The 68,970-nt window shown below is 58.2% G+C and overlaps 2 protein-coding genes across 2 annotated transcripts; both read left to right on the top strand.

Annotated features, from left to right (window-relative positions):
* The first annotated feature begins 537 nt into the window (after positions 1 to 537).
* TMEM35B (transmembrane protein 35B) lies at positions 538 to 8,683 on the top strand. Its single transcript, XM_067533831.1, has 3 exons — positions 538 to 706; positions 4,525 to 4,705; positions 6,965 to 8,683. Exons 1-3 carry the CDS (start codon positions 599 to 601, stop codon positions 7,093 to 7,095), a joined length of 420 nt encoding a protein of 139 aa, XP_067389932.1. The 5' UTR covers positions 538 to 598; the 3' UTR covers positions 7,096 to 8,683.
* Positions 8,684 to 21,313: 12,630 nt separating this feature from the next.
* Positions 21,314 to 23,450, top strand: LOC137143797 (platelet-activating factor receptor-like). The gene has a single exon (XM_067533787.1). It carries the CDS (start codon positions 21,403 to 21,405, stop codon positions 22,417 to 22,419), a length of 1,017 nt encoding a protein of 338 aa, XP_067389888.1. The 5' UTR covers positions 21,314 to 21,402; the 3' UTR covers positions 22,420 to 23,450.
* The last annotated feature ends 45,520 nt before the right edge of the window (positions 23,451 to 68,970 follow it).

The following is a 68,970-nucleotide window of genomic DNA, read 5'->3' on the forward strand; positions in this document are numbered from 1 at the left end:
GGGGTGTGAGGACCCCTCCACTACCCCCCCCAGGCTGCAGGGCCAGGCTGGCAGAAGGGTTCTTCCTTCGCCCGGGCAGCCTCTGCAGCGGGGCTGAGGTCGGCTGAACTGCCTCTGCGGGGTGGGGATTTTTCATAGTCTCCCCCCAGAAGGGAGGCATTTCCACCTCCCCCTGGCCGATTGCCCCCGCGCAGCTACCCCCCGGGTTGTGGGGCGGTGCCCCCCAGGAGGGCGACACAGGTTTTTCATAGAGCTGGCCTTTGCACCCCCCCCCGCCCCGGTCCAGAAGCAACTACCCGGCCCAAGCAGCCCCAGGGCGAGGAGCAACGGGGCCGGTGATTCGGGCCGGCCCGGGGAAGCGGGGCTCGCTCGCTCCCTGCCCAGCTGCACCGAGGGGCTCAGAGGCCGGAGCTGGGCGGCAGCCACCGGCTCAGTGCAGCCCTGGCAGGGCGGAGCCCGGCTCCAGCAGCCCGCAGACACGTGCCCGGCCGGCGGGGGCGGCCCCGGGGTGTGTCTGCAGCGCCGCCCGCGGGCCGGGCTCGGCTCGCACTTCCCGGGCGGGCGGTGGCTGCTGGCGGGGCGGGAGCTGAGCCGAGCCATGGCGCCCGTCTTCGCCGCCCTGCGGGTGCTGCTGGGCCTCTTCTTCCTGCTGACCGGGGCGGTGAAGCTGACGGACCAGATCTCGGCCGAGCTCTACCGCCAGCTGGTGAGTGCAGCGGCCGGCCCCGATCCGGCCCGGCCCGGGAGCGATCCGGGCTCTGGCAAAGCGGCTGGGCCGGGCGCGGGGGGGGGGGTGTTTCTGCGGGGCTCGTGCAGGCAGCAGGTCGGGCCCGGGCTCCTTCCCTCCCTCTGTGCGGGGCTCTCCGCAGCCGGCCCGGCCCGTCTCCCCCCAGAAGGGAGGCTCGGGAGGGGGGGGTATTTCCACCTCCCCCTGGCCTATTGCCCCCCCCCCGCAGTTCCCCCCCGGCTTGTGGGGCGGTGCCCCCCCCCAGGAGGGCGGCTGACCCCCGCGGATACAGGCCCAGGGCTCCTCCGCTTGCGGGTGTGGGTGCCGTGTGCTACCGGGGCGGCTCCCGGCACGGCCCAGCACCCCCTGGTGCGAGGCGCTGTACAGAGTGACCCACAGCCAGGGGATGCCCCCCGCCCCAGAGAGCCTGTAGTCCAGGTGACGGTCCCCGCTGCGTGGTGTGTGCAGGCTGCAGTCCGGCCCGGGGGGATCTCGCCTTGGGGCGAGGATTTGGCGGCGCCTGGGACGGAGCGAGGTGGATATTCTGCGTTTCCACGAGGGTAGGGACTGGTCGTCCTGGTCAGGGACCCATCGTGCAGGGCGCTGGACAGGCCTATGCCTGCGAACTGCTCTAGGCAAGGGCACCCTGGCATCCTGCTCGAAGCCTGGTGTCTTCAGCTGAGCCCTCTGCAGGAATAAGGGGCCGGATCCACAACGGCTCTGTAGAAACCAGTGGAAGTGAGCAGCCTAAATCCCTTTGTGGAGCTGGGCCAAGGACCCTCTGGGGAATAGGATCAGGGCCACAGAGTGGAATGTTTCCCAGCCAGAGTCGACACGACTTTAAAACGTCCAAACCTGTTCTGAGAGATCGAAACCTCAACTGAACATTGCACTCTGCCAGCAAGCTTCGTTGGTTACCAGTTAAACCCTCCCATGGCCGAACTGGCAGGGAGGGAGACATGATCTTTTCTTTCCCCTGCCTTTGTTTACGTTGTATGTCTAACAGCAGTTTGTCCGTAGCAGTCACTTGCCCTGTCCCCGGGTGTTGTAAGTTCTCCCTGTTGTTTGTGTGGCTTTCTCACAGCAGCGGGGGAAAGCAAAGCACACAAATAAAATCAAACGAATGGTATTTGCATTTGGGTTCCGTTCCCACCTCTGTCACTGACCTACTGTGTGACCCTGGGCAGGCTGCCGTGTCTCCTCCCAGCTCTTATCTGCTTAGATGGCGCCGGCCTTGAAAAGCTCACTAGCGTCCCTCTGAAAAGGGACCTTTCCAAAAAGGCCTCCCAGACCCTAAGTGTAAACCACTGCCCATCTGCTTCCCATCGCACACAGCGTTTGATCCTGCGCTTCAGCTACAGTGGAGCCAAGAACGGTATTTAGGTTTTTGTTTTTGTGGGTGGTTTTTTAAAGCCATCCTCCGGAATTCCCCCACTGAAAACCAGGCCCCTGGCCAGCCCTGGATCAAAGCCCCGAGCCGACATTGCACTTTGTGCCTCTCCAGAGCTGCACACAGCCACTTGCAGTGCTTAATAACGACCAGCGTTGGCCCCGTGCAAGCTGCAGACCTCTGCCAGCATAGCCAGTGCCACTCGGCTGTGAAGAGGTGTGATCCTTGACCGACTCGGCTGTGCTGGCAGCGCAACTGCAGTGTGTTTACTGGTCAGGCATGGTTCACTCATGCGGGGAAGTTTTATCATACGGGTACAAAGTGCAGCTTTGCTGGTATAGTCCCCTGGTATTTCTAGCGTAGACATGGCCTCACCTGGGAACAATACAAGAGGATCTATTCTTATGTTCAGTATATTTTCTATCTTATTATCTGTCTCTTTCCTAATAATTCCCAGCATTCTGTTAGCTTTTTTGACTGCCGCTGCACACTGAGTGGATGTTTTCAGAGAACGACCCACGACTCCCAGATCTCTTTCTTGAGTGGTAACAGCTAAGTTAGACCCCATCGGTTTCGATATATGGCTGGGATTATGTTTTGCGTTGTGCATTACTTTGCATTTATCAACGTTGAATTTCATCTGCCGTCGTGTTGCCCAGTCACCCAGTTTTGTGGGATCCTTTTGTGACTCTTCGCAGCCTGCTTTGGACTTAACTATCTTGAGCAGTTTTTGTATCACCAGCAAATTTGGCCACCTCGCCGTTTACCCTTTTGTGCAGGTCATTAATGAATATGCAACTCCCTGGAGTTAGTCTTTATTGATGCGGGTGGACCTGAGAGCAGAATCAGGCCCCGCACTTTCAAGGGCTCAGCACCCACAACTGGGGGTCAGGTTTTCCGAGCTCAGCACCCAACCTGCTGCTCTCTGGATGGTCTTTGCCTACGTGAGTCTGGAGAGCGCTTATGCTCCCGCTAACTGCACAAGTTCGGGCTCAACAACCCTGACGTGGAAAGTGACATAGAATTAGCTTGTAACAGCCCCAGCACGGTCCAAGTAATGTTTTATAATGGATCCCTGCACCTCTGGGGGGGCCGAATGCAATTGCCCTGCAGCCATGGAGAGCGCCAGATTTCCCAGATTGCTTGTCATCCAATCTGTAGCCCATCCTCTGACAATCTGTGTGTCCACCCACACCCTGAACTCAACTGTTTTGAATATCTGGCCAATAGAGCCCAATCCTTTTCCTGTTAAAATCACTGGGGTGGAACTTGGCCTCTTTCTAGTCAATGGGTGTTTACCATTGGCTTCAGCAGGGCCCTGATTGTACTCCGAGTTTTGCTCCAGGATGGAGATCAGGTCTGGCGATGCAGCTTTCCGTTATAACCAACCCGCTGGCCCTGCATCCTTGTGGATAGGTAGCTTCGTTGGGCTTGCAAGATCAACCAAGAAATTGCTGCTAATTTGTGTGTGTGTGACGGGAAGCGATTCTAAATCTTGGTTTAACAAACTGCAACCCGGCTTAAGCTGTGTTCAGTTTGCTATAAACGACTCCCGCGCTAGTGACGGTGGGGTCTGACCGGGTCAGCCTCCTGTGAGATGACACGGTCTGTGTTAGCCATCCTCGGGCTGAATGATGCTTAAGTCCCTCTGAAATGTAAATCTTTCAGAGAGCCCTCACTGGACAGTTTGCTCCCTGGAGTTGAGTACACAGCCTGCGACAGAGCAAACTCTGTCCCATGCCCGTATGGAAATAGGAAACCGGCGTGGTAGATGGCTTAGTACTCTGTGTGGCGGCTACGGTGATTACCGTTGATGATCATCTGTTAGGGTCACGGTACCTGTAACACTCTGGAAGCCCTGGCTCTGCGTCCTGGCTCTGCGTTACGTAGCACCGTCCATCCAAAGAGCATGTTAGCTACCCGCCATGGGAAGTGTCGTTATCCCTGTTGCAATGACTGGGGAAGTAATTTGTCCAAGGTGACCTGCTGATCTAGTGTCAGAGCTAGGGAGAGACCCCCGGAGGCCTGACTGCCCAAGCCTCCTGCTTAATGCACTAGAATAACCCTAAAATTCCCTAAGGTGGTTGTGGGGAGGGTTCTTTACCCCCCCACCCCACCTCCCAAAGAAGAACTTGGAGCCAGTTCAAAAGCTGAGTGGAGGTGCAGGGCGGAGACGTGGGCCATGGAGTTCCAAACCATGGCTGCAGGGCCGGGACCTGCTTCTTCAGGGGCTGCCCGTCTCCTCTCTCATGAGGACCGTGCGCTGTGACTGAGCAGCTGATCTGCCCTTGGCCCAAACGCCCCGTTCCCAGGAAGGGAACTGCCGCGGGCCCCCCGGTCGTGTCGTGTCTCTCCTCCCCCCCCCCCCCCCCCCCCCCGCTGACTGACGCTTCCCTCCCCGTTGCAGAAGTCCCAGTTTGTGCAGTTTGCCGATGTCTTCCCCCTGAAGGAGTTTGGCTACAAGCCCGAGCCAGGGCAGTACCTGCTGGTGGTCGGCTTGATCGAGGTGGTGGCCGGGGCCCTGCTGGCCTTTGGGCCCCAGCTCCTGCAGGAGATCAGCAACTTCGTGCTCACCGTCGTCATGATCGGTAGGTGGTGGCTGCTGGGCTCCTGGGTGAAGCTGGCTTGTTCCTGAGAGCTCCCAGCCCTGCCACCCGCTCTCCTCTCCTCCCAGCGGGGAGTCCTTGCCTCTGTGACAGCCCCAACGTTGAGCTTTTCTCCTCTGCGTTGATGCCACCCCGTCTTCCAGAGCTCACAGCCCAGCCACCAGCTCTCCGGGTGGTTCCCTGGTCCCTCCCTCCTCAGGGCAGGGTGCATGGTTCCCACACTTATCTCCAGCCCCTGGGGCAGCAGATTGGCACCTCGACTGGCAGGCTCTGCCCACCTGAGCCCTGCTGTGTGCCTAGGCGCGGCTAATGTAACCCACTGCAGGATGCCCAGTGTCAGAGATGGAAAAGGTCAGTCAGGTCTCCTCTCTCCTGTCCCCCTCGGCAGGCGGGTTGTTCCTTTCTGGCCGTTCCTCAGGGCTTTGCCCAGCTGCAGGAATTGGCGCTTCCACCAGTTCCTCCTGCCCTGATATTCAGCCTTGATTTTCCATTCTCTCTCCTTCCTCCCGTTAACCCTCCTCGTCACCTGTCGGCGAGCTCTCAAGCCTCCCCCGGCTCTCAGTTGTCACCGTGCAAGCTCTGCCGATCGAGCGCTCGATGTTCCTTCATTTAAATTCGTCCCCCAGCCTTCGACGGGTATAAACCCGCCCCAGCTTCCGCCCATCGCTCGTCCAACACCAAGTCCCCGAAGAGCGGCTCAGCAATAGTTCAGTGTTATGGGGGGGCGGGGGGGGAGTCGCGGTGAAAGGTGGGCGGCAGTCTGCAAAACACCAGCAACCGAACAGTTACAGACCAGTACATGTGCCCTTGCTCCCGGATGGCTGAGAACAAAATGTCCAAATGGCCTGTCGGTTACAGGCCAAAAAAATCACTGCCTGCTGGGATCAGGAGGCTGCACACGCTCAGCTGAGGACCCTTGGCTTTTAATGACAGAACTGGCCTTAATGAATCGGTCCCTGCAAGCAGCATGGGCTGCGCTGGTTAATAGCGTCTCCCTGTCTGCCAGGCCCGGGGCTGTGCAGGTCAGATGGGGTCTCATTATCCCGTCACAGAACGATGGGCATTTGATTCCTCGTGGGCCCCATCTAGCCCAGCCCCGTGGCCAGCAGCGGAGGGCTCCGAGCAGGAATGTACTGCCGGCGATTGGACCAAATCTGCAGCAAGGATAACTGGAAGGCAGCCGAGAACCCAGACTCTGTGCTGTACCGCTCACGGGGGCACGGTCTGGTGTGGGGAGGGGTAGTGGGGGCTTTACATCCCCTCTGGGATTCGGGGACCTGCTCTGCCCGCTCCAGCATAAATTAGAGCATCCCATAAATTTACCACCCCCCGTTGGCTGTCCCGTTGCCCCTCCCTCCCCTCGGCGTGGCACTGGGGGCTGCAGGCGCCACCACCCCAGGGCTGGTTAACCTGGCGGTGCAGTGGCCGAGCTGCCAGGAGGAGGCACAGAATCGGGACCGTTGGCTCTCCGGCTGCCGTGGGAGCGTCACCTGCGCCGGCAGCGGAGTCCCCTCGCTCTCGAGTCTGGCTGTGGTCAGGTCAGGTCTGGTGAGAAGCTGGATGTTCCCGGAGAAGCTGCGGAAGCGTGTGCAGTTGCCGATGGGCCTGCAAGTGCTTGCAGTCGTCCCCTGCCAGAAAGCCCCTGGGGGAGGCTGTGCCCTGATTGCAGAGCGGGAGCAGAGCCTGTGGACATGTCCCCTTCCCATTCCCCCCGCCCAGCATCCTTGTCCTTCGGCAGCCGGGGCTGCTTCCCCCGGGGGACGTTCAGTGGGTCTCCGGGGAAGCTGCAGTGGTTTCCCTCATGTTTGTTTGCTCCACAGCGGAGCTTGTGCAGAGGATGGTCTCTTGGCATCAAAGCGAAGATAAGAGATTTAGAGAGAAATCCCTGGCAGAGGAACGTGCCCTTTGAAGCCTGGGTCCAACCGAGCTGGGCCTGGGCCTGGCGCCTCGGGGCTGGGTCAGCATCTGGGGAGTTCAAAAATGTTCTGTCCCCTAAAGAAAACGTTTTGCACCTGACCCAGGTTGGTGCAGCTGGCCTGAGACAATAGTTCCTACAGGTGTGAACTGCCTCCACCCGTCTCGTGGGATCTGTTGACTCTGAAGTGTAATGATGACGGTTCAAAGCCATGGGGAGAGCTGTGTGCTTTAGGATGCTGGCCCGGTGAAGGGGTAGGTCTGATGTTTTATTGGTCCATCTCCTGACTCTTCCCCAGCAATGTTTTCTTCTCCGTGTCTCCCCAGGGGCCATCTACACCCTGCTGGTGCTGAAGGAGCCCATAGCCATGTGCGCTCCGGCTACGGTCTGCTTGGGCCTCCTGCTGCTGCTCAACATCCGAGGAAGGGGGAACAGGGCCAAGTCCAAGTATGAGTGACTGGACTGAAATGGGGGCAGGAAACGTTGTCCCCCAAACCAAGGGTTGCACTGGCATCGCTTCCTGCCAATGAATCACAGCTTACGCACCGTACCCCCTCTACAGCGGCTGGCTAGGGACCAGCAGGCCCTGCTGGCAGAACTGGGGCCCAGTGCTGAATAATCCGGGGGGCACTGGGACACCTGCTGCAGTTGGGTGCAAAATGTGGGGAGCAGCTGCCCGGCTGGAAACTGTGCGCGCTGGCCGGGGAGTTTCTCTTTCTGCCCTGGCTTTGAAGGCAGCCCCGTCCTGTGAGCAGCCAGGTGGCGCTGGGTAACTGGCGCTGGGTCATGGTGCGTTGTGCTGTGGCCTCTGGCAATGGGCCTAATGCGGGGGGGACGCTCTGGAGTCTGCCCCGAATGGGTAACAGCCGTATGAGCTCTGAGCTGCTACTGCTTGGTGGCGGGGACAGGACTCCGGGGCTTCCAGTCACTGCCCTGCAGACACAGCTCCTGGCCCTGGCCCCCCAGCTCCCTGCTTCTGCAGGCAGCGGTGGTGGGGGGGCAATGACCTGCCCCGCTGCTCTCATCCCTCCCCCGCCCCCAAGCCTGCTCCGTTTTGTCAGGTAGCTATTTCAGTAAACGTCAGGGAGGGGTCACGGCTTCGGGAATTTTTCTTTATTGCCCGGGACCTCCCTGACCTTGACTAAAAATCACCGGGACGAAGCCTGAGCTTTGCTAACGGCCAGTGGGCGCTGTCGGAGCTGCCGCTGGGCATCTCGGCTGGTAGCTGGCAGCTCCCAGCCCTTGGGAGGCGCAGACAGCTCCGCTTTGCAGTGGAAGCAGCTGAGGTGGACGCAGGCTTTAGCGCCGGACAGGCCCACACGTCTCTGCTGGCCGGTGGGGATGGTGCGTAAGGACTCGTGCCTCCTTCGTCCCCGCTGCGCCTTCCCACCCGGCAGTGTCCCTGCTGCGCAGAGCCAGCGGAGACGCAGCTTGGTCCCGGGAGGCTGCGGATCTTGCGTCGTCTCCGGGGTGGGTGTCGTGGGGTCTCCCTAGCCAGGGCCCTGTGACTCCAGCACAGGATCCTCCTCCATCCGGGCGCAGCCAGGTCACCATCGCCAGTGAGACATTCTGCCCCCTCCCCTTTCCCTGCCTTCTGGGCCCTTCCCTGCTCTGGGCCGGTGGCTCTCCCGTCTCAGTTCTCCCCCTGTGCTCTCCGCGCCCCACGAGCCAGCCCTGCCGATCTTGCGCTGATTCCTTCCGGCTGCGGGGCCCTGGGGCTGATTCCCAGCAGCTGCCTGCCTTGCTTCTCCCTTCTCCCCACTGCACATCCCAGTCGGTCCCAGGACCAGCCCCCCCGGCAGACACGAGGCAGGGGGCAGTGGGAGCTTCCTGGTGCTGGGCCGGACGTGCCACCGCCTAGGACTTGCCTGGGATGCTCTGCAGGGAGCAGGGACTTCCCACTTTGCTCTGTCGCTAAGAACCGTGTCTTGGTGCCGGTGCCCCTTGGTGCTGCCTGGCCAGGCCTCGGAGGAGGAAGTGGTGCTGACACTGTTCTCCGGGGGGGCCACGTGGCGCTGACTTTTAAATAAAACCTGTATTTCTAACATGCTGCCTCTTGTTCTCCTGGCCCCGCTCTGCCACCCCGCAGCCAGCGACGGATGCGAATGTCTGGGTTCGCTGTGATGGGCTGTGCCATCCCTGCCACTGAGAAACGGAGAGGTACCTGCGCGGGCTCTGGGAAGGGCGGGGGTGATAACGAGGCAATCCTCAGCCCTCTGTGGGCAAGGCACAGTGAAGGAAACTGGCCTCTAGGGAGACTCCACTGTGTCCTGGACAGGCAGGATCCAGCTGTGTGCAAGGGAGGGCGCAGGTGGGGTGTGAGCATAGGGTGGGGCTGGGCGGAGGGGGGTAACCAGGCTGAGTTTGCCCATGGGGGTGCAGGTAGGGAGTGGCCCTCCCCTAGCTGGGACATCCCCAGAGATCAGAGCGGGGGAAAGCCCTTGTGAGTGGCTGTGGCCAGAAGGATGGTGAAGGTCCATGGATGGTCACAGTGACCCCGTTGCCTAAAATTGTTTCAGGAAAGCGGTAGGAAAGAGACAGACAGACCCGGGCTGAAGTGATGTAAGCAGAGGGATCTGCTGGTAGCCCTTCAGGCCTGGGTTAAGCTTGACCTCATCTGGTGTTTGCCAGGCAGGCATCCAGCAGACTGGCCCCAGGGGCTGCTGCTCTCAGGTGCACCAGGTAGCCACGTCGTGGGCAGACTCCGCGGCCAAGGGCTGTACAGCCACAAAGCCTCCAGGGGAAGGGAGGATGGCAGGTGGGTCTGTGCTTCTCATCTGGCTTGGGGGCTAGGGGCCCGGCCCGGTCTAGCAGGGCCCCACGGCCGCAGTGCAGGGAGCAGTTTCCAGCGCGGAGCAGGCGAGACCCCCGCGGGAGCGGGAGATGGGAGAGAAATCAGCCTGCGGGACGATGGCAGGTGCAGCGCAGCCGCTGCGGGGGCGGGAGCCGGCGCCTCTGAGCTATGTGCTGGGCCAGCTGTCGCAGGGCTGGGGGTGAGGGCCCAGAGCCCCCCCCACCCCAGAGCTCTGTGACTGCTCAGGCCTAAAGATCAGAGCTGGGCGTGACGCGGAGGTGCTGGTCCAGAGACGTCTGGGCCGATGCTTTTGCCGGTATTGATCTGACCCCTCGGGGCTTCCTTTGGAGGTGAGGGGAGGTACTTTGGCAGGGGTGTGGGTGGCTTGTGCTGCTCCTGCCCATGGGCTCTGTCCTGCACACACGGCCCCGTCAGACTGAGAATACAGGCCCTGGTCTCCGCTGCCCTACGTGGGGGCCGAGGGGGTGTGGAAAGCTGTGGCACTTGCTTTGCACTTGTGCAAACAGCTGCACGAGGACCTGGGCAATGGAGAATCCAGGCTGGAGGATTTGCCCAGCAAGCGCAGACAGCATGTGTCCAGCTAGCATCTGAGCTGTTGAAGGAGGAGGAATTCCTAGGACCGCTCCTGATTTCCTGAAGGGGATGGATTTTTTTTCCCTGACCCCTACAGGCCCCCCCCCACACACACAGAGCTTGAGATTTGATTGCCACTGCCATCCGACTTCGCAGAGCTACAGAGGGTGGGCCCGTGAGCTGGGAGAGTGGAACCTCTGCCAATGGGACGTGCCTGCTCCCGCTGGCTCTGGGGGGCTGCGATGAGCACCTGACCCTCTTTGCTGAGACAGGGAGACTACCTGCCGCAAGGAGCTTCCTTCCCATCCACTCTGCAGTGCCAGAAACACCCCAAGAGGAGCCCTCCCTGGTCACCGATGAGTCACCCTCCCAGTTGGCGTCTGTGGGATTGATGGGAGTGCTCAGGTCTGGGCTCACGTTCGTGATCGAGCCTCAGCATCTGCCTTGATGACCTGCAGCAGGGGGTTCCTCAAGCTGCGGGAAGGAACTCTGAGTTCATTTTGACAATAAAGGAAGAGCCGTCTGTCCTCCAGCCTGATGTTACAGGGATGCTGAGTTGTCAGTGCCACATCACAGCCCGGTGAGCTGCTTGGCAAACAGCTCCTTGGTCTGGTTTTTGCTGACAATCGAAAGGAATTATTTAGCCCCTTCCCCAGCCTGAGCTGAGTCTCTGTAACTGGGGTCAGACCAGGTGAGACAGTCTCTGGGGCTTGGGTCGGCACCTCGCAACCTTTGGCTCTTTTTTTCCTGAGTGTGGAGAATTAATTTTTGGGAAAGTCGTGGGCAGAACAACCTCTGAGAACCAGGTCCCCTCACCCTTTGCATCCATCCCTGCCCATCTGGAAGGGAGCCGGGCTCTGAGACCGGGGTACACAAGGGGACTGGACAGACTTGCTGAGGCATTTCCTCTGGAGTCCCCTGAGGAGTCTGATCTCCAGAGAGAGGCACCGGTCCCCAGCTCTGGACATTTTGCTGCTGCTGAAATCCCTAGCTGACCCCAGCCAATACAATGTACCGTGTGTTATACTCTCTCTTCTCCTTATGGCTGCAAAGACACCCCGGCACAATGTGGCCCTTACAGTGCTGTGTGCCTGAGTCTGCAGACAAACTGACACTCCAAGCGGGGTGTGAACAATCGGTCACCATGGATGTTGACTCTGAAACCTAATGATGGATGTAAACAGCAGCATATTTCATTGCAGATCATTTTATTCAAAAAGTGAGTGAATTGCAGAGCTTGGCTGTGTGGACGAGTCTGAGTGGAGTACTGCCACTTTTCCCCCTGTAACCTGACCTCTGCTGGAAGCAGCCCTGGGGAGCAGTAAATTATTTGTTCTCAGGCTTCCCACTCACGCACGCAGAGCAGCAGGCCCGGTGTTGGGTCACGGTTATTTATGTTCACACATTGGTACAGTGCCCATCAGTGTGTTCTGGGCGCGCACACCCATGGCTGGGTCCCCAAAGGAAACCATCTCAGAATGTCTTTCTTCCCTTCCATCCAAGGTTCTCAGAGCATGTTAGAAGCGTTAATTTAATTAACCTGCCAAGCCCTGTTGCTCAGATGGGAGGAAACTGAAGCACCGAGAGGGGGAAGTGACTCAACCTAGCTCATACCACGAGTCTGGGACTGGAAAGCAGGTCTCCTGACTCCCCAGCGCTGTGTCTGAGCCATCGGCAGAGCCCAGATGAAGCAAATGCTGAGCCTGTGTCTGGCTGGGCCTCCTGGGAGCTCGTGTTAATTCCAAACTTCACTTTGAAAGGAACACAGCACACAACCTGAAAGGAGCAGCGGCTGCAGCTTGGATCTCCCTTTGCCACTCATTGTGGAAACTTGATCAGAGGGCGCTTTCATGCTCCGCATCCAGCCCCTGGGCTGCCGCATCAGCGCTGATAGTTCCTGCCCCGCGGCCTCTCCTGTTGCTTGTGTCCATGGGAGCCCAGTTCTGGGGGTCCCTGCTAATGTTTCCCTTGGCTCAGAGCCAGTGAGGTTCAAACCATGACCCCTGCACCCCCCGTTCCCGTGGGAGACGCACCATTCGGCTGATGTGATCTTCAGAGGTGTAAACGGGGGTGTAGTGAGTCGGAGCAGGGTGGTAATTTTACCTCCATATGCAGCGATGGTGAGACCAATACCGAAATTCTGCAGCCGGGTGTGGGGGGGTCCACATCTTAAAAAGGCTGTTGAAGAATTGGAGGAGCAGAGAAGAGCTGCAAAAGTTATTTGAGGGCCAGAGAAAATCCCCTGTGGTGAGAGTCTGAAAGAGCCACTCACTCTGTTTACTGGCTTCAAAAGGAGCTCGAGCAGTGATTTGATTATAATGTGTAAATAACTTCCTGGGGAGAAAATATCCATTCTGAAAGGGCTCTTTAATCTAGCGGAGGAAGGCGGAACAAGAACCAGTGGCTGGAAGCTGAGTGAGACCCGTTCAGATAGAAATGAGACGCACGGCGTTAGCCCTGAGGGTGATTAACTGGTGGAACGTACTGCCAAAGCCAGGGTGGATTCTCCATCTCTTGATGGCAGCAAATCCTTTCAGGAAGATCCTTTAGTCAGACACAAGCTCCTGGGTTGAGTACAAGGTCACGGGGTGAGGGTCCATGGCCTGTGCTATGCAGGGGGGGGTCAGACCAAATGAACTGACGGTCCCCCCCCACCAATCTAGGAATTGCCACCAGAGTCCCTCATTTCCCAAGGTGAGCGTCGTCCTTCTGGAGTCTGGGGTTGAGTTCAGGCCCAGTCACTCTCCGGCATTGTTCCAGTTCCAGCCAGCGGTGCAAGCACTGGTGTGGCTGGGCAAAGACATGAGGCGCTGTAATTTGCAGTGGTGCATCTTGCCCGAGTAGTTGGCCACCAGCAGGTGTAAGCAGCGCCCGCCCCTCCTGTGAGCGGGTGGATTCTTGCCCCCGGGGGAGGTGCTGCTGTTCTGTATCCCAGCTCTGGTGAGGAAAAAAAACTTCCTTACAGCTGCAAGGGAAAGGGGAGGGCTGGACACCTGGGTTCTGCTCCCAGCTCTGCTACTGCTTATGGATGAGTTGCTGACCCACTCCGGCCTCAGTTTCCCCACCTGTAAATGGGGACAGTGATGCCCACCCCTTGGCAGGGTGGGGGAGGTGTGAGTATTAATGTCTCCAAGTTCCTTTCTGGTCCCGATCCTGCAGCGAGCGCTGTGTGGTCAGGTTCCTGGGCCCCACTGCAGTCCCGGCCGGTGCCAGCGCAGCCCCTGGCTGGCTCCTCCGCTGCCGCATTGCTCAGTCAATCTGGCCCTGAGAGCAGGGAATGAAAGGGCCCATTATCCCTGCCATGTCACACACGGCTGATTCATCCCAGCCGGCACCGCGCTTTCCTGCTGGGCTAAGCCGTACGGGTGTGGGCGGGAGGGCGGGGTCAGTGACCCAGGAGCCCCCTTCACCTCCGCACAGAGTGACCCCCCCCATTGCTTTGTGCCCTGGCTGTTTGGTCTCCTTGTTCCCACCTGCATCCTGCTCAGGGCCGATTGTGTGTGAGGCGGGCTCTGCTGCCCGGCCGGGGGCTGACGGGAGACCATGGCTGAGCTGTCTCCGGGAGCCTGAGCTGCGTCCCCTTGCAGTGCTGCTGGCCTCCTGGGCCCTGGGGGAGCCGTGGAAGGGCTTTTCCTCCCCGCGTCCCCTTTTACAAACATGCACAGGTGCCCTGCCCTGCCCTGCCTCCAGCTGCTGCCCCAGTCCCTGCGACACCCTGTGGATTAACCCTTGCCAGAGAGAGCGAGAGACGGCGCGCGGGGGCTGCAGGGAGCGGACGCGCCCTCCCTACAAGACACACAGCCTGGCTGGACTCTTTAAAGCCTCCCGGAGACCTGGCTCAGCCGGACAGCGACGTGCAGCAGGGGCGGGACTGCGGCCGACCCTCAAGCCAGCCTAGCAGGGTAAGACGTGGGCTTGGGCCGGCCTTTTCAGCCCAGGAACCTGGGCATCCGACTGGCCCCTCGCTGGCAGCAATGTCCCATTGCCGGGGCGTGCTCAGAACTAGCCAGTGCTTTGGATGGGGCTGTCTCTGAAGTAGGGGGTGACTTGCTGGGGTCGCATCTGGAGCCAGTTTCCCCCTTTCCAAGACGAGTGACTGGCCGGAGGGCTTTCTCAGGGCAGGCTGTGGGAGCCCCCATTTCAGACCTGGAAACCCCTCCAGTCACCGTGTCCCCTACCTGGAAAAGCCTTTGGCTGCCCCCTTTGTAGCTGCTCTGTACACTAGCCACAGAGCCAGGAATGGCAGAGCCCTGTGTTCCCACGCTCACAGAGAGGGGCATGGAGACAGGAAAGTCCTAGAGATCGCTGGGAACCTTCTGCTAGGTCAGGACATGCTCCCCGAGAGCCGCTGCCGTGTGGGACGGACCTGGACCTGCCATTCTGCTGTGACAGGGCTTTCAGCTCAGTGCTGCAGAGCACAGAGGGGTGGTGGTGTCGTAAGAGTGAGCTTCAGAATTTGTATCCGGGGCGTAGGGGGATGTGTGGGAAGAGTTTATCTATCATCATCTGTCTATCTATCTCTCTCTCTCCAACTTGGCCAGTCCCGTCTCCTCTCTGTACCTCAATTTCCCCGTGCATTAAGGAGGGATATTGATATACCACCTTTGTAAAGAGCTCTGAGATCTGCTGATAACTGAGCACAATATAAGAGCTAGTTCCCGAGACTCTGTGCTCCAATCTAAATGCCACAGCTGCTTTGTAATAAACAGTCTAAAGAGAAAGCGTAAGGGGTACAAGTCTTTTCTTGTTAGCGAACTCGCTGCTCTGCCTGTGTGCTTGGGAACAGGGCTGCTGTAGGTAAAATGTCTAACGTGCTGTGTCAGTATGACATTTAAAAGTGCACCGGATTTTCAAGGGCTCTGCACCCACAATTGGGTTTCCCTCAGGACTTCTGCAGCCAGGGTTCCCCTAACGTGGTGATCTGTCCCAAATTCAGCCCCACCTGTCAGGGCCGAGCTCCTAACTTCCACTGATTTCAGGAGCCTAAATACCTCTCAGGAGCTGGGCTTGGTCACTAAATACCGACACTGAGGGGGGAAGGCAGTGGTTCTTCGATTGCTTGCTCACGTCCATTCCATGGGAGGTGCGCACGCCCTCGTGCATGGTTACTGGAACTTTTTTTCCCTTGAGCAGTACTCGTAGGGCCGGCTCCGGCGCCCCCGGGAGCCCCGTGCATGTGCTGTGGTATAGGAGGTGCTGCCGGCCCAACGCCCCCTCAGTTCCTTCTTTCCGCCTGTGACAGTTGCAGGGACTGCTTCGGCTTGCATCGCAAGTGCTCGGTCCCTTTTGTTCTCCTGAATTGTTGTTGGTTGTGTTAGGTAGACAGGACCGTGAGTGTTGTTGATAGTGGAAGTTAGGCACTTGGGATAGTCCGGGCTGGGACTTTGCCAGGAGTGGGGCACGCCCCAGTCACCAGGCTTCAAAGGAAGGCCTTTCCACCGAGCGACCCCCACGAGAGCTGGCTGAAGTGTCTGGGGGGAAGCTCCTCGTAAGGACAAGTGCACGATTGGCCAGGCTTGCAGCCCTCGGACCCGAAAAGACAGAGATCCGTTTGAAAGCCTGACTCAGGGAGGCAGCCCTTCGCTCGGCCCCGAGGGGGTTTACAAAACGTACGGGGTGGTGGCGGCGCAGCTGAGGTGCAAAGGGGTCCGCATTTTCCCCGACCTGGACGACTGGCTAATCAGGGGCAGGTCCAGGACCCAGGTCCAGAGCGGTGTAGATCTGATGTGCGCCGCCTGCTGCCGGCTGGGCCTGCTGCTAAACAAGAAGAAGTCCACGTTAACCCCGAGGCAGCGGATACAGTTCATCGGGGCCATCCCGGACGCTTCCCAAGCCAGAGCGTTCCTACCCCAGCCCCGCTTCGAGGCGATGTCGGCCGTCACCGCTCGCCTGCACCTCTGCCCGCAGGTAACAGCCAGGCACTTCTGCAGCGGTTAGGCCACATGGCGGCCTGCACTTACGTGGGGAGGCTGGCTCGCCTGAGACTCGGACCACATCAGTCGTGGCTGGCCTCGGTGTATGCTCCGAGCAGACATTCCCTGGACCTTGTAACTGCTGTTCTGCCAGATGTGTTGCTCACGTCTGTTCCACGACCCGCCCCCCGTCCCCGCCGCCGGAGTTGGCAGCAAGAAGGAACTGAGGGGGCGTCGGGCTGGCAGCGCCTCATGTACCACGGCATGTGCGGGGGGTTCCAGGGGGTGCCGGAGCCGGCCCTGCAGGTACTGCTAAAGGGAAAAAGGTTCCAGTAACCGTGCACACACCTACCATGGAATGGACGTGAGCAACACATCTCATTGAACAGCTGTTACAAGGTAAGTAACCGTCTTTTTTGGTGCAGGTTAAGGTGAAAAGCTCAGGGCAGCCTGAACTCTGGGGTGTCCGGAAAATCCCTGTAACACAAAGTGTGTCCGTGGCTGGGACCGAAAGCTCAGCACGGGCGGCTTGAGTCTCTCGAGAGAGGCTGCTGCGTTTCATGGCTGTTTGTCGGCTCAGGGGTCCTGGCAGCGTCTCGGCCTCCCGGCGCGAGGCTGAAATGACTTGCGTACACCAAAAAAGCCACAGGCCAAAAAGCAGCTTCCCGGCAGCTGTGTGACAGTTGGGTGAGTGCGTGGCAGGCAGGATGTGTGTCTGGGCTGGGGCAGCCTCTCTGTCTCCCTCTCACACTCACACTCACACTCAGTTGGCCTGGGGCCCTGCTGCCACAGAACAAGTCAGGCGGGCAGAGTCGGTGGGCAAGGACCACCCAGATTTTCTTCCCACTTGGTCTCTGTGCTGCTCTTTGCTGCATCTCGGGGGCTCTGCCCTGCTGGCTGTGTCACAGAGCCAGCTCCTGCGGGCTGAGTCGCAGCAGAGCTCAGGTACTCAGCGATGGCCCAGCCGGGGTAGTTCAGCAGCGGGGACGCCGATGACCATAGCAATTCTAGGTCCTAGTTCCCTTGGCTCTGGGGTGCGGAGTGGGGACCCCGGGGATTCAGAGCTGGTAAACGTGCCGGCCTGGCCGTCCAGCAGACAGAGGCCTTCTGAATGGCCTCCGAGCAGGGACAGCGAGAACAGCAGCGTCCCTCGCTCCTGCCCCAGGAGGGCCGCTGCTGGAGGCTCAGCTGGCTCTTAGTTGCGCCTGGCCTCGTACTGGTTGCTGAGGTTGCTAGCCAGGGGGCCAGCCAGTGTCCAGTGAGTCGGTGGTTTCAAAGTGCGTGGTGGGGAAGACAGGAAACCTTTCTGGGTGTCAGTAATGCCTAGAGCTGTACAAACCTAAGCAGTGTCACAGGGGCAGTGATGCAGCCTCAGGCTTCAGGGCCCAAAGTGAGCGGCTGCAGGGGGCAGGAAGGAATTTCCAACCCTCCAGTCTCCGCACTGAACAGCAGACAGCACATTTGCTGGAGGCTAGCCCCTCTCAGGGGCAGGGCAGAAGCTGCTGATCTGAGCTGAGCTGCTCGGTCCTGCCCGCTGGGAGCTGGTTGGTTCCCCAGGTGGAAGCGGAGTGTGTGGCTAGTGGCGGTGCTGGGTGAGTGTGCACAGCAGGCATATCAGTCATTGCCAGGCGGGGAGAAGCCAGCGCCTGGCTCGGCCAGGCCTCGGCTGTGGGGGAGCCACCCTGCCTGACTGGAGCCGGAGGACTGGGGGGACATTCCGACGGGCGCAGCTATGTGAGTGTGGCAGGAGTGCTAAGCTCCTGCAGCTGTGAGCCGGAGCCGGGGCAGCATCTCTGCGGGAGCCTCTCTCGGTGGGTTTGCCTCTGCGGCCCCGGATGCAGCTGTGCCTCTGACTCATGGCAGAGGCTGGGTAAATCCTTCTCTCCGTGACAGCAGGCGGGTAAGAGGGGCGTGGCTGGGGAGATCAAGCCAGGCTAAATCTGGCTTCCTCTGCTTCTGTATTCAGGGTTCTCCTTTGGCCCAGGGAATGGCAAGGTTGCCCCAGACGCTCGCTGCACAGCTGGACATACCTGCAATGGAGCGAGGGCTCCTTTCCACCTCTATCCCTGCCACCCGGTCGGTATTTCTAACGTACTGCCACTGGCCACGGCATCCAAGCCGCAAGGGCGCACCTGGGCGAGACGCTGGGGCGGGGAAAGTGCTTCCGTTGGCTGGATGTCCGCCCGTTGCCTGCACTTCGAGCAGAGAGCCACTGCTGGATCGGGGCCCTGGATCCGGCTGCAGTCCCAGGAGTTTTCCTTAGGGCAGCGGTTCTCAGCCCTGGGGTGCGTGTACCCCTGGGCGTGTGCAGAGGTCTTCTAGTGTTCCCCACACATGAGGGCACCCCACTGTTACCCCGATCCGTAGGGCTCATGGCATAACCCGGTTCATGTAGGCACTCCCGCCCTTTCCCAATTCACACTTTAAGGCTCAAAGGCACCCCTCCCCCCTTTCCCAGTCCGTTGGGCTGTAGGTGAAACTAACCTGGTTCATAGACGCACACCCACCCCCTTTCCCAGTCCGTAGGCTCCGGGTGTATACTACTGCGGGTTTGCCGGATCCTTTCCCAGTGAAGGAGCCTTACACAGCCATTTCCTTAGTCTCTATTTATTAACAATTACCGCAACAGAAGACACACGCTAAGCATCCAATGCGCGCCGCTCCCAGTGAGACAGACAAACTTCTCCTGGGGGCCAGTCAGGATTATTGGGGACTCCAGCTTCTGTGCAGTGTGATTGGCAGGATGTTGAGGTCTGGCAGATCTGATTCTTGGGCCGTTTCCTGCCAAACTCCCTTTTGAACTTTAGTTTATATAGTTAAAACTTGGGTCCTGCTTAGCTGTACCTTAGCCAATCATTTAAAGCAAAGTATTGCAAACCACCAATCCTAGCCCAGTACGAAGCAGTTCTTTCACCAATCCTAGCCCACCACCTTAATCGATTTAAGCAGTGCACACTTCGTTCTGCAACAGACAAGAACAATCCACCAGACAGAAATCTTTCAGCTAAACAATAGAGACTTGGGTGCCATAAAAGAAAATAGGAAGTGTAGATTTTTACAGCCACACCTGTTGATAAGTGGTGTCTTTCCAGACAGAATGCTAGCAAAGAAAGTGTTCTGTAAGCACCTGAATATCTGTTTCTCTGGTGGTGGTAGGTCCTGTTAAGACAGGAACGCCTTCTGAACAGCCTGATGTTACGCTGGTTTGAAGTAGTTTCAGGAACGTGAAGATGTGACCACCTGCTACTTAGCTCATGGCTCCTGCTTAGCCAAAAAACAAGGCCCCCCAAGGCCTCCGACCTCCCACTAGGAGGTGCATCAACTCATCTAGGTGTGTGCCTAGGTTTACAACAGGCTACATAAAAAGTACTGGCAAAGTCAGTACACAACATTTCATGCAGATGCTGACTTGTTTGTACTGCTCGAAATGCAAGTACAAGGTTTATATTCCAGTGGCTTTATTTCATAATTCACTGGTAAAGGCGAGAAAGTCAGCAATTCGCCGGGACCAGCGCACTTGGGGCACTTTTGGAATTGTTTTGCCTGCTTTTGTGAGCAAGTAGTTTTGAAGTGAGGTGAAACTTGGGGTACGCAAGACACATCAGTCTGCTGCCCTGCACCCTTGCAGGAGTGAAGGCGTTGGTTTGCCTGGAGGGTGGGGTGGGGATGGCGCTGAGCAGAGCCCCAGTCCCTGCTTCCGCTCAGCAGTGGGCCCGGAGAGGACCTGCTGCCGTTTGGGTCACATGCCGGGGAAAGAAACATCCAGGTCCCCATTGCTGCTTCTTGTGCCTTGCTCAAAATCTGCCCCGGGTGAAACCTGGCCCTGAGTTCACAGGGGACAGTGACTCCAGCGGGGCTGCTCAGTTTGGTGCCTAGATACTACGGTGATGGGTACAGCGCATGGCGATGGGAGCTCTGGGAAAGCAGGCGGCTGGACAGCCAGATGTGCATAGATAGATGGAGGGATGGCTGGCTGGATGGACAGGAGCACAGATGGCGAGAGAGAGACAATCCCCCAGGCTTTCTGGAGCCCTGTCTGCCTTCGGGGGAGCAGCGGGGAGAGGAGAAGGAAGCACGGCGCTCGCTTGGCTGAGACGTTAACGGCCAGTCCGTCTGCAGGGCTGTGGTTTGAGGTTAGGGCTCTCTAGTGGTGATTCCCCGGCAGCCCCCACGGCTGCTGACAGCAGAGAAGAGCGGCACGTAGAGGGTGGTTTACCCGCTGCTTTCCCAGGAGCTGACTGTGGCCCTGAATGCGTCCTCTCCCGAGTCCCTTCGGGCCCTAGCAGCGTGACTGTGCCCCAGGCCAGCCCCCCTCCAGCGTCACGGGAATCGGGGGCTCAGCAAAGTGACAGACGCAGAGTCTCAGCTGGCATCACGCCGGGTAAGTGCTGCAGCTGTCCAACCCTGCTCCCCATACGACTCCACCGCAGGCGTGGGGTGGGGGGCCGGGACCCAGGCTTGCCTCGGCACACTCCTGGAGCTGGATGGCAGTGGCAGGCAGAGGGGCTGCCCGCTGAGAGCTGGGAGGGGCTGCAGGCTGGCGGTAGGTTTTGTAGATGCCGGGCGGCAGAGGGGATGGATGGGGCTGAAGGAGACTTTCCAGCTCGCTGCTCGGCGGGAGGCAGAAGAGCCCAGACAGTTTTTCTCTGTCCCCTGGGTCCAACCAGGGGGCACTGGGGTTCCTGGGGCCTGGCTGGCCTGGGGACAGCGATGGGGGCCTAGTGCCCCCCCCACCAAGCCAGGGCCAGGTAGTGTCTGTGTCTTTGGTCTCGGGGTGCTGAGGGAACAGGCAGCAAGGACGGATGGAACCCAACCCCTGTGTCCCGAAGGGTCATGTCAAACCTCCCTTCCCCTGTTCCGGGCTGCAGCCAGGCAGGGATTTCCCTGTCTGGGAAGGATCTGGAGCACTTTGTTCCTTCTTTTCAAGCACGGAGACCACAGCTCGCTCCCCTTTGCAGAGAGCTGCCGGGCGGAGGGCCAGGTGCTGGTTCCGGCCCTTGTTCGAACAGGGCCGGGCTGCCTAGTTCACACGGGGCACTGCGCCATCGGTGCTGGAACCAGAGGGGCTGGCCTGAAGTGGCTTCCATCATACCCAGGGTTTCCTGTCCGGTTCAGTGGCTCTCAGCACCCGGATGGTAGATGGAGGAGCGTGTGTGCAGGTGGGCTGGGAGACAGACAGATGGCGGGGAGGGTCTGGGGAGGGATGAATGGAGAGCGCAGGGTGTGGCTGGCTGGCTGGTTGATATGGAGAGCTGCTTCGAGGGGTACTTCTGGAGATGGATGGATGGGGAGATAAATAGGTGGAGGCGTGGGTCAGGCTGGGGCCAGGTTGATGACCCAGCTTTAGGAGGGGCTCCGAATCAGTGTTCCCTCCCCCTGCCTCAGGGCTCTGACCCTCTTCCCAGGCAGATGGCCCAGGCCTCCCCTCTAGCCCTGTCCCCTCTTCTCTTCCAGTGGTGCCGAGATGAACAACTGGACGGCCGAGCCGGCGGTGGGGGAGGCGCCCACGGGCCCCACCCCTGGGGCGTGCGAGCCGAGCAACCCCCTGCAGTTCGTGCTGGTGCCCCTGGTGTATTGCGTGGTGCTGGGCGTGGGGCTGCCGGGCAACCTGGTGGCCCTGCTGGCTTTTCTGCAGAGGGGCCAGGTGAGGAAGGCCATCCGCATCTACCTCATCAACCTGACGCTGGCCGACATCCTCTTCAACCTCACCCTGCCCCTCTGGATCCCCTACTACTTCGCCAGGGAGCACTGGGCCCTCTCTGAGGCCGCCTGCCGCCTGGCCGGGGCGGCCTACTACACGGCCACCTACAGCGCCCTTGCCTTCATGGCCCTCATCAGCGTCAATCGCTACTGCACCGTCCGGGTGGCCAAGCTGGAGCTGGCGCTGAACCGGCGCCGCGGGGCCCTGGCGGCCTGCCTGGCGGTCTGGCTGCTGTGTCTGGGCTGTGCCGTGCCCGCCCTGGCGGCCCAGCAGACCCGGGCGGGACCTCGGGGCACCCGGTGCTTTGAGCAGCACGCGGGGCAGAGGAACTACGCCTACGCCATGGTGGGCTTCTTCGCCGCCTCCTTCCTGGTGGTGCTGGGCGCCTACGCCTCCATCCTGAGGTCGCTCTCCGCCGCGGCCGCCGCCTCCCATGGCAGCCACCGCCGGCGGGCCCGGGCCATGGTGCTGGGCATGGTGCTGGTGTTTGTAGGCTGCATGGCCCCTTACCACCTCACCCTGGCCCCCTGGGTGGCCGGCCGGCCGCAGACCCCCGGCTGTGGCCCACCTTCCCCGCTGGACATCCTGCACACCCTGAGCGTGGCTCTGCTGAGCCTCAACAGCTGCATCGACCCGCTGATCTACTGCTTCTCCATCAAGTGCTTCCGGGCGGATCTGTGGAGGACGGCGCGCAGGATCGTCCACTGCCTCCTACTGGCCCCCTCCCCGCCGGAGCGCTCTGTGCCCAGCGTCCGGTCCTCCTCCTTCACCTCCTCCTAGCGGGGCCACTGGGGAATGGCTCGCGGCTTGGCTCGGCTCCCTCTCCAGGGCGCTGCCCCGGGGCCCCCGTCCATCCTCGCGCCAGCCTCCAGTGCCTTGGCCTGGTCCGGAGCATCTGAACTCGCCACCGGGGCTTTTCTGTTGGATGAGTGAGGTCGCCTGGTAAGATGACCCAGTGCCCAGCGGGAGCGGGGATCCGCTCCCCACCGCCGTGTCCCGCCCGCGTGCCCCGTGCAGTGGGTGGGAGCGGCTGTGACCCCGAACGGCTTTGCTGATGCGCTTGAGCCACGCTGCACGGACTCACCTGGCCCCTCGCTCGCTGCCGCCCCCAGCGGTGCAGCCCCCTGTGCTCCTCCGGGACGCCGGCCTCCCGGCTCTGAAGAGCTGAGGAACATGGGCCTCGGCACGTCTGCCTCCTCGGCCGCGCTGGCCTTGTTGCCTTCATGCCGCTGCCGGGGAGAGAGCCTTCTCCAGGGCTGCTTCTGCCGCAGAGTGAGGCCGGGGTCTGCTGCCCTGGCCCATTTTGGAACCCCTCCTTTGCTCAGCATGGCTGCGGTGCTGACCCCCCTCCCGGCCTTCCTGCTCCTCCTGTGGGTTAAACCCTCCTTGGGCAGACGTCCCCTGCCATCGCTCCCCGGGGCACATCACTCACCCACTGGCCCCGCCACGGTGTCTCCAGCCCCTTAGCGCTAGCCGGACACAGCTGCTGTTCCTCCCGCTGGGGCCGGGCCCCGGAGAGTTACGACAGGCGGTGAGTTGGGAGGAGACATGCGTCGCGATGGGCCTGGTGTAACGCCAGGCGCCCTCTCTCGCAGGGGCAGGACGGAGGGTCCCACCTGCTTGGGGACAAGGCTGCTCCGAAACGGGCCACGTGAATTTGTGCAAAAACTGCATGTTCTGTTCCAAGTTCTTCACCCCGCCTCGTCTCCTTGCTTGGTGCGGCCGGAATGGAGCGTGGCCGCCGGCTCCCGGGGGGGGCACAACGACACTGGCCCTTTAAGAAGAAGCCTGTGCACCTGTGACTGGTCACTTGACCCTCATATAGGGCCCTGGGGGGGGGTGGGGACTGGGTGAGCTGAGGACCTGGAGAGTCAGAGCTGCCTGGAGGAGCAAGGGGAGAGCAGGTGAGAGCTGCTGGGTGAGTCCGGTTGCTGCAGGACCCCTGGAGCAGGGCGGGATTGCCCAGAGACCAGCAGGGGGGCTGGCCCCCCCCTTTCCTGAGCCAGAGAGCCATTGCCGAGGCTGGCGAGGACTGAGCTGTTGGCCTGCGTTCGGGATGGTTGCCCCCAAGTGCCTGGCTGGGCGAGTGGGGCCCGCACCGAGGGCAGAAAGGAACTGGGGAGCCAGCGCTGATGGGCTCCTGGGTGGGCGACCTGTCCCTGGAGAGGGTAGTGGAAAACCACCGTGCTCTGATGTTTTGCTGGGGGACCTGGGGGCATGGTTTTCCCAGGAGGGTTGCACGGACCAGTGCACGTGGACAGGAATAAATTCTGCCCGAGAGGGGGCATCGTTTGTATCTGAGTGTGAGCGAGACTGTGCTCTTTTTTTGGTGGCTGGGCTGAGGGGAAACTGAGGCAGGTGCCCCTCAGGTTGGGTGCCTGCTGAGAGGGTCACTGTAAGATCCCTTCCAATGCATCTTCCCCCTGCAAAAAGGCAGGCCGCCCTGGGGGCCCTGTCGCATGGGGTGACTGGGGGCAGCAATCTGTAGGCTGCTGTGTAGTAACGGGGGTGGGCAGTTCCTTGGAAAGGACTCCAGACTAAAGGGAAGGGGGGGCAGTCCTGACCCCTGGGGGGGGCTGCACTGGTGGGAGGCGCTTACCCACGGGCTGGGCCTTAGTGGCAGCAGTGGGGATGGTAACCCTGGGGCGGGGCGTTGTGAAATAGCGATGCAATGGATAGCAGGCACGTGAATGGACGGCTGTTAACTGGCTCTGTGTCTGCACGCGTGTGTCTAACAATCCCTGGGTGTTTGACCCCTGCCCTGGGTTATTTTATTCCAGATGAGGCTATTTAAGTTTCACGTCACTCACCAGCCCCAGTGCAGCGAGCCCCTCCGAGCGGCAGGGACTTCTCGGTGTGCACCAGAACCCCCCAACCCGCCCTTCTGTCCGCACCGGGGAGATGTGAATGACCCTCCTGGCGCAGCTCGTAAGAGCAGGCAGGGCTGCCCCAGAGTCCTCGGCCGGCTGTGTTATGCCTGTTACACCTGGCTGCCGCTCTCGTCCCCAGAGGTGGCCGCACTTCAGTGCCTGGCCGGTGCACGTGGTTGGTGAGGCACTTTGGGATCCTTCGGGATGGAAGGCGGCCAGAGGTCGCTGCTCGGTGTTAGCTGGGCGAACACACGGTGCTGCTGGGAAGTGAGTGAAATCCGCGGTGAGCCCGTCCCTCCCACAGACTATTTCAGGGGCGCAGAGGGGTGGAGCCAGGGTTCACCCGTCCTCGGGGGCTGCACCCACGGAGGCTGTGGGCTGCACGGCTGATCGCTGGCTGGATGGATAGCACCGGCCGTGGGCTGCTTTTCTCTGGGCCGTGTGGCAGGGGGTGGGGGCTGCTACCCAGCTCTGCCAGGCCCCTCATTTGAGTGACATCAAGCCCAGGTGAGATGCCCAGGCCTGCACCAGAGCTGCAGTCTCCCGCCGGGTCCTGGCTTGCCTCACCTGGGAGCAGGTGGCTTCCGCCAAGCTGCGGCATGGCTCTCTTGAGCAACCGAGGTAGCACGCTCTGTGTCCTCTGGCGAGGGAGCGTGGCGCTGAGATGAGAGGCTGACAGGGATTTGGAGACAGCCAATGTCTGCCTTGAGCTCTGGGTGGGCAGGGCAGGGCGCGGCTTCCTTGCTGATGTAGCGAAGCTAGGTGCGTGCTGGTCACCGGTGTGTTTCAAAGAGAAGCTGTCGACGGCCGGCCCGGCTGTGTCAGGAAAGCGGTCGCTTTTGTTAGAGGCAGGCGTGAGGGCTGAGAGACACGGCAGCCCCACAAGCTGGGCTGTCAGAGGGTGGATTTGCCTCCTGCAATCAGAGAAATGCGGGGCTGGACAGGACCTCGAAGTCAGCAAGTCCAGCCCCCAGCACTGAGGCAGGACCAAGTAAACCTAGACCAGCCCTGACAGGTGTTTGTCTAACCTGGGGGGGATTCCACAGCCTCCCTGGGTAGCCAGACCACCACTTAACGACCCTTCGTTAGGAAGCTTTTCTGACTTGTCCAACTCAAATTTCCCTTGCTGCAGATTAAGCCCATTACTTCTTGTCCTACCTTCAGGGGACACGGAGAACAGTAGATCTCTGTCCTCTTTATAACAGCCCTTAGCGTATTTGAAGACTGATCAGTTCCCCCCCCAGTCGTCTCTTTTGTCAAGATTAACCATGCCCAGTTTTTTAACCTTTCCTCCTAGGTCGGGTTTTCTAAACCTTCGACCATTTTTGTTACTCTCCTCTGGGCTTTCTCCAGTTTGCCCCCTTCTTGCCTAAAGTGTGGTGCCAGAACTGGACCCAGACTCCAGCTGAGGCCTCAACAGCACTGAGTAGAACAGGACGATCACCTCCCACGTCTTACTCCTGTTAATACACCCCAGAATGAGATTCGCCTTTTTGCGCAACTGTATCACGTTGTCAACTCCTATTCAGCCTCCAGCCCCTTTTCAGCAGTACTGCGTGAGTACACTGCACCAGCTATTCCTCTTTTCGCAGTTGTGCATTTGATTTCCTTTCTTTCCTAGGTGAAGTATTTTGCACTTGTCTTTTTTGAATTTCATCTTGTTGATTTCAGACCGGTTCTCCAATTTATCAAGGTTGTTTTGAATTCTAATCCTGTCCCCAAAGTACTTGCAACCCCCTCCCAGCTTAGTGCCATCTGCATCTGGGTGTGTGTGTCTGTGCTTTTGCATGTGTGTGTGTGTGCAGTGTGCACGTGTCTATCATGTGCCATTGCATACGCATGCTTCTCTATGATGCATATAACTGCGCACACACGTCGGTCTGTGCCTATGATCTGTGCAGTGCATGGGCATGTTCCTGAATTCTGTGCGTGTCTGTGATGTGTGTAACTGCCCCAGCACGTCTGTGTCCATGCCGTGTGCATTTGCACAATCATAGATTCATAGATTATAAAGCCAAAAGGGACGACTGGGATCATCCGTTCTGCCCTCCTGTATAACACAGACCTAGACCTGAATTAATCCATGTAGGAACTAACGCAGACCTTTTAGAAAAACATCCAGTCTGGATTTAAAAGTTGCCTGTGATTGAGATTCATCACAATTCTTGGAAGTTGTTCCAATCGTTAATTACCCTCACTGCTAAAAACGTGTGCCTTATTCCCAGTCTGAATTTGTTCTAGCTTCAACTCCCGGCCATTGGATGTGTGTGCATGTGTCTTTGATGTGCTTCGTTGCACATGTGTGTGTCTTCATGCACATCTATGCTGTGTGGAGCTACCCAGGTGCGGGTGTGTGTCTCGCTGTGTGCAGCTGAACAGGCCCCCGGGAGTGTGTGTGCGTGAGTCAGAGCTGCGGTTTCTTTACATAGGGGAGGAACAGATTCTAACGGTCAGCTCCTGTCTGCTTGTCATGCAAACATTTCAGCTTCCTCCTTCTCTCCTGCCCCGAGTCGCTGCTGTCTCGCAAGGTCCAGATGCACAAACCTGCCCCTGCTGCGAATGAACTTGTGAACTGCACTGAGAGCAGGCTGCACCCCCGCCACTCTCGGGGGGTCGTCACTGCCCCGGTGGAGTTTCCCACAGTGACATCACCTGCCAGGGATGTGGGGGCAGCCCGGTCACCTGGATCCCTGCAGCCCCAGACTGGAACCTGCATAACCCAAGCCTTGGCATCTACTCCACTGTAGCAATGCCAGTCCCACCCCAGGGCATGTCACCCGCACGGGGCACTGTAGACACGCTGGGAGTGAGCATCTCAGCACATGGCTCTCTCTCCGTTGCTCCAGCAGGGGCTGGGGGCATTGCAGAGTCCCCAGATGGGGATACCTGCCCGGTGATCCCCAGTGGCTGGACTAGGAGAGGCTCTGATGGCCCATGCAGTTCCCCTGTGCCTAGGGAGGCCCCTGGGCCATGGCCTGAGCCATGTGGCTGTACCGTGCCATGCCTGAGACCCTGATTCCACGAGCGGGGTGCATGGGGAAGCGACATGGGAGAGACCCCTTGCAGAGGCAGAAAGGAAGGGGATTCTCTCCGCCCCGCCTGCTGCTGCGCTGGTACCTCTGGCTGATGCAGCCCCACAGAGCTGAGTGAGTGGTGGGGCTTGGTTGAGAGTTGCGGGGGGGGGGGGGTGAGGGGATGGAAGAGGGGCTCTGGGGTCTCTCTCAATCCCCCCACAAGCGGGGGTGGTGGTTGGATGGCTCAGCAGGAACCTGGAAAAGCCAAGCTGCGGGGTTCACGACCAAGCGACTCCCTCCATCCTTCAGCCTGTCCTCTCTGGGGAGGCTAGCACTGGCTGGGGCAGAGGGTGGGCGGCCGGGTGTGGGGTGGGGGTCAGTGCCTCTTGCAGAGCAGAGATCCCCTGGGAAAGGCAGCGTTCCCTTCAGAGGGTCCAATCCCTTCTGTATCCACCCGTGAAACTCCGCACGGCAGGTGCACAATCTGGGCTCTGCACAGAAACCAGACGCCCCAATCCTTGGCGACCGCATGGAGGCAGCACGGTTAGCTCATGCCAGGCGGGCGTTTTCCTTAAAGCCCCAGCTCCCAGAGTCATGTGAGAATCTCACCCTCCAAAGGAAAGAGGACGTTTCTAGCCCGCGTGATGGTGGGGAAAAGCTGGAGGAAAGGCTCAGACGGGGGAAGGCAAAGAACCCCACCGTGATCCCTTCAAACCTCCGGGGCCTGGCCTGGGGGCGGGGGGGCCGGCTCCTGATTTCTGACCCGGTGCGGCTGGAGAGGTGACCTTGAGCTCCGGGGAAGGCAGGCGGCGAGCGGCTGTGCAAGAGGCTTGTTCTACAGACGTGCTCCCGCAGAGGGCAGCAGCACACATGCCGTGCAGAGAGCGGGCTACAACTCATCGACAAATAACTCACGCCAAGAGCCAAGGCACGTCTGTCCCCCGGGTGATGGACGTGCACAGCAAGGGGGGGGCCTCGCCGGGGCATCAGTCCCCGGCTGATACCTGCCCCCCCCGTCACACCAGCACCAAACCGGTTCAGGGGTGGCTCCGCTGGAAAAACCTCCCCACCCAGACGGGGGGTGCTCGTCCCGACCTGCCCCTCACGGCTCCTGCAGCCCAGGGTGACTCCACCACCCAGGGCGGCTGCAAAGACCGGGCCGGGTGCCCTGCTTCTGCCTTGGAAGAAAGTCAGGGCCGTGGCCTGAGCCCAGCGGCTCGCTGCAGCAGGACGGGGCTGGTCCCGCTTAGGGATTCTGCTCGCCACACCGCAGAGGAGAGGCTGGGCCGGGCTGGTCTCAGCATTCCCGTCACACAGCGCGATAGAGCGCTGCTGCCCACGGAGCCTGGATCCCCCCCCGGCGCTGAACGACACGGCTGGAGAGTCGAGTGATAAACCGCAGGCAGGGGAGAGAGAAACCCAGAGAGGCACTGTTCACTCATCCTGAATCTCAGTCCCTTTGCTCCGTCCACTGGACGCCCCTCCTCTCCCAGGGCAGGAAGAGAACCCAGGAGTCCTGCCTGCCGGCCCCTCGCCCCCTGCTCTAACCCCCTCCCAGAGCAGGAAGAGAGCCCCGCTGTCCTGGTTCCCAGTGTAAGCCGCAGACCCCTCTGCAGTGACCGAGCTGGAAGTCAATGCCCTGTGAAGCCGGGCCCGGTTCCTCCCAGAGGGGTGAGACCCTGGCGCTCATCCGGAGCGGTGCCTTAGCAGCTTCTCCCCACGCTCCCACTTCATGTTCTTCTTCAAGTGGCCTGCCGGCAGAGCTGGGCCGCTGCTGGTGTTGGGGGGAGCCTGTAGCAAAGCCAGCCTGGGGCACAGGGGGGCACGGATGCGGTGACCAGATGTCCCAGTGTTATAGGGACCGTCCCGATATTCAGGGCTTTGCCTTATAGAGGTGCCCATTGTGCCCCCCACCCTGGTCCCGCTTTTTCACAATTGCTAGCAGGTCACAGAGCACGTGGGAGGGGCAGGCTGCTGGTGCCCCCGGAGCGGCGGGAGCTGAGGGCGACTACTGAGTGCCCGGGGCCAGGCGGTGAGTCGGGGTCGTCTGCAGGGCTCTGCGATCACTCCCCCTCTCTGTGGCCGGCTGTGTAACTTCCCTGTGCGCCTCGCTCCGTCTCGCTTCCCCCCTCACACTCCCAGCTGCTGCTGCTGTTGCAAGAAACCCTGGCACCCCTGCCCCTGGCACCCCTTGGTGCCATCAGGGGCACCCTGAGCCCCGGAGATTCCCCGTTAGCTGCAGCGACGTACGCCGGCCCCGAGGGGATGACGTGCTCACACACCCAGATGGGGAAACTGAGGATGGTTCCTAGGGACGGGCACACGGGCAGATGAGGGCTGCAGAGGAGGGCTGAGGAAGTAGCAGGAAGAGCATGAACTCAGAGCGGCCACCGACAGCCTACGGGCCTGACCCTCCTGTCCTGTACCAGGTTCTCTTCCTCGTGTATTTAGCCGTGAGCTCTCTGGGACACAGTCCCCAGCACAATGGGGCCTGGATCCCGGCCCGAGCCGCTCGGTGCTCCTGTAACACACGGATCCGGAACAAGCTGAGCCAGCCTGGGCAGCCCCGTTACGTGGGGAGGAATCTGCCTTGCGCCCGGCTGAGCCGATGTTATGGGCCTTGACGTACACCAGGACTAGTCCCGGCCTCGAGCTTCCGGGCCGGAACAGCCTCTCGGCGGTGCGGGGCGCCCGATCGTCTTGCCAGGCCGGAGGAGCCCGTCAGGCTGATGTGATGGCTGTAGTAGTGATTGCAACCAGAGCTGCTCGTCGGGGCAGAACCAGAGCCGGGTCTTGTCCTTTGCAAAGAGACGAGGCTGTGACAGGTGTTTGATGAGGCGAGCCCGGAGGTGGCAGGTGCGTGGTGCTTGTTAATTGCCGGGCGCGCTAGCGCTCAGCAGCTGGCTCTGCTGCAGGATTGCTCCCACGGGCAGGGAAGCTGGAGCGAGAGGTCACGGCCTCTATCAGCCGGAGGAGCAGACAGAGAAGTGCTAATGGAAGGGCTCAGCGATTTCCCTGAGATGAAAGGGATTCCTCTTCCATTGCCCAGACACGGGACTGATGAAGTTCCCAGCTGCTCCTGGGGGGGTCTGGTGCTTTGGTCACTCTTTACACTTAATACGTCTAAAGGATGGTTCCTAGGGACGGGCACATGGGCAGAGAGAAAACGGGGGCTGGCCTGGGCCCCCTGCCCAGGGTGTGGTCCCAGGAGCAGCCTCCCAGCCTGGCTCCTGCTCAATGTTCGTTTATTTTACAGGGAACCAGGGTCTAAAAAAATTCATCTTTTAAAATGCTTCTGGCTGGGAGGTTCCCGGAGGCACCGGGGCTTCCGCGCTGGCGTCCCCGTGCAAACGCTCGTGCGAGTCACTATGTGCATGGCCGCTCATGGCATTTTCCCCTCGCCTTGTGCTGCTGGAACGTGTCCCAGGTAGAGGTTTGTGGGGGGCACAGGAGGGGAACTCCTGGTCTCCCCCGAGTGCCTGGCTCCTTCCAGGGGATCCAGGATTCCTGCCGGGCCTGCCGGGCTATGAGGCTGGAGCCTTTTGGTTCTCAGGCATGGTTCCCCCCAGCCCCAGCTGGTGCACGTCAGGCCTGTTTTGGTGAAAGCGATTTGTCGGGTCTCTCACTGCAGGTCCTGCTGGGCAGGGATCTGTCCCCACAGCGGGCCCTTAACAACCCTTCGTGTTGGCAACTCGGCACAGGGGCCGCGGGCTGGCTGGGCCCTGGCTGGGCCAGCTCCCCTCACTCCTGCAGGGTTGCATGGCGGCAGTGCTCAGACCGCAGGGGCCCCCAAACCCCTGGTGAATCGGCAGCCCTGAGCTGGGCCCGATCCTGCAATCGCCCTGGGAGTCGCACAGAGCCAGGCGGGGGGTGTCCCAGAGGCAGGTGGCTGGCCTGCTGCTTGCTGTTCCCTGCGGTATGAGCGTCAGGCAGCTGCCAGGTCCCCACCCACGCCAGGCCAGGTAGGGCTGCTGGAGCCGGGCTAGCGCAGGCAGGTGCTGGGTGCGTTTCCTCCACACAAGCCCTCACTCCTGACCCACAATCCCTCTGCACCCTGCTATGGGGCGGGTGGGGAAGCTGACTTCCCTGTTTCTCCATAGGATCTCGGGCCGGGCAGTCTGAAAGGGGCTTGTGCGGGGCACTGTGGCGGGGCAGGGCAGGGCAGGGCCAGCTGTCCGAGGGCTGCCTGAGTCTGCGCCAGAAGGAGCCGGCGCTTTTGACAACCTCGCCTCATTTCTTGTGCCTCCCTGGCCTGTGAGCCGCAGCGCCCGCTGAAATCCAGGCGCTAATTGGCCAATTAGAGAAACGGAGCAGCTTTCCGGGGCGCCCAGCACCCGCGCTGAGCAGTGGGGACGGCAGGATGCGCATGGGTCCCCAGAGCACTCTTGCCTTCAGCTCAGGCCTTCGTCAGCTGCTTCCTTTGCAAACCTGCCCCCCCCCCCGTCTCAGCGCTTGCATGTGCCCTTTGACCCTGGCGGAGGGGCCTCTCTTTGAAGGGCTTAATTAATGGGAGCTGCAGAATGAATTAAAAGGCATAACAAAGGGAAAAGGAAGTGGAGTGGGCGGGGGTTCTTTCTCTCCGTTACCTATCACCGTACATCTCCGGCTGTCATCACCACAGGTACCTTTCTAGCCGACTCTTTAGCCACCCACTCTTCGAGGGGTAGGGAGGGCTTTGAAGGATGCATCACCGTACATCTGAGGAACTTCTCTGGCCCCCTTCAACGGCACAGTCTTTAATGTATTTATCCCCACAGCCCCCGTGAGGCAGGGTAGGGCTCTTATTCCTCTGGCACAGATGGGAAACTGAGGCACAGAGAGGCTAAATGACTCACCCAAGGTCACCGAGTGAGCTTGTGGCAGAGCAGGGAGTGGACTCCAGGATCTCCTAAGTCACCGGACCAAAGGACTCTGCCTAGGGAGCTCTGCCCTGTCAAGCTGGCTGCTTCCCGCGAGAGTCAAGGCAGACGTTCCTAGCCTCACTGATTTCAAAGCCATCTGGGATCATTGTGCTGATCTGCTCTGAGCTCCTGCTCGTGGGTCCTGCCTGGAGCCCAGAACCTGTGGCCCAGCTGGACGGCAGCTTCTAGTTGCAGGTGAGCGACGGGAGTTTTTAGGGGAGCCTTCACCTCCTGTTCCGTTGGTTTAGGCCTTTCCCATTGTGGTTCCCACCCCCCGGCTCGCTACTTGGATACAGGCTTCACCTTTGCCCTTTCTCCTAAACCGCCGCTGGAGGCTGTGAAACAGCTGCCACGCCCTCCCCCAGAGGTGGCCGCATTTCCGCGGTGCTGGGACGTTGGGAGCGATTCCCCGGTGCCGCACCATGGGCCTTTCGAGGCTTGCTGTGGCAGAGGAACACGTATTAATGAAGTCTTAATAAGCTTAATCGGGGGGCTGGCAGTAGGGGTGCGGGGGTGCTGCCACGCGCCCTGGCTCGACGTGGTCTCCATTATATGCAGGGTTGCCGGTTTGGTTCAATGGCTCGCAGCAGCCCCACTACCCACATTGCTCCAGCCCCCCGAGCATGATGGCTTTTTCCACCCGCCCCACAGAGGAACTGGATCTGGCATTTAAAAAGCCCCCCACGCCCACTTGCTTCGTTGGAGTTTTGAATGGAAAGCGACGCTTGGTTTGAGGAAGACAGAGGAAGGTTAATAAAAAAAATCCAAGCGCATTAAATAAAACACATCCCTTTGTGCCCAGCAGGGACTCAGAAAGTTACCAATACCTAGGACTGGGGCATGCATCAAACCAGCCTCCTTTTCTGCCGCTAGCACTGTCTCTCCTAGCCCCCTTATTCTGGGGTTGGGGGTTCACATTCCCTTTGGCGCTGGGTGGCTGGGGCTCGAATGGCAGGTGGGGTTCCTCTGGGACTAGAGGGACATTCCTGGCATTCCCCGGTCCGGGTGGAGATGGGGCTGGTTCTGTGCAGGTTTGTACCTCTTACAGCTCTATTATCTGTCCAGGCACCACGCAGTGATTTAGGAGGGGCGCTCTCTATCGCGTGCAGAGATTGCAAAGGCGGCTGAGCTGAGGGATCGCTGATGGCTGCTAAATATTTCAGCCAGCGCCAAGGCGATGAGCTGGTGGGGGAGGGGACGCTGGTGGGGAAGGGCTGGCGCTGCACTGGGCCCTGACCCTCTCGCCCCCACACCGCACAGCGTGCACGGCAGGGGCATGATCCCCCTGTGGGAAAGGCTATTTGCAGCCAGCCGTCCCGGCTGTTGATCCCATCTGGCCAGGGTCTGGAGCTGTGTCAGCTGAACCTCGCAAACACGCCAGCCTGGGGTCTGTCGTACCCGGCTGGGGAGCCGCATCCCGCCTCGGCTTCCGGTCTCAGCGGGGGAAGGATCGTTCCCCACTGCAGCCGTTCAGCCGGATGCCCCATCCAATCCACTGGGGCCAGGCAAACCGCCAGGGCTTCGCTCTGCAGTGGGGACAAACGGGGGGGGAGCTGGCCTAGCAGATCCGAGCCGCTTCTCAGGATTAGGAACCCTCTGAGCCCTGGGTTGCTGATTAGGGGGATCCTGGGCAATGAGTGACGGAAGGGGCTGTCGGATCTGGAAGGGGCCAAATTCCCACAGGAGGCGCAGACAGGAGGCGGCACCGGAGCGGCGAGAGAAACCTGTGCTGCGCCCCATATTATTATTGTGCCCTAGTCTGGGCACAATCTTCCGGTGCTATCCCTTGGCAATACACTCTAGGGAACAGTCTGATGTTGGCAGGGGCAGGGGTACCTCCTCTGACCTCTCCCTGGCACCGCACTGCCTGTTCCCCCTGCGTCCAGGGCCGGGGGGTGCGGCTGGGTTTCCAGAGCGGGTGAAGGAAGGAGAGGGATGGCATGCCGCACTGGCATGTCGTCACTGGGCTAGGCTTCCCTTTGACAGCTGCTGCACCTGGGTCCGGTTCACTGGAGGCAGCCCCGTTGTCGGATGGAAGGCTGAGCCGCGGGGCAAGGGAGGGGACCTACAGGAAGGGCTGTCCACGCGCTGGAGATGAATATTCATGATCCATAACTCAGGATGATTGAAGACCTCATCTGCCAGCCAGCCAGTGCCTCTTTAATTTAGCAAATCATCAGGGCTTTTGCGCTCTCTCTCCCAGCCCTGGGGAGGTTACGCTGGTGGCGTCTGATAAGGTCGTGCTTTCGTGGGATGTGTTAAAAGCCAGAGCATGTCTGTGCGTGGCTGCATGCCACGCTAGCCCGTTGGCAAAGCTGCTGCACTGCATCGCACAGCTACCTGCAGCAGGAACAGCTGGGCATGATCAATGCCAGAGAGGCAGGGAGCTGGTAAGTCTCCCGCTTTCCCTTTCAACCCCACTCCCCACCCCAGTAGCCTGTGGGGGCCGTGGGGTCCAAGCAACATCTGGTCTGGTTAAACTCAGCGGGGATGAGAGCTGACTAGCCCCGGAAATGCTGCACAGCGAAACGACGGGGATCACCTCAGCGCTGTCCGCTGAAGGATCCCCCAGCGCTTTGCAAAGGACGTATGTAAATCGCCTCCCCTGCCGCTGAGATGCGGCCACCTCTGGGGGAGAACATCACCCCTGCTTAGCAGTCACACAGCCAGGCTTTGCTGCAGGAGAGGAGATGAAGAAGAATCCTGTGTCGTGATGAAACTGCTGGGGGAATGGAGGGAGCCAGAATGTGATCATCTGAGCAAAGATTTGGCTAGGATCCCCGAGCTAACCGTCCAGTGTAGCAGAAAAAGCACTGGGGTCTCTAATGGGCACAAGGGCTCAGTGCCCCTATTGCCATGCTGTGGTATTAGCCCACTGCTGATGGGGGTGGGGCAGGGTGTAATCCCACCTCGGGCGTAACTAGCTCCATCTGCTGCTGCCCAGGGTTTCCTTGTGCATCCTGCACCTGCACCTGCCCCTGCTTAGCCTGAGTGCGATCCCAGCTCAGCAGGCTGCATTGCATTGCACCTGGGATGAGGAGCGGGTGAGTGATGAAGAGAGCGGGACGACTCCCTGGAATGGGGTGCATAGACCCTGCCCAGAGCTCAGGAGGGAAGGGGTTAGCCCTGGCCTGCTGGCTGGGGGCAGGGATTTGCAGGGCTGGGCCAGCTGTGTGGGGTGAATTACTGGCATTGCTCCCTGGATCACTCAGTGCTGGGGGTGGGGGGCTAGGGGGAGGGTCTCTGGAAAAGGCTGAAGCTGAGTGGGGAACGGGCTGAAGTGAGTCCCAGGCCCTGCCCCACTGCTGAGCCAAGCCCTGTTGTCTCTGGGTTAGGCCCTTAAAGAGACAAGACCTTCATTCTCCTGCCATACAGTGAGGGTTTAACACCCCCTTCTCCCCAGGCTCCTCTCCTGCCGTGCTCCCCCCAATCAGGCCTCGCACTCAGGCTGATTTCCACACACCCCAAGCATCCCTCTGGCCTTTCCTGTGGGCCCCGGGTGGCACCCGTAAAGGGCATGTGTGTGCAAATGATGCACATCGAGGGGGACCAAGCCACGCGGGCTCCTCTGGGCCTGCCCTGCGCCCTGCAGGTGGGACTGACAGGGTGGGGGAGAAGAGACGCTGCAGAGCAAACCGCCCTCCCTGGCCCCTGGCCCCTGAGAGAGGCAGGGCCGGGGGAATGTTCCCGTGGCACTGGAACCTTCCTCAGCCTGTCACAAACACGGACCGGATCCCCCAGTGGCAGCTTCCCAGTGTGTGTCCTGCAATGCCCATGGGGTAAGTTACTGCGATTGACCTCCTGTTAAGGCGGGAGGTGCGGGGGGAGGCCTGCTTCTCACCCTATTCTCACTGGCTTTAGCCCAGTTTAATTCCATGGGGCCTGAGGGCCAGGTACTCCCACCCTCCATGTGGGGCTGGAATGGTGTGTATGTGTCAAGGTTAAGGTGGCTTGAAATCATCTTCGTGTCTCCTGTATTCTGGAGGGGAGGGCCCTGCTTGGTCCAGTGTCGGAGCAGCCCCAGGGCTGCTCTAACTTAGGCTCTGCTCTGAATGGGCCCTGCTGGCTGCTGACAGTCTGAGACTAAAGAGAGTGGCCCAGGTCGCTGTCAGAGCTGGGACGAGACCTGCAGGGCCAATGATCTGTCAGTTCGAGTGCTGCAAATGGGCCAGAACTCCAGCGCAGTCAGTGGAGCGACCCAGGGTTTACCTCCCTGTAACTGGGCTCTGGGTCTGGCCCCGGGGCCTGCTGACCTTTGACCCCCGTGCTCTATTCATTGGATCGCGTCGCCTTCTCTGGCATCCCCCTTCTGATCCCACGGCCGGCTCCAGTTCCCGGCTCGCCAGGTTCGGAGAGTCGCCCAGAGCGGCCAGTGGGGTGTCGGCTGTAACGCGCGGTGCCCCCCCCGGTAAGCGCCATCAATTGCTAATGAGGTTTGAACGGAGCGGCTCCCGTTGCTGCCTTGATAGCGTATTAATTTTTAAATGCACATGTTGAAATTGAATTCTACTGTCTGAAACTTCTCTGCGAATTGCTCGGAACGCCTCCTTGGTAACCACGGGCCCATCTTGGCAACCAGGGCTCCTCCAGCCACAATAGGGACACGGGGGAAGCAGCAGAGATGGGAAAGCAGCTGGGGGTTTGTAATCCTGAGCCGGCCCAAAGCTTCATGCCGGCAGACACCAGCCCTGCTAGCCTCAGACACTCGAAAACCAGGAGTTCGAGCCCCCTGCATCTCTTGAGCACAAGCTGCCTTCCCTCTGTCCCTGACACTGCCCCCCCAGTTTGAGCCCAGCATGGGAGTCAGGACTCCCGGGTTCCACCACTGACTCACTTGGGCGAGGCCCTGCTCCTTTATGCCTCAGTTTCCCTGTCTGTCATGATGGGGATAAGGACTCGTTCCCTTTGCGAAGTGCACTGAGGTCTCTGGGCAATCGGCGCTATGCCAAGCTGTCACCACGGAGCGGTCGTGATTTTCCATTGGTCCTGATTCTGCCGTTGGGTTAGAAACTACTGGAGACGCTCCCGGCGCTGGCTGGTGTGTTCTCTCCCTGCAAAGAACTGCAGCAGGTGGCTTGGCAGTGAGAATAGCCCCGAGCTGGTAAGAAATCACAGGGCGGGTGAGCTGTATGTGCTCGGAGAGCCGCGTGGGTGTATATCTCCCGCCCTCCTGCTGCTGCCCTGTGGTTAATAATGCATGAAAATGCAGGGCTAAGTTTTCTTAAAAACAAGCTCCAGGAAGCTTGTCCAGACTCTGTGCTCCCCCCTCCTTGCCAGCCAGGGTCCCTTGCACCATGCTGCGTGCTCTCTCCCTTCAGCTGTGCTTTGCATGGGACATCAGGAAACTCACCCCCCTGCTGTGGGTGGACTCCTCCTTCACCCCTCCATAGAATAGGCAGCGCTCAAGCAGAACTGCGCCCATCGCAGGTTAGCAGGAGGGTCCGAGCCTGGACTCTCAGCACCGCAGCACAGTTCTCTGCCATTGGAGCTAAAGGAGAACCCTCTGATCTGCTAGCAGCAGCAGTAGTAGGTTATTATCCTCGAGTGGACCAGCTGCAAGATGGGGATGCGACACACCTTTTGCTCCTGTGTGACACACACTTGGGCCTGGCTCACGCACTGAGGCACAGAGATAGGAAGTAACTCACACAGCAGTGGGGGGAGCGGGGCTAGAAACAGAACCCAGGCGTCCTGACTCACAGCCACCCCCACTCTAACCACTAGACCCCACTGCTTCTCTTCTGTGAGCTTCCTCCACCTGCATGTCCCATGTACCCCCCTTGATTCTAGTGCCCTGGGATTCCTGGCTAGGGGCACGGAGCAGGACACAATAGCTGTGGGGGGGAGCCTAGAGGAAGGGGAGTCAGGAAGCAGTACAGAATGGGGGTGTGTCTGAAGCTTCAGCCCCCCCACCCACCTTGTATATAAAGCACACGTTTCCCTTTCATTGATTTGCTTGATGAGATTAGCAGGTGGCGGCTAGTCGCCCGGGGCAGCCTCTCATCACAGATCCTGATATGGCCGCTGAAGCCGGCTCTTGTCTCTCCTGCAGTCGGGTCCAGCCAGCCCCTTCCCTCTGCCTTCTCCATCTGTTCCCAAGTGGCTGATATTTCACTTCACTTCTGAAAGAAAGGCTCCTTGCTGGAACAACCAGGCGGCGCGGCCTACAGCCAGGAGAGAGTTCACCCCTCTGCAAAGACTCAGTCATAGCCTCCCATTTCCCCCTCTTGTACAGACGGGGAAACTGAGGTCCTGGGCAGAGAAGCTGCTTACTCCGAGCCCCAGCAGTAGTTCGTGTCAGACCTGAGGTTGTCAGTCGGGAATTCCTGACTCCTGGGCCCTTGCTCGGACCGCATCACCCTCTCTGTCTGTCTCCTTTGTGGGTGGCATAGCTCACCACGCGGCTGGACATCTGATTGCTACCCCATCTTGCTGCACTGCTGTGAGTGAGTCACTGCCTCCTCGTGCCTCAGTGTCTCCAGCTGGGAAATGGGGACAGGAGAATGTATTTACCTACCCCACCCCCAGGGGCCAGGGCAGTGGGGTTGACTGAACTCCCCTTCTTGAAGTGCTTTGAGATCCTTCATTAAAGCTGCGCTGGGTGTGCCTGGTGCTGGTGAATGCTTTGTTTTGCTTTAGGAGGCAGCAGGGAAGAGCTGGGGGGTGGAGGGGGCCCGTCCCATTGCAGCTGGGTGCTCTTGGGCAGGAGGGGGCTGGCTCCAGCTTTTTGCCTGTGTGTAAGGGCCGCTGAGCAAACAGCAGCGTGGGAAAGGGCCAGTGGGGGGACTCGGCCTGTGTGGGTGGGGGCCGGCCGGGCACCCCAGCCTGAGAGGGTCAGAGCAGAGAGGCCGGGCTGAATCTGCTGATCCTGCTGGGTCATTGTAGCTGGAATCTGATTTCTCACGTCAGGCTCCGCTGCCTTTGGAAGGTCAGGCAGCCACGTGGCAGCGCCAGCCGCTGGGCGCAGCCCGCCTTCTCCGCGCTGGGCATGGCGCTGGGCACGCGGAGAGAGAGGGCACTGCTGGGCAAGCCAGGCACCTGCCCCGCCTGTGACGGTGTTGGCTCTGCAGGGGGAGGGAGGCCAAGGCAGGGGGCTCTACATGCCCTGAGTTGGGGGGCTAGCACCGACTGTGCAGGGTGCGCCCACAAGCCGTGCTCTCTTGCCCCCATGCTGCCCACAGCAATAACCCTGCCCCTGGGCACCATCCCACCTGGGCACCACCCCACCGGGCCGGGCGCTGCTCCCCGAAGAAGCGGATTGTGGGAGATTTCAAAAGGACTTCTGGGAGCCCAGGGTAACCGTGGGAGAAGAGGCCGAGCTCCCACAACTCCTTGGGGAAACCCCCATCACGCCCTGGGGGCCGGGGCGAGGCCTAGTGTCTGCAGCGGTGTGTGGGGGTGAGTGCTGGAGGTCCGGGGACAGAGAAGGTTGGGCTGCGGTACTCCTGCTAGTTCCCACTGGGCTGGGGTGCCAGCGGGGGTGGGGCAGTCCACGCGGGAGGTGTGTGGGGCAGTTACGCTAGGTGTCGCAGGGGCACGAGAGGAAGCTGGCCACGCTGCCGGGGCTCACTGAGGGATTTAAACAGCGCAGGCGCCAGTGCTGGGAGCTGTGTGCCCATTCTGTCCCCCCCACACCCTGCCTGCCAACTGTGGGGCAGCAGGCAGTCAGACCTCAGTGGGTCCCTGGGTGATTCGCTCTCCTCAAGCCGGTTCCTTGCTTGCTCCAGCAGCCTCGCCTGCCTTATCCAGGGGGAACCGGGGCCCAGCTCCGCAGGAAGTCTGCGGCACAGATGGGAGCTGAATCCTGATCTTCTGAGCCCAGCCCAGTGACCAGAAGGTCCCTCCTCACTACGGGCCTTATATCCTTTAGTGGCCAAATAGGGGAGACGAAGCAAGGCCTAGTGGCTAAGGCACCTGATCTCCGTGGAGCAGGGCCAGCCCCGGTGTTTGCCATGGAGGAGGCCCAGCAGTGAAAGAGTTAAGTGCAGAGGGGTCAGGCCCCAGGCAGTGGGGTGCGCCCTGGCTCGGGTGTTCGGGAAAGGGCTGTGGGTGCCAAGGACGCAGTCTGGGCACCGGGCCCTGCTGACTGGTAGGGGGTCTCAGGCCGCTCTGGGAATGACAGGCGCGATCCACATCATGGAGCCGGGGTGGTAGCGCAGGGGCAATGTGAGATGGCGAGGGATCACGCGCTGCCCTCCAGCCTGCTCTGCTTTCCTGGGTGACTGCCAAGGCCACGCGCGCTGTGCTGGAGCTGAGCTGGAAGTGGCAGATGGAGGGGAAGTGAATAGGCCAAGACCCAGCCACCTCCCGCCCCGGGAAGCTAGCGGGAGTCTGGAATGGCCCCACGCCGGCCCTGCTTGTTTTACCTTTTGGTCAGTTTGCAAAGTCCAAGTCACCTTGTCTCTGTGTTAATGCTTCCTCCCAGCCACTGGCCACCCTGCAGTAACACACCGCATGCCTCGCTGCCCTAAGCAATCCTGTCCTCAACCAGCAAGGAGTGGCCCGAAAATAACAAACCCATATACACAGCGCTCATGCAATGACCCTACAATAACAACCAGTGTGCAGAGCAACCTCTGCGCTAACACCGACGTGCCCAGCAATCACCAGTGACCCTATAATAACAAGCCATTGTGCATAACACACAGGAGCGACCCTACAATAAACCACTGTGTGCATGGCAAAGGGCAAAAAACCAAAGGCAAAGGCAGCCGATTACAGGATTAAGCTTCCACATGGTTTATTCTAAATGTCAGCAAGTGAAAGGAGAAATGATTTGAACAGTTCCTGGCCGAGCCCCTATTAAAGTCATCTAGCCACCACTGAATAGAGAAGGATTTTCTTTGGCTTACCTTGGGGGGGCGGTGGGGGAGCAGCGTCTGCACAGCTCGGCCTATTATTATAGCAACAATAGGTCTTCAGAGCTCTGAGAACAACCCAATAAGACAGCAAAAATCCAGCCGAAGGGCATGTGCTGATCCGTGTGCGTTTCCTCTCCTGGGCATGCAGCGAGGCATTAACCAGTTTATTATTTTATTGCATTTCTAACTTGTGCTTGCCATAATCATTATTATTAGTGAATTATGCTGCCCGTTGTGAGGGGCTCGATGTGTGAAGGGCAGAAAGGAATTTCCTTGCCGCACCGCAGGCTCTGCATTGATCTGGAAAGAGGCAGAAGGAACAGTTATTGCAGAACCCGATGGCCAGGGCAATTACATTCTTTGCTCCTGGACTATTCCTGGATCACTTGCTCAAAGAGACCTGCATTGGAGATTACACTCAGAAGGATGTAGCGTTTCCTAGGCATGGATTATTTATTGTTCCCCTCCGAGGATAAATCAGGAGCATTGTACCAAGCCTGTGTTACCAGGGACAGAGCAGAGAACTTGTAGGCTCCATAGCACATGCCCCTACTACATGTGCTACAGAGCTAATGCGGCTAGCTGGTAGTTCATGGCCTACCGTTATGGTAACCTCTAGAGGGAGGTAGACTCCAACTCACCAAGCCAGCGTCCCTTGACTGAACTTTTTTGGCCAACCTAGCCAACCGGGAATGAAATAATGCATGACTGTGTTTCAGCCTGGGGCGCCAAGCCTCCAGGATTGTCCTGGAGTCTCCAGGAATCCCAGATTCATCTTTAATGAAAGATGATGCCATGTGATGAGACCACCAGGAATACGTCCAACCACACCTGGCAATGCTCTGCTTCCCTGTGATGATGCAGTGAAACCGGTCCAGGTCGCGTTACCCCGCCCTGGTGTGGAGGGGATGTCAGCCAGCAGAGACTGGAGACCACGTCTCTCTGATGCCCGGGGGAGATGGCTCCGAAAGGCCTGATTGAGGGCACTGGGTTGGTGACAGTGAGACAGGGCGAGGCAGGAGCAGGGCCCAGAGGTGGTTATGTGGGGACGGGGGCTCATTGCGGCGAGGGTACCCAGGTGAAATTTTCCTCTCAAATACAGTCAGAGACAACGCCGCTCATCCTCATACAAACACTCATTCACCCAGAGGCGTGTGCGCACACTGATGTGCACACTGTTGTCAGGCGTTGGCTGCCTGTGTTCTCTCCCGGTGTGCGTGCTGCCCCAGCTCTGCGCTGATAGCTGATACAGCAGACCACGGCGGGATCACCCAGTAAGACCAGAGCTCCGTTTCAGTAACACAGGCACCGGGCCAGGTTTGTTGCTGACAAGGCATCATAAGAAGCGCTCTGTACCGCTACAAGTACACTTAATACATGTATGCCTGTGGCAATGGAGCAACTCAGTAACCGGCAGGACTTCCTGTTCCTCACTGGGTCAAAGACCCTCCTTTTGAGACCCTCTTTTGTACATGGCTACAAACAAGTTATGCCCTGCCCTTCTGACGAGGTGAGCTGCCACCCTCTGCCTTGTACCTGATGGTTGGATCAACACATATTCATTACACTGTAATCCTGACCTTATCCGTGAGAGGGGTCAGCGTGTGCTCATTATCGCTGGGGTGGGAGCTTGTGCCATTGCTGGCATTGGATGTTCTGGTTCCACCTTTCTGGAATGTGCTTGCTTGAGTACCTTGTGCCTAGCGCTTCTTTAGGAACGGGTGCTTGTGCAATACGGGCTCTGTTCTCACCTCTTTCCAGGAGCTCGCAGACAGGTTCACAGCATGACTTCTGCTAACTTTGCTTCCCAGCTCCAGCTCAGGCCTCCTACCCCGCCTGTTATACTAGGCCTCACGTCTCACTTTCTGCTGTACACACACCCATTACACACGCACGTACTCCGACACAGTCACACCTACACTCGTGCACATTCACACACGCTTGCATACATGTACAAGTGCAGAGCCACCTCTGCCCGTACACCCGTGCAGGCACACACGGGCAGTGGTGTGAGCGCTCACCTCGTCACACCGGCAGACGTTCAGGTGCCGTCACACACCTGTGCACACGCGTGCTGCTCTCCTGGTTGAAGGCCTCCCCCAGCAAACGGCCGGTAGCAAAGGGAGTGCGGTGAGCAGAATGCAGTGGGCTGCGCTGGCCTCCTGTGGGTCTGGAGGGCATCTCGTTGTGGGGCAGATTCAAAGCTGCCGTGGCCATGATCCCCAAGGAAGAGCCCAGCGGGCACCTTGCTGGCTTATGGCTGCTTCATTCCAATTGCGGCAACACTATCCCCTCCCTCCCCTTTCTGAGCACCATTGCTCTGGGCCCCAGAGAGGCTGCCTTTGCACCAGGCCGTCCCCCTAGTGACTGGGGGGCCAGAGCCAGATTCAGGTGACCCATGAGATGAGTTTGGGAGCCTCAACCTCCTCCCTGGCAAGACATTTTCCAGCTCACAAAGCGTCACTCAGCTCAGGAGGAGGGGAGGCTGCAGATGGGAATTGAGGGGCACCAGGAGAGCTGTGTGTGTGGGAAAAGGGGGCAAGGCTGGAGGTCAGGATGAAGGGGTGCTGGCAGAGTCCGAGACACAGGGCTGGACTGGGGAGGGGGGGGGGGGGGGCGTGGATCAGGACGAAGCTAAGAAAAACAATTGGCAGAACTTTGGAAACCTCCGGGCAGAATCCAGCAGGGCCAGGAGCTGGTTCCCCCTTCCTGTCATGGAAGCAGACCTGGCCAACTCAGGACACCTGTGAACGGAGCAGGAGAGCGGCTCTCCAGGGCAATCACCCCTGCGGCCTCCTCCACCTGCAGCTTTTGCCGGCTAACTAGCTCGTTAGCCTGGGCGGGGGAAGAGGAGCGAGCCGGTCCCTCTCCGGCAGCCCTGAGCGCAGGCAGACAGCCGGCGCACGGGTTCCCCGAGCTGCCCCGCACCCACCTGCCCCCCGTGAGCTAAGGGGGGCGGGGAGAGGCCCCCAGCCCCGCTGGTTTGGGGGGGCTGCTGGCGGCTGGCCGGGGGCTGTGGTCGCTGCTCTCCGCATCCTCGTGCACAGCGGCTCCTCGCCCTGCAACGCCACGAGGGCGCGATTTGTCCCCCGCTCCTAAAAATAAAGCGGGCAGCTTGCCCCCGCCCGCCCCCGTCGCGGCTCCCCGGCCTGCCAGCCTCCCATGCTCGGCCCGGGCGCAGGCCGAGGGGGGACGGGACCCCCCCGTTTGCAGCTGCCGCTCCGAGCAGGGCTGGGGAGAAAACCGCCTAGATCGGGGCGGGGGGGGTCACCGAAAAGCAGCGAGAGGCACAACGTGCTGAAGCCATTTTGCATAGTCCCTGCCCACCCTCCGGGATCGGCGCAGCCCGGGCTGCCCCGGGGGAGGGAGGCTTTTGTGTCTGCCTTGCCTTGGCGATGCTGCGCGGCCCCCCCCCGCCGCGCTCGATTCCTGGGGAAATCCGCCTCCGCATCTTCCCCATCTCCACTCCCGGGGCTCCGGTAAGGCGGCGGGCACCGTCTTCGCCCGCCTGTTAACCCCCTAGATCTGCAGTGCGGGGCGCGGGGGACACCCCCCCGCCGGTCCCTGGACCACCCCGCCCCGTCTTCGCCTCTCCCGGCCCGCCTGGCCGAGGATGCCCTGGTCCACCGCAGGCTAGCTGGGAAAACGGGGGGGGGGGGATCGCGGCTGATTTATTCTGCCGGGGGGAGGCGGATCCTCAGCGGGAAGCAGAAAATCCGGAGGAGGAGGCGGCCAGCGGCGGGAGCGAAGGATGTAGCCCGACGCGGAGCGGCTCCCTCCCGGGCAAGGTAAGCGGACGAGGGGGGGCCATTGTTCGCCGGCCGGCGGGCGGAGACGGTGCAGGGGGGGCGCCCGCCCGCCGGGGCGAGCCGTGGATCAACAGTTAGCCGCCCTCCGCTGGCCCCGGCTCGCCCCTGCCTGGCCGCTGGGGCGGGGCGCCCCCGGCTCGCCCCGTTTCCCCGGCCGGAGCAGCCGGCGTGCGCCCCCCCCGGCCCCACCGAGACCCGGCTCCGCGCTCGCTCGCTCCTGCCGGGGCGGAATCGTGCCCGGGGGGGGGGGCTCCTGCACCCTTCCCCGCGCCGGGGGCTGCAACCGGGGCAGCGAGCGGGGCCGGGGCCGCTGTTTCTCCGCCCCGCCAAACTTCACCGCGCCCGGGGCGAGGAGCCGGGTTTGGCTCCAGCTGCAAACGCCCCGGCGGGGCGGCGGGGGGGAGCTGTTCTGGGGGGGCCCATTGGTGCGTCCTCCTGCCGGCAGTCCTGGGGCGCCGGGCTGCCCAGATCCCGCCCGGCTCCGGCTGGGGTGCGTCTTTCTCGCCCAGGGGGTGATGGTTACGGGGTGGGATGGGGGGAAGTGAGAGGCGCCCCCCCCGTTTCTTTACACCGAGGGAGCAGGGCAAAAAACCCGCCTGCCCCGCCCCCACTGTGCAGGGCTTCCTGGGGTGGGGGTGACTCTCCCCTGCCGAGGGGCTCGGGAAGGGGACAGAGCCTGGGGCTGCCTGTGTGGATGGGCTGAATCGTGCTTCTAAAACAGTGCCGCTTGAACCAGAGCGCAGCCCCGGCCCGGTCCAGTGACCCGCTGGGAATCCCCCCAGCCACCGGCCGGTACCGCTGCACCAGCGATTTTAAATAGTTGCAACCACCTGATTCTGACCACTGACTGTGAAGGGTTTCTGCCCCTTAGCCTTCCTCCAGGTGACTGCCCCGATCCTGCCGGGTACTGAGCCCCTGTTGGCTTCCCCGGGAGTGAGCGGCTGGGAAAGCCAGGCCTGGAGGAGGTCTCCTGCCCAGTATCTCCAGTCTTGGAAGCAGGCAGAATGAGAGGTCATTGTGGGAAACGTGGGTCTGTGCCTCAGTGTCCCCACTTGTAAAACGGGGGAGGTGACACTCCTCCGCCCCGGGGGCGGCGAGGCTAAATGAACGTGTTTGTGCAGTGCTCAGAGACCCTCTGACTCAAGGTGGCACAGAAGCATGGGGGAACCTGAGCTCTGGCCTCAGCAATTCCCGTAGACCCAGCTGCTCTGGCTGGTCCCCAGAGAAATGGCCTGGAGCCCAGATCCTGTGAGTGGCTGCGCATGGGGAGTGCGCTGGGCCCACCTGTGCCTAGCAGCCGGCAGGATTAGGCACTCAGTTTGCCCAGGACTGGCTGTTGCGATGCGAAGGCGGAGGACAGGAACTCGGAGCTCCTGGGTTTTGTGGGCTGAATTTGGTTCTTCGCTGGTTTTATTTTATTTTATTTTTTTGTGGTGGCTCCTTTGATGAATAGTAAATACGGCAGCTGGTACAGGCCTTCTCCCTGCAAATGCCGCTCTGGAAGAGAACACCACACTGTGCATGCCGGAGAGTTAAAAAGAGGGGAAGCGGTGGGTGTGATTTCCTCTCCCTTTGCCGTGGGGTAGCTCTGCTGATTCCAGTGGTCACTGCTGAGTCACACCGGTGTCATGGAGAGCAGAATCGGGCCCTGGGCTTCCAGCTGTTGTTTGAAAGCAGGGAAGGTTGGGTCTGGGCCTCCCTAAATCCAAGTCTCCGCCCCTGGGGCCTGGTGATGGGCGGTAGTATACCTCAGTCTCTGATCCCAGCCTCCATGGATGTTGACTTAAATTGGCGCAGGAGCAGGCCCTAAATGTAGCTTCAGCTAAAGAGGTGGCGTGATATAATGACCGCCAGCCTGGACCATCAGCAGGGTTTGAATCCAGGACCTCTGGCACTGCAGTGCAGACCTCCTTTATTTGAGCTATAGGAGTAACTCCGTTATCCACCAGCAGAAGTAAGGCTGTTATCCCCTAGTAGACAGGCCGCTGGAAAGGGGATGGGACCCAAGTACGCACCAAAGGCGGATGTGGCTATTTGGCATAAAGTGGTCAGTTGAGATCTTCCTCCCTCGAGAATGTGAGGAGGAGAGTTAGATGTGTTCTTCTGGTGCCGTCCCATGGACATCCCTGCCTGGACAGCTCCCTGGCATCTAATTTTGTGATGGCTCTGGTGGGTGGCGCTGTTCCTTGTTTGGAGTTCTGGGGGGGAGGGGCTGATGGAGCTGGCACAGCAGCTTGGGGCATTTTGCTGGCACTGAAGTATTTAGCCGGTTGTGGGCCGATTGAATTCCCTCGCTGGGTTTGCTCTCGGAATCAAACTCTGGCTGCCATATATCCCGGCATTGCCTCCCCCTGACCCCAGGGCCTTGTGCATCCCCTTACACCTGGGAGAGTGGGCATGGAAAGCTCCCAACTCAGCATGGAAGCATTTGACACCCCCACGCCCCGATTTTCTGTGCAAGGGAAGGGAGGATTAGCACACCCCTCCCCGCATCTATAGATCCATCCGCTCAGACAGGAAGGCACTAAATGTAACGCGCTGCCTTTGCCATGCTAGAAACCCCCTCTGGGCCTGCACGGTGAATGGCCCAGGCTGCTTCCTTCGCCATGTGCCGAGAGCCCGGCATGGGACGATCAGGCAGAATGTCCACCCCTAGCTGCCTACTTGCGCTGTCAGTGGCCCTAGGAAGGTCTGGGTTCGACGTGTCACAAGCAAAGTTCTCGCCGCCGGCTGCAAAACCCCCAGTAGGATTGCAGGGGGCTGGTTTTGCTCAGCAACGGCATGGGAGACCCCAGCATGGCAGGGAGTAAAATTGTCTCTTATTGTAGGTCCTGGGTCTCTGTAACGTGTAGGAATTGGGTCGTACCCCTTTAAATAGCCCGTGAGCTCTCTCGTGGGCCTTCCCACCTTCTGGTGCATTCCTCCTGTGAGATTCCCGGTAAGACTGCAAGGCACCCAGAGTACATGGGAAATGTCTAACCTCGGCATGATACGTTCAGCACCGGGGGGAGGCGGGTGCAGGCCCTGCTGGTGACAGGCCCATGTGCTCCCAGAAGTTCGCTCCGAGTCGGGGTTTGGAGCCCGTGCTCCAGCCCGAGTGGCAACGGCTACAGACTATTTTTAGCACCATAGTGCGTGAACCTGAGCCTGTGAACCCGGCCCTGAGACTTGCTCCCTGCGGGTGTTTGTTTTGCAATGTAGACGTATCCCCAGAGCCACATCCATTCGTGGTGGGTTTATGGCCACCATATAGACCCTGAGCATGAGGCTCAGAACTGGTGGGATGAAAATGCAGCTGGTCATTTGTAACAGCCACGCGCCACCAAGATGGCCCTGGAACCCAAGAGAGGCCGGATTCCGCTGGTGTGAATCCGGAGTGGTTCCAGAATGGTTACTGTTGTGTAAGTGAGAGCAGGAGCTCACTAGAAAAGTTTGGATTCCTTTAGGAAACACATGTCATTTCCTGTCTCTCTTGTTCTCTTTTTCATCCCCTCCTCCCCACGTAGGTTTAAGTGTTCTCCTGTAAATGTTTCTGTGTGTTCCCTGCCGCCGGAGTCCTCGAGGACACTCATCCGTAGGCGGCTGAGGGATCTTTCCTTTGACTGAGGGAGGGGATCTCGCCTTGAGAAGCAGCACGTGATAGCATCACCGATGCGCTTAGAGGCGAGCGCTTGGGAGGGGCGCAGCCCTTTCAGTGCATTTATCAAAGCGCCTGCGGCTCCCATTTCAGCCTGTGTAAACACGGTAAACAAACAACCACCAAAATAGCCACCGAGCATCTGAACGCCTGAAATGTGAGTGGGGCTGGCGCTGCCAGGGCTTGTGTCCGCAGGGCGAGGGCACAGAGTCAGGGTAGGGCTCATTTGAATGGACTCGAAGCGAAGTGCATCTTGTAATTAGAGCCTGCAGATCTGGGGATATCTGCTTTATATCCATGGACTGTGTTTGAGGCTCGCGGCTCGGATGCGGATCCAAATTTTGTATCCACGCAGGGCTCTACTTAATGTCCTTGGTGAGCAGCTTCCGGCCAGGCCTCCGCCCCAGCTGGGAGATTTCCGTACAGATAAGTTCTGGGCTTGGAGCGTGGCCGTACTGGCGTGTGACTGAGTAGTGCCTTCCTCGGTCTGTATGTGGTTTAGTCCACACCCTAGAAGTAGTCAGGAGCAGGAGAGGCCCAGGTGCCATCTCACAGGGGGCGTCCATCCCTCTGACACAGCCTCAGTAGGCTGACCCGCTTCTGGAGAAAGAGTGGGTCCTCACTGACCACTGGGGCGGTGTTGGGCTGGAGTTGGGTGAGGAGTTTGCAGCACTGAAGACGGTCTCAACTCTGGCGTTAGGGGGCCGCTGTCCAGGTGGCATAACCACCACTGCAACTCGTTCCCTTGCTGCTGAGTGAGGCCAAGGTCTGGGTGGACTTTGGGGACCCCACCCCAGCCTTCTGAGGGTGGGGCTCTTTCCAGTCGGGGGGCTGAAGCTCATTGCTGGGGCAGTGATGTGTGAGACGCTTGCCCTGCCACTGCACTGACTCTGCAGATAATCAAAGGGCTTAAATCGCCACCTGCAATCTTTCATCAGCACTAAACTCCCAGATGCACTGGTCTGCAGGTGGATCAGGCATAGCCATTAGCCAGCGTATGGGTCATTGCCAGGGCTGTGAATGCAAGTGATCCAGGGCATGGAGCTATTCATGAATACTTGCTATTGTGGGGAGAGGGGATATCTTGGGGGTAAAAGGCTGCGGTATCTGTACTGGGAACATGATGAGGCTCGTACCTCAAGGTACATCTGTGGTGGAAGGGGGTCACTGTAAGGAACAGCCTTCCTCTCCACACCAGGGTTTTTATCATGCTCTAGTCTCATGATGTGGAGAATCCGAGACCTAAGACCTAAAATTCCTGCTCCCTCTCGAGCTACTGATGCAGGCAGCGAAACCTCCCTTTAACAAAATACAAATGAAGCAGTTTGATTTAAAAACTGTCCTCGCGTTTAACTGATCTATGTTTTGCTCAAAGTTTTTGTTTGCGGCTAAATGTGTCCCTGTGCTTAGCGGTGCTCGTGTTCAGAATTTTTATTTGGGTCCATCGAGAGTTTTGTGGGGGAGATCTGGGATGGACTATCATTGGCACAGAATAACATCCAATTTCAAGTATTTCAGGTCCAAATGTTGCACTCAGAGCTAAGCTCTGTAATGAGCTGAGCTGAATCTTGGATCTGAACAGCTGGGAAGTTTGCATCCAGATCTAAATTTTGCACTTGGCTCTGATTTACATCATAAGCCTGAACAGCTGGACACTTTGGGTCCATATCCTGGTCTTGCAGATGGCCCCTAGCTCTCTAATAATAAACTGAACAAAAAACCTTGACTCAACCTACCCTGATTGTTTTTTGGGTTTTTTGGGGGATCTGGAACCAAATTTTGCTCTTGGCCCTTATTACCGTAATAGACCAAACTAAAGTGCTGGAGCCAAACGAAGTGAGGAGTTTAGACACATCCAAATTCAGTGACTTGAACCCATCACTCTTTACACGACAACAGGATTCCCCAAACCAATAAAGGACTAAATATTAGGCCAAAAAAGGTTATTGCCTGAACAGACTTCTGCTGCAAAGCTGAGAGTGTGGAGATTCCCATTGCAGTCCTGGGTGCTTACACCAGGACTTGGGCAATGAATAATGAAAGTTACATTTCCTAGAAGGATACAGAGTGCTAAGAATATTCCCCTTATTGCTTTTTTTTTATTTAAAAATTGCCCAGAGGCCATAGTGAGTTTGCATTAAGGCTCTACACTCTTTGGGTCAGATCCCGCACTGGTATAAATTGGCACAGCTCCACTGAAATCAAGAATAGTCGGCTGGTTTCTCCTCTTCATAACTGGTCTCGCCATAATATCGTGATTTCTTCCTTTCTTAACGTGCAGCTGGGTTAATTGTCAAACAGTGGCCTGGTGCACTGTGAGAGAGCCATGGCACTCTTCTTGAAAGCCAGGCACGGGAGCTTGCATTAAAGTGGAGCAATTCCATTCCGCAAGCCAGCTGGCAAATAGGGATGAATCTCAAGTGGAACGATCTTATCAGGAGCCGCCGGGGAAGGTTTTCCCAGTTGCACGAGGGAGGTGTATAAATAGATCACCTTGCCCTCATTAATCCTGACGGTGGCTCAATGAAAACCTTCCTCGGGTGGCTCCCGAGAAGCTGCGTGGTGCAGTGGGCACCCGTGCAGAGTGGAAAGGACACAATGGCTCTTTGGGTGCAGGCTTATCGGTCTGTTTCCCCGGGGAAGTGACTCAGTTTTTAAAATACCTTCACCTTTCAAATCGCAAACACCCCATCCCACACAATGGAAGGGACCCCAGACCCTGGGCTGTTTCATGGAGCAATGTATGAATTAAATGGCAATGGGGCTGGAACCAAAACCTGATCCCAGTTGGGGCCTCTAGGGCATGTCTACACTGCACACTATGTTCTGGGCTCTGACTCAGGTTTGAATCCAGGTCCCCCTCCTGCCCACACACATCAGTCTGACTTGGCTCAGTCAGCACTCAGGAGCCTGTTGGGGAGGCGGCAGGGACGGGGTGGATCAGAGCCTGAGTCCCACTGTGACTCGGGTCCAAGCCCTTTCCTTTCGCAGTGTGGATGCAGGCCAAGCCACAGACCCGACTCAGAAGATCTGCACAGTGCAGTACGGGCACGCTGGCACAGCTGAGAGACCCAGATTTCGAACACCACCGAGTCCACAGACTGGGCCCCACACCCCTGGGCTTTGTAGCCATACCCGTAGGCCCTACCCTAACACAAATAATAAACGAGAATGACTCCTCCTTCTGCAGAAGCACCTGCCCTTCCCACTTGAACTAAAAGAAACTCCCCATGAGCTCTGAGCAGTGTGGGGCCTATGGGACCCGGCTGGGGACCGACGTCGTCCAACGGAGAGCGGTGGTGTCTGTCTCTCGCCCTCTCCTCTCTCTCACGCTCACACTCCTCTCAAGGCTGAGGGACTTGATAATACGGATGAGTCACCTTATTTGAAAGGCTGGCAATCCGAGAGATCCACATTCGAAAAGCCGTGCCGCTGAAACGAACGAACGAACGTCCGTCTCCAGTGTGTGGCTTCCTCCCACGGCTTCGTAGGGATTCCTCTGCTGCCAGGGTCCCTCAGCAGCTTCTGCACGGCAGCTCGTGCCTCTTGAGTGCCGGCAGCGGGCGCCCTGAGCTGAGGCAGGCCTCGGGCCCTGGTGGAGCGCCCTGCCGCTGCCATACATCGTTGGCCACGTCGAGCTTGCAGGTAGCCCTGCTTTTAAGTAGGGACGGCTGAGCCTCAGAGGGACGGGGGGAGCCCCCGGGTGACCTGTCCCGTGCAAGGTGGGGTGTAATGCTGCACCTCCATGTTGCCTCTGTCCTCTCCCACTCCCTGCACCCCTCCTTTCGCCCCGTGTTCTCTCCTGCCCCTCTCTCATGTCACCCTGTCTCCCTCCTCCCTGTTCCCCGTCCACATCCCCCATTCACCTCCTCTGCACTCTCCGGCATCTGCAGCCCCTCCCGGCAGATGAGCGCTCCCCCAATGTGCGGTACAATCGGCAAGAAAGTGAAGTTGCACCCCTCTTTGCAGGAGGTGCTGGCTCGCAGCTCCCCTGGGTTCATGCTCCCGCTCAGCTCAGCACAACCCTGTCTGCTCTCAGCAGGCTGAGAAGGCCTTTAGCAATGAACCAGTGAGCACAGGGCAAGAAATCTGTGCTTTCTCCCACCTCCTTTCCCTGCCGCTCCTCTTCTGTCAGCGACACCAGCTCCAGGGAACTCTTTCACCAGCCGCCTTTGACACAGAATGCAATTGACGGATTGTTTCGCTGCGTTTCGGTGTACGGATTGCTGTTCCGGTTAGGGTGACCTGGCGTTTAGAAGAAGATTCTACAGTGAGGGGAAAAATGATTTAATCCTTCCAAAACCAGCACTGTCTGTGTGTGGGGTCTGATCAAACTACGTGGTCTGGCAGGTATGTCGGCTCTTTGGGGAGAGGTTGTGCTGGGTACGGGGAGAGCAAATGCACATTGGGTTAAGGAGAATTCATTTGTACCATGATACATTGATATAAGGTCAGGTGTGTCCGTCCGTCCGTCCGTCCCACCCCAGTGATACAGAGCAGAGTATCTGCCGATGAACTTTGGCATCTTTTTATTTAAACCCCCATAAAACCTTCTGTAAATCCTGATTCGATTTGTCACATTTTTCTTCCCACCCCCAAAGGCCGGAATCAGGACGAGTAATGACACGATTTCTAATCAGCCGCGGAATTCCGATTTCTCTCGGCTCCAGGGCAGCTCAGAGGCAAGAGTCTCCAGGCCTTTTGTCTGGTGCCGCCCAAGCAAAGAGGGCTGCTTCGCAATTTTCGCTTTTCAAGCCTTGCTTACTCCACGCGCATGCTTCATTGCTCCAGAAAATTAATATCCCGGCACCCCCTACAGTAATCATGGGGGGACCCTACCATAACAAAGCAGTGGGGGGCAGCCAAGCACTCCTGAGCAACACTACAGCGAGAGGGGAGGAGAGTCAGACTTTCGGGGTCCATGGCTGGCTCTGTTACTGGCTTACTCGGGGACCTTGGTGAGTTACAGGAGTCTGATATTAAGAAGTGCTGAGCCAGTGGGTGCGGCCGCTACTCAAGGCCTCTGGAAATTAGGCCACTTATCCTTCGGTGCCTCAGTTTATCCCTCTTGACGAGGGCTAAAAGGACACCAGGTGCAATGCTAGGTTTAAGTGATGCCTGTCGGTCTCTTTGAGCGCCTCCACTCAGCGGTATGATGCTTTATTGGCCGTGTTTTATTAGGTAACCTTCACAGCTGTTGAGTTGCACTTGAAGAGGCATTTACAGGTGGGTGCCCAGGGTAATCTGGCGTGCAGGTCACTGGGCACGCAGAGACCGATGCACTGACAAATGGCTCGATGGTGGATGGCTTTTTTTTTTTTTTTTTTGTAAAATATGACCCCGTTATGTGCATTTGGCACACTGGTGACTGGTGCCGCATTGGAATTGCAGTCAGGGAAGCATGCGTTTCGGGTAACACAGATGCAGCTCTTCATGGGGACCTTGCTCCATACGGGCAGCCCCAGATGTTCTGGGAACCGCAGGTGCTGTGTGAAGGCGTGTGCTTGCGTGCGGTAAGGGGAGGGCCCACCTGTAGGCGCCAGCACAGCATAAATGTTCAAAAGTCCCAGCTGTCTTAAACCCTCTGCACAGGGGGGAATTTAACTCTGGGAGTGCAAGCTCATCTTAGCTGGGGTGGTCCTTGGTGGGTTGTCAGCAGTGGGGCCTGATCCTGGGGCTTCTGGATCGAAACGTATGAGACTCTTCTGCCAAGCTTAAAGGTCAGATTGTCGCAGCTCATCAACCTCTACGTGGACTGTGCCGCTATCCTGAGTGACTGCCCCTGTAGGGTCCAGCAAGGGCACCCGCTCTGGGCTCTGGCTCCTTCACTGTTACCTTTTTTGCCCAGGCCCCTGTCTCTCTCCCTCCTGACCAGGGTATTTTCCAGTTCTCTGCCCACACTGGCCACACGTAATAAGACACAGTCCCTGTCCCACACAGCTTGCAAAACGTCTCTTCGAAGGATTATGAGCAGCGGAACTGCCAGCAGGTGTAAGTTACCGCGCAGCTCGTTCAAACGTATTCTCAAGGTGAAAGCGTTACAGAGGAAACAATAAAAGAACCTACCCCCATGCCAGTCAGTTTACCAGAGATTACCTCCAGCCGGGACTCGGGTGGGAGTCCGTCCTTCAAGCCCCGCCAAGAGGTTTTCCTGTGGTTACGAGATCGTAACAGCCTCAGCACACAGATTGTGCAGATCAGCCTGGTTCTTTATACAGTGTGGGCCTTTGATCACCATGAAACATGTAATCGGCTGACAACGGATCCCTCCTCAGGGTGTAGCTTCAAAAGGTCGGGTTTTTGAATAAACAGTGGAGGGGGGAGTAAATTGCATTCATCTCCCCCTAGAAATTTTCCAGGAAATACACTTCACACACATTGTCCCAAAAGATCATTCTTGTCTGCCCCATTGTTCAATAAAATCCTTTGATCGTTCAGGCCCACAACAATACAGAACCTGTGCCTTTAATACGGTGGACTCCAAAGACACTTAAACTTAACTCAATAAGGTTTTTTCAAGGGTATTGCAGGAAATTGCCGCATCTGTCCCAGACTGCTCACCACTAGAGAGGTACTGAGTGGGTGTGGCTTGTGCATGTATTTAAATCATGTGAGCCAACAGGAAAGCAAGCATTGCTAGATCTCTTAGCTCTAAGAAGGCTCTTCTGTGTACGTCACACCGGTGTTTTATTTTTTTCTCTGGGAGTGAAACCTCTTCAGATGGCAGCTGTGGCCAATGCTGGTGGCGGCAAACCTTTCTGAATGCTGAAACCTCTGAGTCATGGCCGCAGTGGAATAGCAAATATTTGTGGTGTTGTCAACTCTTGCGATTTTTATCACAAGCCTCTTGATATTTGGTGCTTTTTCTTCAAGCCCCAGCTGCTGGAGTCAGGTGATTACATGAATGTCTCAGTTGTCACTTTTTTTTTTTTTTTTTAAAAAGTCTCTATCCCTCGTGGTTGTAGAAAGAAGCCTGAAAATGTGACCTGTGTGCAACCTAACAGTTAAAAAACCAGAAAGTGAAGAACAGCTCCTCCAATTTTAATATTCAAATAAATCTCAGGATTTTAATGCCAGTCTCATGGTTTTTTGAGCACTTAGGGTTGGCAATATGCTGTTAAGATACATAAAATAACAGTGTGCTAGGTGTGTGTGTGCATGTGCAAATGAATTAAAAAATGTGGCAACATTGAGTTTCAGCATACAGCTATTAATTGGCTGTGATGTTCTAACGCCGTCGCTTTAATAAACTACTCTTTCTCATCTTCTATCCTCTAGCTTTTGTCTGATCTCCTCTGACTTTTCTCATGGGAAGGGTCCTGTATTCACTGTGAAGAGAAAATGCTGTTTTTAAATGAGACTTAGTTAACCTGTGGAACTTGCTGTAGCAAGAAATCATGGACTCAACCTGTGAGGCAGGAGATTTGAAAGTACTAGTATTTATTTGTATTGCGGTAGCATCCCACTGTGCTAGGTGCTGCACAAACGTATAACTAAGGGACAGTCCCTGCCCCAGAGAGTTTACAGTCTGAGTGTGAATTCACTTTAGGAGTGTGAATTCAGTTTTACATTAGCTCAGGCACACACAGAACAAAAAAGGGAAAAATAAAGCTTATGCTTCAAGGTGGGATTGTTGCCTATTGGTTAGAGCAAGGGGTGGGAAGTCCGAACTCCTGTGTTGTATTCACAGCTCTGCCAGTGGGTGATTTGGGGCAAGGCTATGCCTCAGTTTCCCCATTTGTACAAAGGGGGTGTTAGGACTCTCCTGGCCTGTGTAGGGGTTTTGCAGGGTCTAACCCATTTTGTGACCATTCAGGCATAAGCCCAAAGTGCAGTTGCTGGTCTGGTTTGTACAGGGAGTACTGCTATCAGGTCCGTATCCTGTGGGATTTGGCTCCTTGCTGTCCTGGAAGCAGGGAATGAGCCTTAGCTGACCTGCAAGATGTAAATCTGGATCCAAACTCTATCTCTGTCTAATGGGCCGCTCCAGTCCCCCAGCTCAGGGTCTGAAGTCCAGATCTGAACGTCTCCGCATTGCAGTGTGTCACTGGCCCCCTTCAGCTCTGCTCACATCCATGGAGGGGCGTCAGGGGCAGCAGAACACGACCCACTGTTCAGAGTCCGGCCTCCAGCGACGGAGGCTCAAGCTGAGGGCCTGGTACCGAGCTCAGCTCAAGATCTGGGGTTTCGACTGTTGTCGCTGCTACTGGTATTACTGGCAATAAGGGGCAGTCCCTGTGCCAGCCAGCTTACAAACTAAACACATGAGACCTATGGGAGGGGAAACTGAGGCATTACTTGCCCAAGGTTGCGGGCATGGCTGGGACTAGAACCCAGCTCTCCTGAGTCCCAGCCCCTGATCTGTCCACTAGCCTATACTGTCTCTCCAACCTGAAAGGGGAGGACAATTTTTTTTCCAACCTAAAGCCAGGCTCCGAGCTCTTCATTTAGGCACCTAAAATAAGTGGCTTGTTTGTTTTTTTTCCAAACTGCCGAGTGCCTGAAGCTCCCACTGGCCCCTGTGGAATTTGTGCGGGGCATGTCCCCTTTACACAGGTGCTGAGGTCAGGAATTAGGATCCGAACGTCAGGCAGCCAGCTCTGCTGCCTCCTCCTTGTCGGTTCCTTTCGCTACAGCAGAAGCGCTGGTCTCTTAGCTGCTCTGTCTCCCATGCAGCCAGTGAGCTCCCGGGCACTTCCATCTGCCAGCCGCAGCGTTTCAGCCGAGGCTCAGGGAGGTTAGCGGGGATTGCGCGGCCGGGGCGAGTGCTGCCCTGCTTCTGGCTGCTAAGGAAGGCGCAGTCTGCCAGGGGAGCAGCGCTGCTGGGTAAGTGGCGGAGCCGAGGTGTTCGGGAAATCCAGGGCTGTCGTGTTCAATGAATGAGCTCGAGAGAGCTCGCAGGCCCTGTGCATAGTCCGCTTCCTCCTCCGCATCTGAGTGGCTGTGAACAAAGAAATGGCCTGCTTGGGTGGGTGTGGGGGTGTGTGTGTGTGTGTGTGTGTGTGTGTGTAACCCCCCTTCCCCCCAGCACCTTCACCCTGCGGGGGTGTGCTCCAGGCCTCTTTCTGATGCTGGGATTTGTGGCTTTGCCAGCCCCAAGGGTTCAAAAATCATGAGCTGAGCCCCCAGAATTGTGAGATTTTTAAAGCAAGAAATAACATTGGGGTTCTGCTTATTTGCCTGCTGGTGTGGTAGCCAGAACCAGGAGAGACAGAAACTTCTTTTTTTTTTTTTTTTTTTTTACAAAGCGAAAGCTGGGATTCTCTTGGCACCATGTGACTCCAGGAGCTGGGGCTTTAAGAAATGCATCAAAGATTGCAAGACTAACAAGAGACGCATGAGAGCGGGTAGCCCTGGATTAGCGGAGGCGTCTGTAATTTTCTGACCAGTCACGTCCAGGCTGCTATTAACCCTGCTCACTCAGGACTGTCACCTGCCCATCCTTGTGGCGTCAAAGCAGGGGTCTGCCTGGTCTGGTGTCCTGCCTCCGGTGCACTCGGTGCTTCCAAGCAGTGCCGCCCCCTGTATCCTCAACAGTGCAGTAAATTCCCACCAGAGGAGGTGGGAATAATGTCTGGTGGTCAGGTTGTGCAATGCAGCAAGAGGAGAGGGAGCCTGGGTGTAATGGCAGACACCATGTGGAAGAGAGGCGCTTTGTGAGACAGCAGCAGCGCAGCCTGGAGGAAGCCAGGGGTTGGGAATGTATGAGAACTCTGCTCCCCTTTCCAGCCACCTGGTTTGTGCAGGGAAGGAGGTGGCAGCACCCTGTGGGAGGTGTAAAACCTGTCACTCCAGCTGGGAGGTTGGACTGTAGGAGAAAACAAAGCTAAGCTCTTGGAGCATCAGGTGATAAATGGGGCAGACATTTGGAGCAAGAGCTGCAGGAAATAGAGAGCAGTGAACTCATGGGCGTGCCCATTTGTGCATCATTGCCCTCTACTGGATGGAATCAGAACTGCCCCCACTGTGCGTCATGGGCCCTGTACTGTTCAGAGATTCTCCTTCAGCTCCAGAGATGGGGACAGTGCTTTGGGAGCAGGAGGAGCCGAGTTCTGGTCTAACTGCACATAGATGCTGGCTATGCTCTGACTCGAGAGGAAGGTGGAAGCCAGGTAGCAATGTAGGAAGAACGGCGCAATACTTGTTTCTGGTGGCTGGGGGCGCTGTGGAATCAAGCCTTTAGAATCGTGATACAGATCCCAGTCCCACAGTTTGTTGGGGAGTTGGGTGGGGAGGTGCCCAGAAGTGTGATGGCCTAAAGGACTCTGGCCTGGAGTCCCCCAGCCCATAAAAAAGCTGGGTGACAAAGTGACGGCGGGGTGTCCCATTTACAAAGGATCTTAAAATACCTCCCCTCCCCATGGCTGCTCCCTGCGCGGCGCCAGAGGCAAACCCTGCATGCATCACGCCTTGGTTATTGTATAAAATTGCAACTGTCAGGAGGGAGCCTGTGGGGCTGGAGCTGTGAGCCACTGACCTAATTCATGACTCTGGAGGGGACCGAGGATCTGTGGGGATCCGCTGTGTTGTAGCACAGATTTCAGCATTCCAGTGTAACCTATTTCAATACAAAGGCGTGTAAATTACAGCTCCCCGGAAACCTGGCCTGCTGTGTCTCGTCGGACATAGGTCTGTCCATCTGTCTGTCTGTCTGACAATGTATGGGGGTCTAAAATCTGAGCAGTGTAGTGAAGGGATCGCCTCAGAACTGGGTGGCAACTGGCTCTGCATTCTCCATTTGGCAGTTACAGGATGTGTATATTCCTTCTCTTGCCTGTCTGCTCTGTTCAGATTGTAAACCCTTCCTGGTGGGGACTCTCTCTCACCCTGTCTGTACAGCGCCCAGCGCAATGGGGCCCTGATCTCTGCTGGGGCCCTGAAGTGCTGTTGTAACATAAATAGTATATACCCAGACCTTGCATGTGCAACTAGCAGTAGTGAAATCACAAATGGGATCCTTATTTTGCATTTGCAGATCCAACTTCTTCTTCTTTTTTTAACTGTGAAAGATGATTGGACATTTCCAGTTAAATTGACACAAAAGGGAAAAACCCATTCGTCTGAAGGTGTTAACGTTGTCTGTCTTCGTTATGGGGAAAAATCCCACATGGCTCTGAGCCGGCAATCCCGAATTCTGCACTACAAAGGTGTAGGCCAGGACCTCCGTAATGCACCTTGTTAAAAGGTTTGACAAGTGCCATCCTGGCAAAAGAAAACCAAACCTTGCTGTGTGGCTGTGATCGGGGGTCTGTTTCCAATGGAGTGTCTTCACCCGTAGGGACTGGCAGATGAAGTCCCTGGAACAGCTGAGAGACTGCACGCTGCGTGTTTGCATCCTGGGTGGTACAGCCCTGCATTACTTAAGGAGATTTACTGCTCTCGCTTGTGATGGTGCTTCATTGACCTGCCTCCGCCGCATTATTGAGCGTATGAGAGATCATCAGGGTCCTCTGGGATGGAGCCTGTGGATTTCGGTGCGAATGGCTGGGGGCGTGGGCCGTGCTCTGCGGTGGTCAGGGCACCGTAGTGCCAGGAAGATGCTGGTGTATTGTGAAGGTCATTGGAAAAGAGCAGTGCAAGATGGAGAGAGGGGCTGGAGGAGGAGAGATGCAGGGAGCTGAATATGTGGGGACTATGGAGGGCCATGAGAAGCAGTTCTGAGCATGGCCAAGGAGGGAGAGGAAGGGGTGTTGGGACCTGAGGTAAGTGGGACCGGACTGTGTGGCTCTAGGAAAGGTGGAAGCCCCAGCACTGCAGTACCTGAAAACAAGATCCTGGGGAACAGCCGTTGCTGACTCTCCAGCAGTGGGAGCGTCCTGGGGGGTTGAGCATGGTGTGAGGACGTAGATGGACAGACAGACAGACCCTATCCCTGGGAGAGAGGTGGGTGAGCTGTTCCAGTTGGCCTCTGCCAGCTCTGATCTCTACGATTGCAGGCAGGGCAGTGGGGATTCTGGGGTTCTTTTCCCCAAAATTCAGGGGAGCAATGAAATCCCCCTCCCCCCCCCGATTTTTGCTGGCTTTGGCCTCGGGGGCCAGCCAGAGGTGGATCAGCGTGACGAGGGCCCCACTCCTTCCGCTGCAGGGGGAGGGGTGCGCTTCTGCCGCCAACCGCCCCGTACGAACGGCAGCCAGGGTGACACAATGATGGGCTGCTCCTGAGCGGGGATATATGCAGGGTTTTAGGCACACCCAGGAGGGGCAACACTCCCCCCCCCCCCCCCGAGTAGCTCTAGGGTGGCCTGGCTTGCTCTGGGCTGAGCGTGGGCCCAGGTCATTTCCTCTCTATCTCCAGTGGTAGCTGCTGCTCCCTGTGCTGGAGGTTTCAGCAGGGCCGGCATCTCTGCGCCGGTTACATTCCGGGCCCGCTCCCTCTCCGAGCAGTGGTTTCAGGCTCGCAGACTCAGGCAGACCCGGCTGAGTCCCTTTTTGCTCGGGTCACCTTTTCAAATGGTTCTAGCCCTCGCGGTTGCAAAGGAACATCCTAGTTTTAAAAAGGACCATTGGGGCCCTGACCCCGGCAGGTGACTCTGGGAGCCGGGCCCATCGGCTTTGCTCTTTGGGCGTCTAGGTCGGCTTTTGGGGCGAAGGGGCAGAATCTAGTTTCTAAAGCTGCTGCGCCTGCAGCCCATCCCTGGCATAATCAGCGCTGCAGGTGCTTCCCCTGCCCCTCGCCTTGCACGTCCCTCAGAGCTTCCCGCCTGTTGCATCTTTCACCAGCCCCTCTCTGGGGAGGATGGGAGGTGTGTGCGTGCAGCGTGGGGCCGGGGCACTGACTGATCGCTGCTGGGTGGGAGCCGTTGGGCTCAGTGCTGTGTATGGAGCCTCACCTGGTAAATCGTTAGGCTGCTGCCGCCCTTGCCTTCCTCTATTTTGCTGTGGAACGGGAGGCTGGGTTGGGTGAAATTGGGGCTGCCTGCGGCTGTGGCTGTCACGCCACGTATTTGGAGGAGGGTGTGGTGTTCGTTAAGGAGATGGCCCTGTGGTAAAAGCAAAGGGCTGGGAGTTTGGGATATCCAGGGTCCATTCCTTGTTCTGCTGCTGTGAGCTGAGTCAAGTCACTTACCTGGCCTTTGTGCCTCAGTTTACCCAATGTTGATGGCCTTGTGCCAGCAGTCTTCTGGGGTTTAACTTGGTGGGGCCGAGCCATGCTCCTCGTCAACCCCACTGAGGTTTCCTGGGCTAAGTGGGGACACAATTTGGTACTAAATGTTTTGTGAATCTCTGCGGAAGAGACACAGAGATGCACAAGCAAACAATCTGTACAGGTACACGTGCACACCTGCCGAGACCTGTTTAACTATCCTGGGGCCGTTGGCAGACCCAGAGTGCTAAGAGCCAAGTGAGAGGAAACCCAGGGGATGCTAATCAGCCAACAAGAAGTCCTGTGCTATTAATTCCATCCACCCCTCTCTGCTGTTCTCCTGCTTTCCCTTTGCCTGGGTTAAATAATTTAACAGACCCCGCTCTTGCAGGAAGGGCTGCAGGCAGATGTAGACACGAAAAGAGAATTAAATTATAAAGGATTCCTGCTCCTTCTCCTTTCTTCTGCACTTCATCTCCACCAGCCAGGGGATATGCCAGGTAACCAGGGAATTCGGAGCAGGAGCGTGTTTCATTTGGGGGCAGCCCCTGTTTTTCAGATTTATTGCAGCCCTCGCCGGGGGGGCCATGTATATGTGTACCTCTTGGAATAACAAATGCAGGCCATGCTTGCAGGATGGGGGACGGGAAGCAGTGACTCTGAGAAAGATTTGGGGGTCCTGTTGGATAATCCGCTTAACATCCGCTCCCACTGCGATGCTGTGGCTAAAAAGTCGAATGTGGTCGCTGGATGGACAAACAGGGGAATCTCGAGTAGGGGCGGAGAGGTTGTTTTACCTCTGTGTGTTTCTTGTGACCGCTTTTGTAATACCGAGCCCAGTTCTGATGTCCACAATTCAAGAAGGGTGTGGCTAAGTTGGAAAGTGGTCGGACACGAGTTATGAGAGTGATCGAGAGTTAGAAAGCCTGCCCGACAGTGACTGACTCAAAGAGCTCCATCTATTCAGCTCAACAGATGGCTGAAGGGTAGCTTGATTAGTCTGTAAGTATCTGCGTGGGGAATAAATATTTAATAACCGGCTCTTCAGCCTAGCAGACCAAGGTCTCTTCTAACGGGATCCGGTGGCTGGATATTGAAGCTAGACCAATTCAGACCGGAAATAAGGTGTACATTTTTAACGGCCAGTGTAATTAACCATAGAAGCAATTCACTAAAGGTCCTGGTGGAGTCTTCATCACTGACGACTTCTAAATCAAAACCGGGAGTTGTGGTAACAGCTCTGCTCTGTTTGGGGGGCTTTCTTCAGCCTGTGCGATGCAGGAGGTCAGACGAGGCGATCACAATGTTCCCTTCTGGCCTTGGGATCCATGAATCCCCTCCTGCAAGGCAAGGCTGTCCAAGATCTCTTTAGGATCCCAGGATCCTACGGCGGGGCGGCAGTAGGGCCCAGGGACCCATAAGCCAGCCTGAAATCGATTTTTGGGGGCGGGAGGTGGGGCGTTGTGAAGAAACGCCTCCTCTGGGCAAGCTGTTCCTCCATTGTCCACTCAGGGTTTCTAGCACCTTCCTCTGACGCAGCTGGCACTGGGCTCCCGGGTCAGATGGAGCTTGGATGGCGGCTCGTCTGCTCCATAGCGTCCCCCCCCATTCTGCAGGGGGATCTCAGTTTCCAGCAGAATTCCCCCCACTGGCCATGGGCTGACAGAGTCTACTGCTCTCCCCCTGCAACGAAGGGACAAGGAGGAAAGGTTGGGGGAGGCGGGGCAGCTCTCTGCTGCCATCGCCTCCCCGCATGGTGGGGCAGCCCATGTTTTATTATTGCAGATTAAAAGGAAATGTCTTGGCATTTCTTAACAAAATAGACTTTTTCCACTGCTCCTCGCTCCTCATTTCCCCTGGGCTGGTGAGAATATTAACACCGGCTGGGTTCGCTGTGTTAGGGAAAGTTGGCAACATCTGCCGGGGTGAGGGGCTGTGATCGGTGTTCCTGTGTGATCCACACGTTCGCATTTGTGTCTCATGGTGCGTGGAATTATAAGTCTGTGTGTGTGCATGCGTGCGTGCACGCTGTGCTAGATGCATGAGAGCATGCATGGAATTGTGTGTCTCTGTGTGGCCCTGAATGTGTGCACACATGTCTGTTTCTCTGTGTGTGCACGTGCATTCTGTGTTTGTGTTGGACGTGTCTGAGTGGGATTGTGTGTGTGCGGCTGTGTGTATGCATACATCCATTTCTCTGGGTGCACGCCCTGTGTTTATGCTGGCTGTGTGTGAGTGTGCGTGGGATGGGGTATTGTGAATGTGTGTGTGCATGTCCAGGGCTGCGTGTGTTTCAGCATACACAGGGATACGTGTGACTTTCTCTGCAATCAAGTGTGAATGTTTGACTGTGACAGTTTTTTTTGAAGATGCATCTCAATGTGTGATTACACGTGAGTGTTTGTGCATGTGCTAGTGCGTGCTAATCTCGGTGTGTAGGTGTGACTGTACTGAGTGTGGGTGTGAGTCAGTGGGCGGGTGTGATTGTGTGTGACTGTGGGTATGTGTACCTCAGTGAGGTGAGGGTGTTGTGTGTGCGTGTGCAGATAAGTGTCTCGTTGGGTGGCTGTAATGAATATCTGACCATCTGTGCAAGAACTGTTCAAGTGTCTAGTGTCTTATTCCCTTTTAATCCTATCTCTTGTCCTGCATTAGACCCCCGGGACCTCCCCCCCCCACATGCAGTCAGGTCTGTCCGCCCCCGGCCACTGTCCAGCGGATAGATCGGTGCTGCCTGCAGCGTGCATCGCACAGCTGCTCAGCTTCCAACTCGCCATGGAAAGCCCAGGGGGGCTCCACAGGAAGAAAGCGAATTCGCTCCCCTCGCTGCTTCCGTCTTTCCTCCTCCTTGTGCTGAGCGGAGGTGATCAGCTCGATGGCTCAGTGGCAAATTCAGAGTGAGTTGAGAGCCTCCGGTGAGCTGGTTCTGGGGGGCCTGGAGCCCAGAATATAGCAGGCAGGCCTGGGCTAAAGGCTGTGTATGTAGCGCTGGGGGAACGTGCTGGAACCAGAGGCCTCTGTTTATCCACAGGGAGGGCCTGGCACGAGCAGTTGCGCCACACACTCGCTGCCCCCTTGCCAGTGTGCCTCCATCCTGAGCTGGAAGGACCCCCCCTCTCCCAGGCAGTCATTGGCCCCGCTGCCATCTGTGATTGTCACTGATGCGCCGTGGACACCCGGCCGATAGGACGTCGACTTATTCCATCAAATCCGTTACACGCGGGGACCCGTGGTTCTTGGTCACCGCCGACCTGGGCTGGATTTGACCTAGTGACTCAGCCGGGCAGGACTTTCTTTGCCCTGTGTTTAATCCCTGAGCCAGCCAGCCTACTGCCGGCTTTGGTCTTAACCCTTTCGTGACCAGCCGCGGCGAGAGAAGACCAACCTTTCCAAGCAGGGGGAACGCAGCTGTCCCATCATCTCTTGTAGCTGTGGGGACACCCCCGCGCTGCTGACGGCTAGGGCTCACGTGCACAAACTCAAGTGTTTGTCCCTCTTGAAATTCGCCGGGCCTGGGCCAGTCCCCAGCTGGCATCTGTGAGGGGAAGACACCACCTGTGACCATGCCCATTGGGGCACGGGATAGCGGGAAACAGGCCTAGAGCAGAGCGTGCACAAACAAGGGGGTGCCTGTGTGGGGCAGAAAAATGGCAATTTTTAGAAACACGGCCCGTTTGTGTGTGCGCGCGCACAACTGCGAGTCCCGGGACATGTCTATCTTTTGACGCACAGTCAATGGTGCACGCGAGTGAGCCGGCGTGCGCTCGTGTGCGTGGGAGGCGAAGGGAAACGGCTTACTCTGGGAACACGTTCTGGGGTGCGTGTGGCCTTTCTGTGTCTGCCCGCGGCCTGGCTGAATGGCTCCTGATGCGATGTCTCTGCACAGCGAGCAGATTTTCCTTCCTTGCTCCAGGCAGCACGGGGCAGATGGGCCGTGCTCATCTCAGCAGCCTGGTGAGCTAACGAGGGCTGCACAGATGCACTCCCAGGTAGGGGGAGAGTGGCCTTGTTCTTACTCTCTTTCGTGACCTGATGGGGCTCCTGAAACATCAAAGCAGGGCTCTTGTGTGACCCACTGCTCAGCATATGTCATAGGTCCCCAGTCCACATAGGCCGTGGGTCTGTTATAGCAGCTGCTGCTGACGCTGGATCATTAGCTGAAGCTGTAGAGACTCATGCTTCTAGTTCAGGAGATCCCTGCTTCCATCTCTAGTGTTGATCGAGAGGGCGGCCATCCCGCTTGCAATCTATAGGGTTTAGTTATAGGCTGTCTGACTCCCATCCTAGTATCTGACTGGCTCACCTGCATGAATGGATTTGCCCTCACCACCTCTCCCGCTCAGGAGGCCAGTCGGTATCCTCAGTGTCCCCATTTTGCAGATGGGGAAACTGAGGCACCGGGCTGGGAAGCAACTGCCCAAGGTCACCCCATCTCTGGCAGGGCTGGGAATTGAACCCAGGTGTCCAGAGACCCAGTCAGTGCCTCAGTCCCAAGGCCGCCCTTCCTCTTGTAAAATGAAAATGACCCACACGTCCCTGCGCCTGCCTCCGAGGACAGGCATGGCTTGAGGAAAAGGCATCCTGGGGCGAGGCTCGTGTCCCCGCAGAGGCTTTGAAGCCATGGTTCTTCATTGCGCCTTCCCTGGGACTTTCAGTCTCAGCTCCCCGGAGCAGAATGGCACCTTTGCGCCAGGCCGTGCTGGTTATGCGTGCGGGGGCTGCATTGCCGTGGCGAGTGGTGTGTGGGGCTGGGGGTGCGACTTGCACATGAGCGGGAGAGCTTTGGATTGTGCTTTGGGAGGTCGGCCTAACCCCCTTCCTGCGCCTGCTGGAGAGCTGGGGGGGGGGGGGGGCGCTGAGAGCTGTCCAGGGTGCTGAATGGAGAGCCCAGCGTGCCAGTCTCTCTTGCCGGAGGGAGCCGGTGGGCGAGGCAGGCAGGGTCTTTTACTGCTCAGTTTCTCCTTGGCTGCAGCAAATGATTTAGGGTTTGAGCCGAAGGCCACTGAACCCCACTGCAAGCCTGCCCCCGGCTTCAGGCCCTAGCTTGTGGCGCTCGGCCTTTCTACTGAGCACCTTTCCACTGCGGACCTCCAAGCATGTCGCAGCCGCTCCTTAGGCCTCTCCCCATGGTGCAGGTAATTATTGTTGTTCCCATTTTACAGCTGAGTAGACTGAGGGACAAAGATGTTGAGATCTGCCCGAGAACTCTCAGGCGAATTGTTGGCCAAATCAGGGAAAGAACCCAGGAGCCCGGACTCCCCATCCTCTGCTCCAGGCCCATTTCAGGTGTTTCCCGCGGGAGCTACGTCTGAGAGGGGCAGCGAGGACCCAAAGAGAGCTAGGGATGCTCAGCTCTCTGTGCGCACCCGGAGCTGGAGGTCCCTTCGTGGCTACAGGGGCTGGCGTGGGAGCTGCAGTTGCTCACGGCCCCGCAAGCTGAGCGCTGCGAGCAATGCACCCGGCTCCCCCCATTGCCACCTCCCTGCTAACGCCCGTGGGTGTGCTGCAGCTCCAGGCAGGGTGAACAGGGAGGGCAGCTAACCTTTAAAACAGGCTAGCATCAAACAGCCTGCCTGCCTGACCGTATGTATCAACGTGTCCTGCTCGGGTCTGTGCTGTTAATTACCTGACTCGATGGGGCTGACAGGGAGACGGAGCGACACAGCGTGACTCGCTGCAGAGAGCGAGTCGGATAAGTGTGAGAGGTGGCACGGAGACACGGCCAGTAGGAGACAAAAATATTGATGGGCATTAGCAAGGCCTCAGTTGCCTCCACGGGGCCCATTATCCACCACTGCACATCAGGGAAGCCTTCCTTGGCCTTCCCTGCTTCAGAGTCCAGAGCAGAGGGGCAGCGGGGGAAGAAGGTGGGCTCAGATGCTTGGGTGAAGAGAACAGAGCAGTAGACAGACAGATGGACAAACGAGGGAGCTGGGGTTCTGTAGGGTGCTGTGAACCACAAAGGTCCCATTTACCTTTTTAAAAAAAGCGTGGGGTCCTCCAGAGATGAGTGTCTTGGTTCTGCTTTGTGCATTGGACCCGCTGCGCTGCTGTCTCAGCTCCGACGGCGCACACGGGGCTGGTCTTGGTGTAGCCACATCATTGTGACTTTGCCTGATGCAGACAGACTTTGAAGAAGGCGAGGACCCAAGTCTGGAGGGATGGTGCTGAAAACCTCATGATCTCCACGATTATTTCACTGGCCAAAAGGGTTCCCAGCCTTCCTGTGCACACCGTTTTGCTAGTGGTGGTTTCAGACTCTCTGGCAGGCTCACACAACGCGAAGCCCCTGGAAAGTCACCTGCTCACCTACCTCCACCCCAAACACTCACCCCCTCTCTGGGAGAACCATGTCAACTTCACAGTGTCTCGTTTTATCTGTGCAGGGTTCCTGGCAATGAAATGCCAAGCCATGCAAATGAGGCTGCCGAGGAGTGTCTGATTACAGGGCCACGCTCCTCAACCGAGTGCAATCAAACATGCAAATGGGCTCCCAGGGAGGCTTGGGATGGCTATTAATAGTTGTGGACGTGGCTGTGTGAACTGAAGTCACTGTCTTTGAAAGGACACGGCGAAGGTGGGGCGGTGTGATGTCAGAGAGAAGAGATGGACTTTTCTTTGTACACGCCGCGTGTATGGGGTCACCAGCAAGGCATGTGTGTCGTGTGACCCGTTACTGCCGCCTTCTGGCCTCTGCCCTTGTGACTATGCAGACTGTAGGCATACAAGGGACACCTGTTTAGAGACCTGCTGGCCTTTGACCTTTCAACCCCCATGTCTGTTGTGTTCTCAAGAGCAGAGTTGGGGTGGACACCCCATGGGGCTGGAACTATGCTTCTAGCATCCTGAATCTGGAAGTAGGCCTGATGGGGATTTCGTTGCCATTGCGTCGTCTTTCCTCAGCGATGCGCCAGCATCAGCTGCAGTCTTGGGAACCGAACTTCTCAGCCACCTGCTGCTGTTGAACCAGTAAGGGGGGCTAGCCCATGGTTTTTGTGCATCCTACAAAAATGGTGGGCACTGGAGTTGAAAAAACAAAGAACCCCCTGCCCCCTGTAAGAGCCAGATTGTCCAAAATGTAAGGGCTGAGATTTTAACTGGAGGGAATTGCATTTAAAACGAATCGAGATCAGGGCTCCACATTGCCTGGGTGTC

This window comes from Emydura macquarii, unplaced genomic scaffold (assembly GCF_026122565.2).
Source record: "Emydura macquarii macquarii isolate MOO-44397 ecotype Brisbane River unplaced genomic scaffold, CSIRO-AGI_Emac_v2 contig_3348, whole genome shotgun sequence".
NCBI lineage: Eukaryota > Metazoa > Chordata > Testudines > Chelidae > Emydura > Emydura macquarii.

Bases quoted from the DNA above. Each gene is read 5' to 3' on its own strand.
- TMEM35B (XM_067533831.1), top strand. From the start codon at position 599: ATGGCGCCCGTCTTCGCCGCCCTGCGGGTGCTGCTGGGCCTCTTCTTC. The intron at 707-4,524 runs GTGAGTGCAGCG...TCCCCGTTGCAG, and splicing joins CCGAGCTCTACCGCCAGCTG to AAGTCCCAGTTTGTGCAGTT. The intron at 4,706-6,964 runs GTAGGTGGTGGC...GTGTCTCCCCAG, and splicing joins GCTCACCGTCGTCATGATCG to GGGCCATCTACACCCTGCTG.
- LOC137143797 (XM_067533787.1), top strand. From the start codon at position 21,403: ATGAACAACTGGACGGCCGAGCCGGCGGTGGGGGAGGCGCCCACGGGC.